Source organism: Medicago sativa, chromosome 6 (assembly GCF_051527215.1).
Source record: "Medicago sativa cultivar Bolivia chromosome 6, Bolivia_mono, whole genome shotgun sequence".
NCBI lineage: Eukaryota > Viridiplantae > Streptophyta > Magnoliopsida > Fabales > Fabaceae > Medicago > Medicago sativa.
In genome coordinates, this window is record NC_140754.1 from 8,929,014 (window position 1) to 8,983,222 (window position 54,209).

Consider the following 54,209-nt stretch of genomic DNA (forward strand, 5'->3'; position numbering starts at 1 on the left):
ATATAAAAACATTTAATTTAGAATGGTACCATAATCATCATGGACAATTTTAAATAGTTATTTGAATATTTTGTTTTATAAAAATGAAATATCATAGCATGAAATGAGGTAGGAAATGAGAGACCGTCATGTGTACTTTATATGTAATGTAAGACAAATGTTTATTATAAAGATAAAGATAAAAATATAAAGATCTGTAGCGTGATTGAGAATGTGCTTATATTGTCGATATATGTTGATTTAGTTGATAATAAATTGACTCCAGCCCCCATTAAAGTATGAGTACAATTCTCAATACCAGTGTTAGGACATCCTCGATGGATAGTACATTGTAATCTCTTTTTGATTCTTGAGGTTTTATCTTTGGACTCAACTCACCTAAATAAAGAGAGATATTGACCAAAAAAAAAATCTCACCTAAATAAAATTATTAAAAAAAAACGAATATGTTTTTTTAGGGGAAAAGATAGTATGTTTATATGAGTAAAAAAAGGAACATACTTGTATGGTGCGCTTTTTTCTTGTGCTATTTTTTATTGTTATAAAAACATTAAAATATATTAATTTCCAACTTTTATTCTGATGATATAATTCAATGCAAGGTTTTTCCTAAATAATTCCTTTCCATTTGAAAAATACGTACACTTGATTTTATCAATGTCTATGATTGGCAAAAAAACAGTGAAGACCAAATGTTGATTGCAATTAAATTGAAGAAATCAAATAAGAAAAAGGGGACAATAACCTTTACTGGTTTTCATGGAAAATAATTTCATTTCTTTTGCATAATGAGGAATGCTAGTAACACACCTTTTAATATACATTTTTTAACACACTCTTTTGATTGGTTAAAACTCACTTGAGTTCCACCAAATTTATATGGGTCTCACATGATTTGGTAGAACCCGTGCGAATTGCAACCAATAAAAAAGGTATGTTGAAAGGTGTATGTTGCTATCATTTCTCTTCATTTCATTCATTTTTATAGATAGTATAAGATTTTTTTCTTAAATGTCTAGACCTTTCATATTCTATACTACTTTTTTGGGTTCAAACATGCATATTCATTCGTTAGCAGTAACAAAAAACAAAATAAAAATTTCGTTAGCAAAAAAAAACATGCATATTCATTCAATAATAATAAATGGTTTTAGCAAAGAGCATATACATTAATATACACGGTTTTGATTATATATATAACTTTTTTTTGCATTTACTATTATTTTGTTGCATACATTGATATACTATAAAAAAAACTTGTAATATTCCGGAAAAAAAAAGAATATTGTAGATAAACGCTAATTTTTTTTTTTACATCTTGCTCCTTTTTAAAGTGATTGAATCTGTTTGGCTTGGAAATTATCATTGACATATGTTAACATTTGAATGACTTATAATATAAGTGATGACACATATAAAGTACCCCCTCCGGTCACTAATATAAGCAAAGGTTTAATTTTTAGATTCATTCATTAAATGACGTATGTAGTCTATAATAAAGACTACATACATCATTTAATGAATGAATCTAAAAATCAAACTTTAGCTTATATTAGTGACCGGAGGGTATACAAATGTCTTTTTCAATTATTCATAACACATTCATAATAATATCCTTCATTTATTTGGTCAAACAAATAGCTTCCATATTTATCTTGCATGATTGATGCATTTATGTGTATCATTAATCATTTAGTAACAAAAGACATTTATCTTGCATGATTGATACATTTATGTGTATCATTTATCTTGTTATTCATAGACTTGTTTAAAAATATAGTGGAAAAAATCTAATATGTTTTTTTGTTGTTGGGGTTAACCCTCCGGTCCCAGAGGAAAAGGACCCCGGGTAATTCGAGCAAAGAGGAAATTAAAGTCTTAACAAAAATTATTTTTCTTAAATAATTCATCTTTTAGTAGAACTCATTAACCACTTTGAGTCCAATTAATTGTTTCAAATTTACAATTGTTTAAAACAATATTGGAGTTTTCTAAAAATGGTTGCTTTTTTGTACTTGTGTAAATAACAAATGATCAAGTTTATCAAAGCCTCATTCTTTAAAAAAAAAAAAAAAAGTTTATCAAAGCCTCCAAATAGATTGTACTGCCTCTTTAAGATCGAAAATAATGTTGTGATGAAAAAACTAATCCGAACAAAATAAAAGTATTATACATATAAATGACATAATAAGAAACACCAAATCAATATCTGAACTGAAATATCTGAAGGTACACTATTCACTCCGCATAATTTCATTTTTGTGTTAAACTAAAAATTTTGTTTGTAGTCATGTTTCGTTGTTTGATAAGATCCAAGATTTGTAGCGCAACACCAAAGTAGACCTTTCCTTCCTTCAAATCCTTCTCAAATTTATAGATCATATTTCTTCATACAATAGCATGAATTTTATTACCCTGAAAATGCAAATAGTTAATTGGAAGAAGAAAAAAAAAGGAACTGGATAAAAAAAATGAAGGAAAACTAAATACAGAATTTTCACACCTACATGCTATAACAAAAAGCACATAAATGCAACCACAATGAAAAACAATCATAAAAAGTATACTCGAAACCTAAATTATGGACACAAAATGTCTTTTATTTTATGAGAGGAAGATGGTAGATGAAGATAATGAAAAACAAATTGTCTATATATAGGAAAAAAATCATGTCAAGATCAATTTTGATTGGCTCATAAAAAATAAATGAGTCATGATCTATTTTGATTGGTTAAGAAAAAAATTATGAGTCATGATCCATTCTAATTGGTTGATAAAAATATTAAATGCAATGGATACATAATACATAATACATAATTAAGTCAACTTTCTTGATCAAAAGGTCTTTTTTTTTGAGGGAGATCAAAAGGTCTAATGCATTGCAAAAAATTTGTTTGAGGAGCATTAAATGCTAGAAGCAAAATGAGGCGCCACGTGTACTTATGCTCATAGAAGTATCCTTTTGTATTATATAAAGATTCTTATATCAATTAACTTTTTCTTTGATTCTATACATATAAGGATAATTCATACAAAATTAAACTCACGATACATAAATGAATAGTAACGTATCCACAAATATATAATGGTATACCCATGCACATGAGGTTAGTAAAAAACCAATACATCTAATATTTAGTTTCATAACACATAAAAAAATTATGGCATATCAAAGTATAAGAATATGATAGCTAGTTCACCCTTATGCATAGTAAAAGGAGAAAAACCTTTTGCTTCAAAATCCCATAAAAAAAAAACTTCTCTATACATTGTTGAGTATATTTTGATACTTTTAAAAGCTTGCATCAAATCAAGGATATTAGTATACTTCTGAAAAAGAGACGGAAGAAACGATGTGGTGGAAAGTGCCTGCAAAATTAGCCTATTTATAGGACAATCAGAGATGTAGTTTTGTTAAGTCAATTTTTTTGTAGTAATTAGATTTTAATGAAAATGAATATGCTTTAAAATCACATCATGTGACAATTTCAAGTCAACACAATTCTCTCTCAATAATATTCTGCTACACAATTTTATAATAATTTTTACTAATATTTTGCTCCACTTTTTTTCTTTAGATTCATTTTCACCAATATTTTACTACGTGTTTTTCTAATAATTTTTACTAATTTTTTTTACATGTTTTTTGTTAGTCATTTTCACTAATAATTGGATTCATTCTAATTAATATTTCACTAATATTCTCTCCTTAATTTTTCGTTGGACACTATTCTTCTACACGTTTATTTGTAGGGTAATTTTTTTGTTCAACTGACCCTCATGGATTGATAACTATTTTTTCAAAGGATTGTCAAGCATTCTTAGAATTATTATTTTTTGTTTGATCAAATAAAAAAAAATTAACAAATTTAAATGACGACAGAGAAAAGTCAAATGAGAAATTTAATCTTGCTAATTAACATTACTTATATAATTAGTGTCATGAAAATTGGGAATTTTAATCATCACTTGCCAAGTGGCACAATGCATATGTGGAGAGCCTAATAGAAAAGAAGCATTTAATATAGGTCATGGTAAAACATTTGCAATTGTATATAATATAGATATAGATACAGATATAGATATAGATTATCAGTCAAGAATAAGTCATTCCAACACAAGATGTACCAAAAACGACTTTTTAAAAGAACATAGTTATATTACAAGAAAAACCAAACAACAGAAGAGAAGACAAGCACTATGTTACAACACTTAAGCAATGAATAAGATTAAGCCTCCAAAATGATAGTCAAAATCAAAAGCAACATATCACGTTTTTAACCACCAAATGGAGCTTTTCTCAAAAAAAAAACCACCAAATGGAGTGCTATGTTACAACACTTAACATTTTCACTTGAAGATTGTAAATGTGCATATTTCTCTATTTCCAAATGATCCAAACCACTGACATCCAAACAATATTAATAGCAAGATGAACATTTTTCAAATAGCCCCCTAAGACCATTTACAACAGAGCACTCCAAAATGGGTGCTTAAATGGGTTTCATGTGTCTATATCATTAATTTTACGGTAATACTTAATAAGCACTAATTTTCTCCAACCCAACACCTCAAAATAAATTATTAAATAGGTCCCACAAATAATTATATAGCATTACATTTCAACAAAATTTATTTAATTTTTTAAGATTTATTAAATAGGACCAACAAAAAAATCAAGAGAGGGTGCTTCCATAGCCACCGTTCTCCATAGGCACCCATATATTTTATTCGACAATGGGGGTGCCTATTTAATGTGGTGCTAAATAGGTTAAGCACCCACCATTGTGGATGGTCTTACCCATCAAACTACACTAAATGATCCAATAAATTACCATGAGTTGTTGTTGAGAAGTCTAGTCAACTTGAAACTAGAGACCAAACTCTTCCATAAAAGTCACATTTAACAAATAAACGATCTTACGTAAAAAAAAATTGTCTTTGTCTTCTAACAAACTGCAACCTGCTTGACAGTTTTGATGAGTGTGAGCAAGAATCTACCGCCTTACCAAGTTATCCTTACTCGAAACACGGTTAAGAAACAAACACCAAACAAAAATATTATTTTTAAGCGGGGCCACTTTTAACCACAAAACATAATTATTAATCGAAGAAACAATGTCTTCCATTGTAGTCAACTTGTTATAAGTACTTTTGGCCATATAACATTGAGAGGAATGTAACTTTCAAACCCATCGATCCCCCCACCTCGACCTGCAAAACAACTGAAGTTAAATAGTCAACACACTCCCCACCAATTCCTCCTCCCAAGAAAACAACTTCCTATGTCATTTCTGTAACGCCCTCCTTTTTATTTAATTATTTTAAATGAGTTTTAGAATATATTTATATGATTAGTGTGATTTATAAGATTTATGTGATTTATATGATTTTAGAGAAATTTATGAGACGTTGTGACTTATTTTATTGTTTAATAAAATAAGATTCGAAAATAAAATAAATATTAAGTTGTGGGGTTATTTTGTGTAGAAATATATTTGTTATTTGATGAAGAGATATATTTGTTATTTTGTGTAGAAATATATATATTATTTGGTGTAGAAATATATTTGTTATTTTGTGTAGAAATATATATGTTATTTAGTGTAGAAATATATTTGTTATTTTGTGTGGAAATATATATGTTATCTAGTATAGAAATATATTTATTATTCAATGAAGAGGTATATTTGTTATTTGGTGTTAAAATATTATATACATATATATTTTGATGAAATATGCTATTATTTGTTATATGGTGTATTATTATATATTTTGTGGAAGACTATATTTAGTAGAGAAATATTATTTATTAGAATATGAGGATTATTATTGTGAGTGGATTTGGGGGTTAGAATAGAAAGAGGAATAAGTTGTTGGGCCTAAATAGATTTGGGAAGAATATTTTAGTATTATAAATAGAGAGACTTAGGTTGGAAAGAGTTTACCTCAAACCGCTTTTTGGAAAAGAGGAGAACAAGAAAGAAGAGAAGAGAAGAGAAGTCAAGAGAAGAGGAGAAGACCTTAGGAAAGAAGAACGCTGCTGCTGATTCAGGAATTAATCTAAGGTGAGGGTGAGACTATCTTGCATTAATATTAAGTTGTTAAATCATTAGATTACATCTAAAAAGTTGGGGAGAGTTTGTGAGAATTTGAGAATTAGGGTTTTGAGAGATATTTGATGATTAGATGATGAAAACTTGTTGAATTGATGTAGAAATTGTGTACAGACCTTAGATAATCCATATGATGATTATTGGAAGTAGTTTTGAGGTTAGAACCATGAGATTAGGTGAAACTTGGAGAAAATCTGCATTCTGCTCGAATTTTGATATTAAAACCTGTATTGATTAGTGCCGAATTGGTCTTAGGTATAAACACGAAAGTTGTAGGTATGGATGTTAGCTTTCTAATGTCGTTGGTCTCACGTCAAAACAATATATAGAACTTGAGTTATGGTCAAATTACTGCACGTAGGTCAAAGTAAATTTTTATGGACTTTCAGCACAACTTTTCCGAATTTAAAATGGAAACTGATATTGATCGGTACAGAACTGGTCTTAGGCGTAAACATGAAAGTTTTAGATAATTTTGTTAGCTTTCTAGTGGCTTTGGTTTGACGTGAAAATGATATTTGGTCTTTGAGTTATGATGAAAATACTACATGGAGGTCTTAGCAAAATTGTACGGTGACAGCATTCTCTGTTTCATGTTTTTGCGTTTTGTTCATATGTTTCTGTTTTGAATTGATCTTTGTTGTAAACATGAAAGTTGTTGATATTTGTGATACCTTTCCAGTAGCTTTGGTTTGACATGAAAATATGTTGTGGATAATTTATTATGTTTTTACAAAGATACATAGTGATTTATTGTTGATGTTTAAATACGATGTTATATGATGATGTTTATGATTGATGAATATGATGTTTTAAGATGTTGTTTATTATCTTTTGATATTGTTACATTATGATATGACATGAATTATTTATGTGATCCATATGTTGTCAAGATGCTAAGATGTTAAGACGTTAAGACGTTAAGATGATAAGAGTTGTATGAGTCGGTCTAAATTGTCATGATTTAAGAAGTTGTCCATTTTAATGGAATTGTATAAGATGTTCACGTTGTTGTCCAAGTTGTAGGAAGATTGTGTCGTTGCATAGTCAGTGATGGGGGCTTAATGCCCGACAGGTTCTTTATGACCTTAGCGATGGGGGCTTAATGCCTGACAGGTTCTTTATGACCTTAGCGATGGGGGCTTAATGCCCGACGGTCCAAATATGACCTTAGCGAAGGGGGCTTAATGCCCTGGTGGTACCACATGCATATTGAAGTTGTCTAAGTTGTTGTTGAAGTTGTCTAAGTTGTTGTTGAAGTTGTCTAAGCTGTTGTTGAAGTTGTTGTTGCATTGTAGAGTCGTCATAACTTATATTTGATGATGATTTAATGATGATGTTTGTTTAAGAAGTTGATTATGAACTTAATTATGAAGTTGTTTTCGATAAATCATATGCTTTGATAATGATACTTATGTGAAATACATGATGATGCTTATGATTATATTTGGTGTTAGATGTTGATGTTTATGATCATTATATGTGTTGATGTTTGTGATTAAAATATGCGTCGATGTTTGTAATTAATATTTGATGATGTATGCTGATGTTTATGATTAGTAATTGATGTTATATGATGATGTTTATGTCTATAATTAAGAGGATATAAGATGAAGTATATGACTAATGTAGGAAGAATAATGATACTAGTTAAGGAAGTTTAAGTTGCTAGATATGGTTAATGAATTATAGGATGTTTAAGTTGTTGAATGTACTTTACATGATTTATATGCTTTATATTATTGTTTGAGAAATCTCACCCCTCTGCTTGGAAATGTTGCTCTTCGTATGGGTAACTTGCAGGTAATCAAGATTAGAGGCGTCGTGAGTGGACTCCTCACATGTGTGTCTAGGTGCTCTGATACGTAACGGGATGGGACTTGACTTTACTTCTATTCCTTACGTATTGTTTTTATGAGAATTATAAAGAAGTTGTTGGATTGAACAAATTATGATGGTTAGACTATTTATGAGACTTTTATGATGAGGCCTTGGTGCCAAAGACTTTTTATGTTGAATGAACTAATTCCGCTGCAAAGTTTTGAATTACTTATGTTAAATGATTTTGAAGAATAAATTGTTATTTATTCAGTTTATGAATTTTTAAGAAGTGTAGCATTCCGTTTAAAGTGGAATTACTCTGATTTATTTATGAAATTTTTACGTTGGGAAAACGGGGTGTTACAATTTCCATGCCTTACCATTCACTCCCCAGCCTAAAAAATTCATTTCAACTACGGTCGTCAATTTGTTCATTGCCAACTTATAAAGTCTTAGGAAATTAGGAAATCCATCGAACCACGAGTCCCTCCAAAACAGGGTAGAGGACCCATAACCCACCTCACGACCAATATTATTGATCAACCAACCCCCACCACATTGCTCCCCTTCCTCCCCCAAAACACAATCGACCTCCTTCCTTCCCGTACCGAGCCCCTAACACCTTATACCATAAACGCCCCCTTTCCTCCAGCACCCTCCAACACCACTTACCAAGTAAAGCCGAGTTAAACTCCATTAACCTCCCATCCCCCAAACCGCTATTTTCTTCAACCCCCCCCCCCCCCCCCCCCCCCCCCAAAATGTGCCTTAAAAATAGATTTAAGAGAAGAGATGATACACGAAGGAGCCTTAAAGAAGGAAAGAAAGTTGACTAATATAAATGACAAAATAGACTTCAGAAGAATTAACCGACCCTCCATTGAGAGATTTCGCTCTTCCACCCGACAACTGACTTTCCAAATAGTATTACTAAGATATTAATCGAATATTTGAATTAAATTCATACTTATGATTCATTTTTATATAGAAGAAATTACAATAGTTACTTGGGAATTCATATAAGTGGAGGAGTTGAAGATCGAATCCCAATCACGACATCATATTAATAAAATTCAATGATGTACTCCCTATGCCCCAAATTATAAGCAAAACAACTCATTTTATTTGTCCGAGATTATAAGCAAACAATACAAACTTTTATCATATTTAATTATGTTATTTTAAAAAATCATATTTTTCAAAGAGAAATTAAATACAAATTGCATTCGTTTTGCTATCCCTTTCATTTTCTCTATAACTAATAACCAATGAAAATTGTTTTTACATCTTTCTATGAAACTTATTCCAAGTATGTTTTAGTTTTTTTAATGAATGTGAAGTGAGTAAAATTTTTCTGAATTTGTCTAATCATATCGGTGCTATCTAAAGTTCTCAACAATATTTAACACCAATATTATGGAGGGGATTGACCGACTCAAGTAATTTGAGTTAATAGTTAAATGAGATTAATGTTCAGTGTTCAAACCTAAACGAACAAGAAAAAATAGTTAAGTGTTCAAACCTAAACGAACAAGAAAAAATATTTATCTAACCTTGAACGTTTTCTACTAAAAAACATTTAATATCGTGGTTCATGTTAGTTATATTTGATTTTGCAATTGCTAAACAGTTCGAGAGTCACGACCCGATCCAATTCCGAGATTGGTCGAGAGTTACGACCCGATCCAAAAAATTACTACTTGTATCATCCAATCTAGACATAAACCTTATTCATTCTCATATTCAGCTCTTGAGTTACCATACCAATTACCATTCTCACAAACATGGGTCAGTGTTTTTCTCCTCACTTCATTCAATCACACTCACACTCACAAAAAATTCAATCTTTTTCCCTCTAATTTTCATTTTTCATTTCCTTCTATTACATTCAGATGAAACAGAACAACAACAAGAAGAAACAACAATGGAAGGAGTAGCATCAATAGCATTACTTCCAAACGGTTCAATCTCAGGACACTTTATTCATCTCCCTCATTCTACTTGTTATGGTCTTCATGGCATTGGTAACTCACTAATTCATCTCTGTTTTTTCATGCTTTGACATTGTTTAAGGTTGTGTGTTTTTTTTTTCTTTTGAGAAAGTTAAGGTTGTGTTTTTATGAATGTTTTAATCATTTTGTTGAAAATCTGAAATGGGTTTTTGAATGTAAGATCGCAGAATCGTAAAATCGTTGAATTGATGCAATTTTAAGTTAAAAAAGGTTTTTTTTTTGTGATGGGTTTTTTGACCCTGTTGCAAAAAAATGATCTTTTTTAGGCTTATATAGAAACCCTAAACCTAATTTGTGTTTTAGCTTCATTTCATTCAGTTTCTTTCTCTTGGTCTCATTCTGCCTAATCATGAGTTCAAAGCCAACCTCTGCTAACCCTAAAAACTGTTTTTTAGGGTTTGAATTGAAACTCTTAACCTAATTTCTGGTTTAGATTCATTCTGTTCTCTATCTCTCTGCCCTAAAAATGAGTTCAAAGGCAAGCTCTGTTGATTCCTTTTCTGGAAATGATGGTTTAGATTCTAAGATAATGGGGCCAAAGAATGTTACTGATTTGGTTATGGAGCATGGTGTTTTAGTTGATGGAGAAGATATGATAAGTTGTAGATATTGTGATGACTACTTGTCTCGCGGGGTTTATGCGTTTTTACGTCACTTGGCTGGAACTGGAACTGAAAATGATGTTGAAGTTTGTGAGGGTGTTGGTGATGAGGTGAGAGAGGAAATGCTGGGGATTTTTAGTGATTTGCAAGAGAGTCATGAGGAAGGGTGTGTTGGAGTTGGTGAAAAAAGAAAAGGGAATGAAGTGGCTGTTGGGAGTTCTAGAGATGATTTGAAAAGGAGGAGAGTTGGCTCGCAAGCTATTGCTGTCAATAACATGGTTAAGAAGACTTTGAGAGGGGAAGCTTCTCGAGCGGTTGCAAGGTTTTTCTACAACAATGACATACCGCTCGATGCGGTAAAGAGTGATGAGTTTATTACTATGTGTGAGTTGGTTTCAAGACATGGATTAGGATTTGTGCCACCTTCTTTTGATGACCTTAAAGGTAAATATTTGACGGAAGAAGTTAAGTTGACAAGGGAAGCTTTGGAAGAACATAGAGCTATATGGAAGATAAAAGGGTGCACCATAATGGTGGATGGATGGACCGACCCAAAGAAGAGGAACATACTAAATATCTTAGTGAATAATCCCAGGAGAACATTCTTTTTGAAGTCCGTTGATGCGTCAAATATGTTGGAATCACCTAACAAACTCTTTAAGATGATGGATGAAATTGTTGAAGAGGTTGGGGAAGAAAATGTTGTCCAAATTGTGACAGACAATACAACATACTACAAAGTTGCTGGTGAGATGTTGATGGCGAAAAGGACTAGGTTGTATTGGACACCTTGTGCAACACACACAATTGAGATGATATTGGAAGACTATGAGAAGATACCCATTCATGAAGAGACAATTACAAAGGCTAAAAGAGTTTTAGCCTTTATTCATTCAAGGGCTTCTCTCATTCCTCGGTTGCAGCACTTCACTAAAGGAATAGATTTGGTGAAACAGGGCGTTACTTGTTGTGCTGCATCTTACCTAACTTTAGGTTGTATTCATGAGAACGAAGGAGCTTTGAGAAGAATGTTCACATCCAAGGAGTGGAAGTCCAGCCAGTTGGCGAAGACGAGGAATGGGAAATATGTCGAGGATGTGGTTTTGGACACACGGTTTTGGGAAAACGTCATGATTTGTTTTAAAAGTGCACATCCCCTGGTTAAAGTGCTTTGTTTGGTCAGTTCAATAGAGGAGCCAGCCACAGGTTCCATTTATGAGGCATTGGAGCAAGCTAAACAGGAGATACGAATGAGTCTTTCCAAAGGTGTCACAGAAAGGTAAATATGTCTTGCAGGATCGAGTGTCGACTTTAGCTTTACTACTGAGCTTTTGTTTTGTTGTCTTGGTTTGACCGTGAAAAGTAATTCACTTTTTTCAATTTTTTCAGTTTTATGCCTCCATGGGAGATCATTAATGAAAAATTAGACAAACAAATTCACAGCCCCTTGCATACTGCAGGCTATTTTCTTAATCCCAAATATCACTATAGTCCTGGATTTAGAGGTGATATTAAAGTTAAACGTGGTCTAGAAAATTGTATAACAAGGATGGTGGCCGATCCCGAAGAAAGAGCTAAGATTGAGATTCAACTTGATGATTTCGATAAACGGGCAGATTTTCTGGGTGATCCCGTAGCCGTAAGGGCGGCTGATAAATGGATTCCTGCACATTGGTGGGACTGTTTTGGATATAAACAATCAGAGCTAACAAAATTGGCCATTCGTATATTGAGCTTGACATGCAGTTCTTATGGGGGTGAGCATAATCAGAGTGCCTTCGAGATGGTAAGATGATAAAAAACATTGAATATGAATTATAAAATACCTACTACTTGCTTATATTAATTGTATTTGTATTGGTATAGGTCCACGCTAAGAGAAGAAACCATTTGAGGCAAAAGACTCGTAATGATGTTGTTTTCGTCATGACTAATTCAAAATTAGCCGAGAAAAAGCAATATTGAGGGTCAGTTGAGCTTAAATCTTAATGATAATGGAGACATTGAAGGTTTAGATGTGGACAACTTGGACTTGGGTTTGGATACTCCATATCTGAAGTCTCTATATGATGTGATTGCTGATTTGCGTGATGAATATGCTACTGGAGATTGAGATGAAGATGAAGATTGGATGGAAGATTAGATTTTAATTTTGAGGAATATCTAGATTAAATATCGAGAATTTGACTACATGTTATTGGTGTCTATGTCTTAGCACTTGTTAAAAGCTTAATACTATAGCTTCGCTGTTAATTTGTGACTTCTGAATTGCATATGACTTTCTTATGGGTTTCGAATTTAAGTTTAATGAAGTGTTTGTAGTGATTTTCTTATGTTTGTTATTTTATATGAATTGATATGCATGTGTCTATCAGTATCATAAATTTTGTAGGATCTTGCAATCCTTCCTAAAATCCCACTCTTTACGTTCTTGACTTCCCTTCCCAATCCCTAGTACAATCTTCATTTTGGTTCCCTTCTTAATTTGTGTGTAAAGTATTGTTGCGTGTTCAGTTAAGTGCTGTTTTATATAAACTGTTATAGGAAGCTTATTATAATAGGCTGAAAACAGTTTATAGATGTCGCAAGCTATTTTGGAAGTGAACTCAAATATTAATATAAGTGTTCATGTCATGATATAAGTCCAAATAGCTCTTCCAATTTCCTTTAAGTAGAGAATATATCGGTGCATATTTTTTTTGTGACATTTCTTTAGTGAAGACAGAACATGCATTTTTGACTTTTACTATTTTATTTGGTGGATCAAGGGAGTAGACTAGTGAACATTAGAATATAATGATCGATACAACAGTTATCTATAGAGAACATGATTGAGTTGTTTGTATCACTCAACTGGGCTTAACGAGAAGAAGCACAGATCTGCACCATGTTGGGAAATAAGCTTGGTTTGAATAATATCTCTATTTTTACTTTTTAGTTTAATCTTATTACCATTGCCTTAAAAGCCAGTTTTATTATTACTTTCTTGTATACCCTTGGTCAAATGGTTGAATTTTATGTACTCCTTTGTGTTGCTGCTTTGAATGAGAAATTTAAAAAGTGCAGCAAATTGCCCTTCGGTTTCCGTGGTAAAGTATGCTCAAGGTATAGTTTTTAGTTAGTCTTTCAACTAGAGTTTGTAGCTGTGACTATCGTCTCTCAAGGTAGTCAATACCCTTTAGTATGCTACCTTGTTGATTAATTTGTATGTTTGTTTCTTTCTCATGATTCTGCTAAGTGAGGCCATTCTCTTTACAGTAATTTTGATAATCTATCATCTCAATTGAATAATTACTTACGTATGGTTTCCTCTGTCTTTTTTATGGTGAAAGAATTGGAGTGCGAAAGGGAATGCAGTAAGGGTGAGGACTATCGGCTAATCAAACTCACAATCACAGATTTCAATGTAATAACAGTGACATTTGTGTTGTTTTTCTTTTCATGTCTATCATATAATTAATGCCTATATGTTTTTGATATAACAGACGAAAAAAGAACAAGCCACTGTTGTGGAGTGCAAAGGTCATGATGCTGCTCGATTCCACTGCATTGATCATGCTCATGGGTAAGCACATAAAATTTATTTTCCACAACATTGATCATCTTGTGGTTTCTACTCAAGACAAACTATAGGAATCAAAATAAAAATCTGGCAAAAATGTAGAGACTAATTGTTTATTTCAACATATATTTTACATTTTACACAGTAATTATCAGTAATTTTTTGCATCAGATTGAACTTCTCTATCTATGTCCAATCCATTGTCCTCTGTACCTAGTTTTACAAACCGATTTCTCTTTGATTACATTATTACTCCTTACAAATTGTGTGTTTTGCATTCACCTTTTTAACAGTTGGGATAAGGAGATCACAGGTATGGTTGAACAAAAGGATGGGAAGAAAAGAATCACAGTTTCATTTGAGTGTGAGACACTGAAAGCTGAGGATGCAGCTGAAGACCACATCAGGAAGTTCATGCCAAAACTAGCTGGGATGGATGCTGTTGGTATGTCAATACTAAAATTTTGTTTCAATCTATCAATATTCTTTACATTACTTTTTTATAACTCTATTGGTCTTGCTGTTAGTTATAGTTTCATGTCAGTTCGGTTCAGTTGTGACAATTGGAACGGAATCTGGTAGTATAATTACTTTCTTCTAGCATTGTATTAATTTCATAATCAGAATATACAGAAGTCCTTCAAAATATTTTAAGGTTTTATACATGCACGAGCTTAAGCATTGAAATATAAACGAGTACATATTGATTCATTGTTTCTTCCCCTGCATGCTGGGTCTGTTTTGTGGCTAACTTATCTTCCTAGTTCTGATTTGCTTAAATGTTTCTCTTTTTCTTGACTCTTATATTTTGCTTGGTGGTTTGAATTATGCAGTTAACGTTGGAAAGATGACAATTTCTGGGCTGGATTTTGGAGCAGATGAAGATGATGATACTGAGTAGAAAATCTGATATTGTAACTAGTTAGTATCCCATTAAGCTATTAAGTTAAATACTAAATTGCATGATTTGAACAAATCTTGTAGAAAACTATTCTGTAGAAAGGTAGGAACTTGAAGTTTGCCCAAAAAATCATCCTGGAATAGAAACATGTGCTCGTCACTTATTGAAGGAATGTGTGTTTTATTTTACCTTTTCCTTCAATCCAGAGTGCACAGTCTAACGATCCAAATTGTTCGATCTTGATCGAATGACGGTGGACATTTTGGATTTGCATTTTAAACCTGATTAAAATTGAAGAATTTGTTGGGCGCACAAGATGAGTTGTTTCTTTTCATACCTTGGCTATCATACTTAAGATACAAGGTTTGAACCTCGGAGTATTTTCTTAAAATAATATAAGGACCGCGAATAACTTTGTGTAAAATATAGCAGTATAATAACTAATGTGGTTTATTTCAAAAAAAAAAAAAAACTAATGTGGTTGATATGGCTAGAGATAAAATGATAATTATGAGCAAATCATATGAATTCAATTACTATTCTTAGAATTTGAATTGAGTTTAACTCAACTCTATAAAATTGGCTTATATAGTGAAGAATTTCTCATTTATAAACTTATTTTTCAGACGTTATCTTGTTAAAGGTTAAATTTTTAACACACTTCAGGTCTAGCTCTAGACATTGAGTGCATGATCCAATAGCATGTAGACCATAAAATGCTTCTTAGTAGAATGTTTTGATACAGGAACTTATAACTTGTAATGATGTGAATGTTTTGCATCAACCATAGAACAAAGAATAATTTTATAACAAAAATCAAGAACATGATGGCAAACTAGTAGATAGAGTTCATTTCAATCAACAAATACAATGTGACAAGAAAAAAAAAATGATGTATGAAAATTGTGTGAAGAAACAACTGGCTTCAGTTCACATTCTTCACAAACTTGACAACTTTTTACATGTAGTAATAGTAAGGTTTACAACCAAAGAACTTTTGTATGAGGAAACATTTGAAAACCATAGACAATTACAAAAATGAATACAGATGTTACTTTTAACCACAGACAATGGAAATTTCTTTTCTCTAAAATGATGACATCTTCTATCTATTCATTGTGAATTCTATAATATAACACAAACACATTTGCTTTGCATTGCTTCATCTGCTACTTTCTTATCTGTTTCAAGAGAAAACAACCAGAAAATCAATGAGAATTAAATTAAGCACCAAAACTATATGAACTAAAAATCGCTCAAATACACAAATACATTGTTACGAGAGTTGGTAACATGACTCTCTCTCTGAAGAAAAGAACGTGAATTTGATTCCTAGAGTCGCTCATTTGGGTTGCAATCCAACCCGTGTGAAACAACCAGTAAGTGCCAACGCACACATTTTAACACACTATAATTGCAGGAATCAATGACCAATAATAGCTTTTAAAACATGTTTAAGAAATAAATACAAACCTTTGCTCCCTCAAAAAAATAAAAAAAAATACAAACCTTTGTCCAAATTAGGTGGTTGCACAACTACAAGCATTGTTGTAACTCCACCAGGAAGATTACACAATGGACTCTGACATTCCTCTACTGTTTTGTTGTTCTCCAATATTTTTCCAGCACAAATTAACTTCACATCTTTTACAGTTTTTGGACCATACTCCTTATCTTCAAAAAGGAAATATAAACTTATAAATTTCACATATATAACACTAAAAAGCATTAGAGAACATTTTTAGACTTTATAGTTGGATTGTTGAACCGACACTTCTGATTGAAGGTGTGTCCTGGTGTCCGACACCTACACGGCACCGACAATTGTGATTACATTGAATTATGTCATGTTCTCAGAATTTTATCGGTGTCGACGTGTCAATGTCGTGTCTGGTGTTTGTGTACGTGTGTCATACCTCATACAATGTTAAACCATTAATATAAACATTTGAATGCATGACAGCACAATATATAGTTACAACCATACACTTAAATGGAATCATCACAACTTGTTATAAATCATTATATTCCTTCTATCAATCAATACATCCACATTAATATTCCTAATTTTCCATGTAATTCAATTCATTTAACTACCAGTTCTTATTAATTTGCAGTATATCATTCATTACAACAGACACAGATTGGTATCTTAGTATTCATAGGAAGGCAAAAAAAAAAAAAAAAAAGAGGTGAAAAAGCGCTTATCATATTAATACTTATGTATAAGCTATTTCTATAACAAAAGATAAAATAAAGTCAAACTGTTTTCATATAAGCTAAGTTATTTTCATAAACTATCTTGGAGAGATTATGGAAATAAGCTGAAAACAACTTATGAACATGTCATTATTTGTCTCTATAAGCTCTTACAAACAGTCTCACAAGTACTTACGCCAGTAAATAAGCTCAAATAAGTCAATCCAAACAAACCCTAAATAAGATTAAACAACCAACCTTTTGGCCATTGAGTAAGAATACTTTCTTTCAAAGTTGCAATACTAGTAGCAGCAGCAAAACTTTTCGGGCCAATATCCGATCCATCGCTCAACCGAAATTTGATCTCTAATTGATCTTGTTTCCCAGCCATACTCAGAGAGATACAGATTCTCAAAATGAATCACTTCAATTCAGTTTTCTCAGCAATGAATAAAAGGAATTTAACCAAAGTCTCTCCTTTAAGACTTTGCAAAATTTGATGCAAATTGAAAAAATTGAGTCCTCTTAATCACTCAATACCAAAAACAGGATGCAAAATCTGAAACAGTGAAGAAAGGATGAAATTTCTGAATTCTGATCAAACTTTTTGTCATCACACTATGAATAAATAAATTGGTGACAAAAACTAAGCTATGTCTGTCCAATCCAAATAAATGAGGAAATTTGAATTCCGTCTCTTGAGGTTACAAAGTCAAACTCAAACCACTAAATTAACAAGTCATGTAAGAAGAAAATGATTGAAATCCAACAAACAAGTAATGATCATAGGAAACATCATAACATAAACCAATCAACAAACTTACAAAAGAAATCTTACAAAGCTAAATCCAAAACCAACACAATATTCAAATGAACATCGACTAAATCACAAAATTCCAACAATAACAAGAACAAAAAATGAACCTTGAGTGATGTTTTCTTTTCCAATGATTGATGATGTCTCATGAAATTCAGAAGAGACGGTGAAAGTGGATTATGAGTGTGTTTTCAAAAGAGTCTCAAAATTTATCATGTTGAAAATGGAACATGTTATTCTTATCACAACATAGACTCTCAACTTTTTTAGTGTCAGTTACTGTTCCAAAAGTGTGGAATAAGACAAACGCGTGTATATATGTGTCTGTCATCACTATTACCACATTCTTAACTTTTTCAAAATTACTATGTAACATAGTCACGTGATATAATCTAACACAAGTAACAACATTCCTGTACTGTTTTTCTCATAGTCACTATTCCTGTGCGGTTTTTTTACATAGAAAACCACAGGATCCAATTATATTTACTAGGGTATTTTTCAGTCAACACAATTTTTTTTGGTCAAGACATTCAACACATATTATTATTCTTAAAATAGTCTATAATATAGCACAAGATAAATTATGGTATTATGTATTACCAAAAAATAAATTATGGTATTATTTTCTTGTTACTTTCCTTTTTTTTTTTCCCCTTTTATTCTCTAACTTTACCAAAAAAATTAAAACCAATTTGTTTTTTGAGAGGACCAAATTTTAGATAATGATTTTGATTATATTTCTTCATTTTCATATAAATTTCAAAAGGATTCAACTTTTACACATGTCAATGTAAACAAAAAAGACAGGGTTAATCAATCATAATCATCATATCACTAAAAAGTATTTGACTTTAATCAAAATAAACTCTAAAGTCACTTATATAATTTTTAAAGTTTTTTTTTTTGAAGGATAATTTTTAAATGATATTTTTATCTAAATAAAAATGTATATGCTTACTAACTTAGACCATGTATGTATCCTCCACACGCACGCGTCATCTCAATTATTCGCCTCTCAAAGGAAAAAGAGAAAAAAGATATCCAATTGTTCATGCACGAAAAATTCAACACATAATATGTTTAGCTTTTGACATTTTCTGTTTGCAATTTGAACCAATTCCTTTGAAGTTAGTGTTTAACTGTTTATAGATTCTCTCCTATAATATATTTAGAAGATTCGACTTTTCAACATATAAATACAAGTTGTATAAAAAAAAAAAACCATATATGCAGAATTTAGTGACACTTGTAACTTGTTAAAGTTTAATCATGCATATATACAACCAAATTACTTGTCAACTGACAGCATAAACAAAAACTGACAGCATAAGCAAGTATATAAATAAAGTGTCATGTTAGTTAGTGTCCAGTTAAGAAAACAAAAAGGGTAAATTGTCTATTAAGAAAAGCGTCTTTTCAATGCAAATTTTAAGATATTTTTACTATATTTGTTTCTTAATTTTTTTTGGTGGTGGCCGAAGTTTGAACCTCAGACCTTGCATATTTTTATGCTTTGTTCAATCAAGTGAGCTAAACTCGCGAAGACATTTGTTTCTTAATTTAGTGTTATAGAAACACTTGTTAACATTTACCATAAAAAAATGAGGAGTGCTACGGTCAGCTGCTCAAGCACTCTCTCATAACCACTCTATCTTTGATTGGGCCAAGTCATCCATATTTTAAACTGTTTTCTTGGCTACCGATTCTTTACCTGCACTTTAATATTTTTATTTTTATTTTATTTTATTTCACTTTGTCATCCCATCCATCTAGCATCAAGCATATAGAGAAGTCAGCAGCTATTGAAGGGTGTTCTTCCCCATCTAACCGCCACCGTCAACCATTTTCCTAATTAAACCACCATTAACGAAACACAAAATCTCAGCCTTTAATCCTCCATAAACCTTCTCCTACCCACATGCATTCAGAACCAGCACCTCCAAATACCACAACCCACTGCACCAAAACATCATAATATTCTCCTTTCATTCATTAGAGCTACTGAAGGATACAATTGATTGACATATGTAAGATTCAAGCAAATTTTATCTTGTTGGGTGTGTAGTTTATTTTGCAGAAGCGATAAAGATGGAAAGAGAGAACAATTTTTCAAAAACTTAATTAAGCCATTTTTTAATATATAAAAAACCCATTTTTAAGTTGATGTGTTTGGTTTGGTTTGTTAAGATCTGGAAATTGGTAGTTGTATTTGAGCAGGAGGTTGTTTTGGCCTTGGAAGTTTGTGGGTTCATAGCAGTCATGAGGAAGAAGGATGGGAGTGTTTTTTTTCTTCCCAGATTAGATAAAATAAAAATAAGTGAGTGTGTGTAAACCAGCAGAACCGGTTAGCAGGTAATTGGTTTAAAAAAATTAATGATGTGGACCAATAGTTGAGAGAGTGGTTAAGAGAGAGTGTAAGAGAGATTGACAATAGCATTCCTGCAAGGGGGTTAAAATAATGTGAGCAATCCGAGAGTTTTTTTGTGGTGGCCGGGGTTTGAACCCCGGACTTTGCATATATTATGATTAATGATTATGCATTGTCCTTACCAACTGAGCTAAGCTCATGAAGACCGATATTCTAGAGTTTTATTGTATACAGTTGGCTTTAATGTTGAATTATTAAAGTGAGGTTATTCCTTTCTATATTTAATTATTTTAAAGTGAATATAAAATTTAGATTAATTTTGTCTACAAGATACGATCTATCAAACAAAACTTTAGATAGAATGAATTATCCTAAAATGAAATGATAGGTTTATCAAAGTCTTCGGTTATACAAGATCCTAAAAACTTTTAAGCAGAGTTTGCAGCCCATTTGATTCCTGCAAGGTTCGAGAGATTAGTCTTCACAGTTACGCGCGGAGGATACCTGATTTCCGGGGAAAAAAAAAGTAGGTTTATGCTTTGATTTTAAATGTCTTTTAATAGTGAGATCCTACATGCACTTAAAAAGGATCATTGAGGAGAAAATATAGTTGTAAATGGAATTCGTGTCATCACAACAAAGGGTGGAAGATAAAGTAGAAGGTAATGTAAGATAGAGAAGCAAGAAGGATTGTGATCATATTTAAAAAGTAAATTGATGGGTCGAAAAGAATACAAATGTTCCAATGATTAAAATCTTCAAGAACACTTTTCTATCATAAACAAGTTTGAGCGGTAAAAGGGAAATATGTTACAAACTTTTTATTAAAAAATAAATTTTGAGTCTGAAATTGTTGCAACTAAAAGTGATGTACTCATATCAAATGTGATTGACGTGGTACACAACAAAAAAAGACGAATTACTCATGAAAAAATATATGTAATTGATCTCCAATTTTATAAAAAATTTAGCATCCTCTACCGTTTGAGGGTTGCTTTGACAATTTCAACGATATGGAGATGTTGGTTGTTCTAGAGTTCAAACCCAGATGTTAGCGGAGGGTTCGAACCCAGACTTTGCATATATTATGCATTGTCCATACCAACTGAGTTAAACACACGAAGACCCAGATGTTAACATTTGATGGTGTTTATTTGTCATTTAGACTAAGTTGAAGATTTTTTTTTTTTGTGGTGGCCGGGATTTGAACTCCGAACTTTGCATATATTAAAAAAAAAAATTAGTAGTGGAAATATGTTACGTCTGCAAATAGAAAGAATGTATACCCTCTTTAGTGGGAGGTACTTTGGTTCATTTTTTAATAAGAAATAAAATCTTTGAAGAAAGATCTTACTCTTATTTAATGGATACTAGTAGATTTATTCCAAAAAAGGGAAGTATGCAATGGTTGGAGTTATTTTGGTGCAATCATAGATTTCATATGTGGAAATAATTGAAAATGCAAGGTAGCACTCCATAATGAATGAGTCTTTTTTGGTGCACTTTGTCATAGTTGAAGCTTTATTTGTTGAATAGTAATTCAGGTTTAAAAGATAAAAAAATGTAAGAAAAAAAAATAGAGATTTGAAAGAAAACAAATACAAATAATGCAAACAAAGATCACATAATTTGATCACAGAGTTCGATCAATTATCTCTACGTTTCTGGCTACAATATCTTTCTTTATACCATTTAAGATCATTCTAAACTTTATCCACTTCTTACATAAACTATCAGTCATATCTAACACTATTCATTTTAAATATTTACAACTATTATACATAAATATTTACAACTATTATACATAAATTCGTCTAATCAATAAAAATGGGTTGGTACATGAGAATAATTGTACACCTCCTAAAGTCTAAATAAGAATCAAATCAAACCCATATGAAAACCCTACTTATACATAGTAATGGTCCCATCAATAATACAATTCATGATAACCTTATCTATGGAATAAAGACACACTACCATGCGTCACTCTACCACTAAGGTCCAAGGCTGCATGCTGCATTTCCAACAGTTCATGAAAGTGCATATTGACCATGAAAGTAACCTAAGTACAAAAAATTTATGATGAAATTTTCATATATTAATTTAAAGTACAGTACTATTCCACATGCATGCTTGCTTAACTTTTAGTTAGAAAGGGGGTAAAAAAAAAATTAACATGTAAAAATGTGGTATTGAAATGTTTGATTGAATGGGGCAACCATATTTTTCATGAAATGGAGTGGACCACAAATGAGACTTTATTTTTGCATCTCTTTCAAATTTTATTCCTTAATGATTAAATCTTTGTACTATATTAGATAGTGTTATCATCACTCTTACATAAACAAAAGAGTGTGTAGGACTAGTAATAGACCAATGAGTTAGTCTAGTATATAAGATACTCTCAAAAATCATAGTCAAATATGTACTTCAAATTTTTCAACAAAAAATTGTCTTTTTCATCAAAACAATTTCACCACCCCTCATTGGGAGGGTTAAATCATAAGAGGTTGATGATTTTTATGATATCCAAACTAGGTATATTTGTTATATTGTGTTTCCAAGTTTATTTTATGTTGCAAATTACAATGACATTTTGTCATTTTCCCTCTCATAGTATATAATATCCAAACTAGGTATATTTGTTATATTGTGTTTCCAAGTTTATTTTATGTTGCAAATTACAATGACATTTTGTCATTTTCCCTCTCATCGTATATATGAATGTTCACTCAAGGATTTTTACCTAATAAAAAATAGGAAGCTGTTGTTATCATGTAAATTGTATTCATAGTATTTTCCAACAAGTTTGATACACACATTTAATCATGATTCAATATATTGCTACCTCATGATATTACTTCTTAAAATATTTACACTATTACAAGATAATAAAATAAAGTTAAATAACTCTGCAAAACTTGTTTATACTGTCATTTTAGACATATTGAACAATATAGTAAATCAACATTTAAATATTTGAAATTATAGTGGTAGATCAGTTTAATCTCTCAAATTAGCAAAATTGCATTTTGGTCCCTAAAATTGAGCGTCAGTCAATTTAACATTTTTCCAAATTTAATACCACAATTTTAACGGTTCTATAAGTTTCGTTGAATATTTACAAAATAGATATTTTGGTAGAGGGACTATATTGATTGACATTCTTTAATTTACTAAATTCATTGGCATTTCATAAATTTAAGGGATTAAATGGTTCGAGGACCTTTATGATTTCGAGGACCGAAATATTCAGTTACTCTTAAATGTATTGTAAGATCACCCTTATGAGTGATCTTACAATATCTTGAATGATGAAATTAACTATATGAAATTACTTGAATGATGACTTGGAAAAAAGAATTATCTGCACATTTCCAATGTCTTGTAATCATTGTACACAACAAATAACTATAATATATCATATCCTACAGACAGTTTCCTAATCCAATGAACCCTGTAACAAAGCAATCTCATGAACTAAACCTAAAAAGGTGAAAGTAAAATTTGGCACTAACAAAAATTTAACTAAAAAATGAACTGTTCTATAGCACTTGTGTTCTCAACACCAAACTATATATTGATGACACATGCATGTGACCCTTTTATCTTCAGAATTCAGTTTATTCTCCAATTTCCATTAAGGAATATTCTTTGATGCACTAGCCACAATGAAAGACCAATAATAGTGCCTATATGCTTTCATCAACCAAAATTAGAGGACGTGTTTCTATGTAACAAGACTCTGATCGTCAGGTCCATGCCAGGACAGATGCCGTGTCTGGGAAAAACGTTAGGGGGTGGCAACGAATCCACCCACCATGTCCTTGACCACTTTGTCCTCTCAACCAATTTTCTACTCGCCTGTTCAAAATTCATCTCGAAGAAAATCTCAAGCTGCAAAAATTTTAGATGAAACATGTATTCTTTACTTGTCCGTTCGGTAGTAGTATCCAGTGATGTTTTCAAACCATAGTGCTTCTTTCTCATTGGCAGACTATGATTCCATGATATGACAGTTCCTAACAAAATCATTTGAATAATTGACGTACTTGGTCCAAAATGGTTTAAGATGTTCAAAACCAATCTCTAACCAGGGTTTTGATTGGCCATTGTAATGAATAACAGCAGCCATTTTCACATTTTCAACACTTGTTTTGTTCTGATAACCTAAACCAAGCATGTGCCAAGAAGGGTCAATTGGATGAACATGACCTCTAAATGCAATCAAAGCTGGAGGTAGGGTTCCGAGCTTCCACATTGTCATGTTTGACCTCAGATTCTGCCATACACAACGACAAGCTATCAATTATAACTTCTTCACAAAAACATAATTTGAAGGTCGGTAAAAAGGATAAGAACAAAGGAAACTGAAGTCACATAGGTTCTCACACTTCCTATGTAGCACTGACACTTCACATTGAAGGCGTTCTGGTGTCAGTGTCCGACACCGACATGACACATGTAGTTACATTCAATCACTTTCATTTTCTTAAATTATTATCGGCCTCTACAAGTCAGTAGCATGTCCTATGTTTATGTCTATGTCAGTGCTACATAGCACATTACTACCCACCAATTACCAAATATATTAATATACAACAAAACATTGATGCCGGTACAGAAGCATTAATATCAATTTAGAACTTGCTAGATTTCAAATATTAATATACCAAAACCGTAAAATTTTGAATGATTAAATGATATTGGATTGAGGGTAAGATGATTTTATACCTCTTTAAGCCAGGAATGATATGTCTCTCTAATATTTGCTGCTCTCCATGCACGAAGATCAAAGACATTCATCCCGTAAGCCCAAGCACACTCGTCAGGGTCCAAATGCTTTGCAATGAGGGGATGGGAAAAATTGAAGTAGTTCCTAAAATGTTTTGACATTACCCATTCATCTTCGCCTCTGCAGGTTTCCACAGCTCCATTAACTTTACCTTTCAGATCCATTTCCCATAGTGGAGACAAGTCACGCTGAACCACTACATCGTCATCCAAAAAAACCACCTTGTCAAGGTTTGGGTAAAGCTGTTCAACACAAACAAGACAAACAAAATCAGCACAAATAAGATTAATTCAACACAAACAAGACAAACAAAATCAGCACAAATAAGATTAATAAGATTTTCTTCAGTTTGAAGTGTTCATGTGTCAAAATGGGCTCACATTAAATTCATAATTTAAGAGCTACATGCTATTTAGCATAATTCATATAACCCATTTTCTACAGTCTTAGATCAATCATTCATTTCAATTTTATGTTGATAGTCATGTTATACAAAGTATCCAATATTGTTTATCAGTGACTAATCTCCGACGCGAACCCCATTGCGCACACAAGGTGATTCTTAGTTTTCTCCATATACAAGAGTCAGGGATCAAACACCTGACCACTAGCTTAAGGTGACCGAGTCCCTTACCACTTAGACCAACCACATGTTGGTACATTTCAAGTTTCATTAAATAAGTAAAGATATTATCAAAAACATAAATATTATGATTTGAAAAGTTTCAATATTCAGAGAGAGGAAACGGACTTATGGAGAAGCAATACAGAAAGAGTGAACGTTGATGAATCCAACTTACCTCAGGAATATATATGCGGATATGATTGAGTAGAGATATGTACTTTGGACTTCTCGACTGCAATTTCGATGCAAATTTACGCGGACTGGTATCACTGAGATTGGTTCCCATCATATGATTCCCATGGTAGTAATTCCTGATTCCATTTTGACTTTCTACAGCTTCAAGTACCGGAACATTTTCTCTAGTTAACCAGTCAAACTGATGAATGCCTTTGACTTCAACAATAGCAGGTGAGGGAGGATTTAGTGCAAACCAAGAGTGCATACCCGCGTAAGTTTTTTTGTCGGTGATGACATGGAAAACTATATTTTCAGGTTTCAGAGACGATTGTACGGTAGAGGTAACAACGACTGAAGCAGCCAAGATGTTATCAGTTGACAAAATAAAATGGTGGAAAGAGTTGTCGGAGAGCATTGGTAGTAACTCCGGAGGAGGCAATTGTTTGCGTGCATGCGCATTTGACGAGTATTCATCCGTCAAACGCAGGGAGAGACAATTAATCCCTTTAGGGACGGAACTAGCTGCAAAGTGTTTATTCATCAGCTCTGCAAATTTAGATTCTCTGATTTCGTTCTCAAATTTCTCCATCTGTTCAAGGAAGCATAACATCATAACAAAGATCAATATAATTCTCATTTGCTACCACTATCAATACAAGAACCGAAAATTCTGTTATGATTAATGTGACTAACTATTAGATATGAAAAGGGATTAATGGTTATGCACAGACGGGTAAAATAGTTTTAACCGTCATCTAATAAAAGTTTATCACGTTGCTATCTAAGCCTAGATTATAACCGCTTTTTAAAGATAACTATCAGATACTCAATTCTTATTGGACGACAGTATAAAACTAGTTTACACTAACAATGAATGTCCCATTTTCTCATAAAATAATAATAAAAGATATGAGCATTCTATGAGGTATCAATGCTCCAGATTGAAGGCGTGTCAGGTGTCCGACACCGACAACTTGGTCACATTCAATTATTCTATTTCTCCAATTATTATTGGTGTCGTGTCCGGCGTCTGTGCCTCAATATTGCATACATGCAATTGTTTCTCCAATTCCAAAGAGTGATCCATAAAAGTAATGGTTATCTATCAGATATAATGATGATCTTAAAATATCTAATATTCAAATTTCAGAGACAAAAAGTGCCTAAAACGTGTTATTATTTCAATCTATGTGTTAGATAACTTATAAGATTCGAAAACATCAACAGAATTCATTGCAGACAACCCTTTCACGAATTAATACTAATTCATCAAGAAAAATACGACAACTAATATTAACATTAAATGCAACTTACCATTCCCTTTAACATGAAAGCGAATGTTTTGGCATCATATTGATTGTTCTTCATATCAGAAACCATTTGATCAAATGAATCTGGTAGCTTTAAACTAGATGGAACTTCCCCGGTTTTCACTTCGTTGAGTATGTTGTAAAAATCTCTAACTAATCTCTGCATTAGCATTACCATCATCACAAGAAGCATTCAGATAAAGTTGGTTAATCAAAACTTTGGTTGATATGATTATCTATTCAGAAAAATCTATTTTAATATAAAAAAGAATTTACCGCTGAATCGTCAACCCTTCCAAGAAACCTTGGTCCTAACCGTCTACCTAAACAATCTGGAGACAAAAAAACAAGGAACCAATAAACGGTTAGAAGTAGACAAAAGACGAGACACAAATTGTGCACAACAATTAACTTTTAGAACCAAATAGGAGTAACATAACGAAAGAAAGACACAACCACGTGAGGCAACATTTCGAAATGCTAGAAATCGATAAACCAAAACTTATATTGATAACCGACAACAACAGAAACCGGCTTGTTTTCCAGTTCTAAATTGTAAAGCACACTTCAAATTTGATTCCTCACACGAAAGAATCAACACAACACGATACAAAATTCAGCAACACATTGCAAGAAAACATAATCATCATCATTATTATCGCCATGAGTGATCCGGAGCATTCCAATTGTGAATTAGATATGACATTATATTCTGAATTGTAAGATACATTACCAATATAGATACGACATTTTCAACTCCAAATCAATGACATAGGAAAATTATTAGTTGGCATGCCATATGTGAACCTCAAAATAATTCAAGATTCAAGTCATAAATCAAATCACAAACGAAAAGTAGCTAGCAATACAATGTTGAGAAAAAAAGTGTCTGACTACACTAAACTTAAATAGTTATTCATTAGAATGAATCATGATTCATCTTAGTGAATCAAGATTCAACATAACGAATCATGATCCAAAATGAGATTCATATCCAAAATAGAAACACACTAGAAATTCATATCAATTGAATTTAGTTTTATATCAACTCGTATGCATCCTAACTTACAAATAACATGGATTCATATCATTCAAATAAAATGCTTAAAACATCATACCATACTTAAGATCCTAAAATGAAGGAAATCTTCACCTAGAAAACTTCCATAATGGCATAATCACAAGGGAAACAAATTCATGTTTCATCTCAAATAATTCCATTAACATAACTTTTGATCCAATATTCAAATTTCAAATCAAGATCTATCTTAAAACAAACAAACACATATCAATACAAAAATCCAAATACAAATGACCAACATATATCATAACAAAAACAATAGAAATGACATATATCATAACAACAAAACCAAGAACAAAAAGAAAAACATAAGAGGATGAAAAGGAGTACCAAAAGAGGAACACTTGTTGACACCTTCAAGGGTAACAACAGCAGTGAGAATGAAGACAAAAGGCAACAAAAAAGCAAGGATGAGGATAGTATGAAAAAGGGTTCTATAAGAAATGTGACAAGCTGCGACCTTGATCTTCATCAAGTCAATAAACCCATTGTTGCTTGATATCGTGATGCTTCTCATGCTAGGCGAGAACTGAAGCTGCATCGTCGTTTATGATGCCAAAAAGCACCACTATGTCATTGCCACCGACAACAACCTTAAACGACAATAACAACACTTTACTACTATTTCTTCTTACACATGAAACATCATCATCATCATCAACCTTAAAAACATTAACATTAATAACAAAATCAACAATAACAACAATTTTTCTTTCACAAGGTTTCACAAAATCCACCATCAGATCCAACATGACCCTTTGAATCTGAGTTATTGCTTGGTCTTTTGAAAGACCGCATTGAAGTTTTTAGCCAAAAGGGTTATCGAATCTAGCTGAAAGGAATCAAATTTCTTCTGGGTTTTGTTGGAGTTCTTCTTCCACCTCCATGGATCAAAGAAGAGAGAGAAAGTGTTTTTGTTTCTATTTAAGGAAAATTATGAAAGAAAAGAAAAAAAAATTATGAAAAGCTTTTGTGAGTCAAAATTGTGTTTGGGTTAGAGAGAGAAAGTGTGTAAGAGAGAGAGAAATTTGGGGTGGATGTTTGACCTTAATTTTAGGATTATGTGTGGATAGTATTATTATGATGAGAGAATGGTGGTTAATTTTAGTTAATTAATTTTTGTATATTAGTGAGAGGGAAATGAGATTAAGATTATGATATAAGAAAAATAAAAATGTGATGTGTGAGGTAATGTTTGAGATTTAGAGTTGTTGTTGTGATTTTAACCGTCCCTTAATGTAACATCCTTTTGCTTTTTTCACATTTCTTAAGAAAAGTTGACAATGTAATTATTATGTCTGTTTTGTGTGTTAATATTACCATATTGTCCTTTGTTTGTATATGTATTAAATTTGACTTTTTAAATTTCAAAACAAGTTAGTAGTATTAATTAGTGGTATGTTTAGGAAAAAAATAATAAATGCATCTAATAATTTGAAAAGGGGTTTAGATTTAGGGACAAAAATAAAGTCAAATGGGTGGTTAGATATAGGGACGGAGGGAGTATTTAGTTATTTCATGTATATAAAAATTTGTATAGAACTTTTATATACTCCCTCCGTTTCAAAATGAGTGTCGCTTTAGCCAAAAAAATTTGTTTCAAAATGAGTGTCGCTTTCAGTTTCCAATGCAATAATAACTTTTTCTTTTCAATTGTACCCTCCAATTAATACTCTGCACACTACTTCCAAAGTATTACTTTTAAAACTAACCAATAGTTAATAAGGATAATTTGGTAAAATAACCATTCTCTTTCTCTTAATCATTGCATTTCTTAATATGCGTGTAAACACCTAAAACGACACTCATTTTGAAACGGAGGGAGTACATTTGTTACTATTTTTTAAAATATATCCTTTATTTTTTTTGAAAGAAAATTATATCCTTTATTTATACAGTTATTTTGTCATTGAAATATTAAAGGTCAATGCTGAATATAATTTTTGTCAAGCAATATTGAATACTATGTAAGTTATTAATAGTTAATAGTCATATACAAATTGTACATACTAATCACTCCTCTATTTTTTTATAATATTATTCATGAAAAATGTTAAGGGGTCTTATAAATAGAGTTAAATGGAGTATTAAATACATCAAATTTAAAAATATTCAAAAACATTTGGATGAGATTATAAAGGTTTTCTTCCAGTTTAACTAGAGGTTATGAGTTCGAATCCAACTATGTGAACGCAACAATGTTAAATTTCTCGATAGAGAGTTTTGTCATTTTTTACGGTCTTATCCGACTCTAGGGATAAGTTTTAGTAGTTGCACATAGAGAATACACAATTCACAAAAAGACAAAATACATTGCAATAATTTATTGTGACAACTTTTGTGACAACTTTCTCTCTCATACTCACATTGTTTTTTACTTTCTCTCTCTATTGCTTTGGTTTTCGTGCAAATACATATTTTTCCTTTGTAAATTATGGTTGTCCCATAAGTTGTCAACCAAATGATTGTTCAACTAACACTCCTCAGCTAGGGAAATGATATTTGAACATTCATTTTTGACAACTTTTATGACAACTTTCTCTCTCATACTCACATTGTTTTTTACTTTCTCTCTCTATTGCTTTGGTTTTCGTGCAAATACATACTTTTCCTTTGTAAATTATGGTTGTCCCATAAGTTGTCAACCAAATGATTGTTTAAATAACACTCATCAGCTAGGGAAATGATATTTGAACATCCATTTTTGACAATTTTCTCTCTCATACTCACATTGTTTTTTACTTTCTCTCTCTATTGTTTTGGTTTTCGTGCAAATACATACTTTTCCTTTGTAAATTATGGTTGTCCCATAAGTTGTCAACCAAATGATTGTTCAAATAACACTCATCTAAAAGCTAATGAAATTCAACATTCCATCATATTCATACACCATACACCGATCACAATAATTTCAACCCAAATGCATAAACAATACTCTTCCATGCATTCAGTGTGGTTGTCATGATGTGATATACATTCACGTTAAAAGAATTGGATAAGAATTTGATATGGTTTAAACATGATAATGTCTTATCCTAACATGTATTTCATGTACACTTGATAGGAAACTAAATAACATTTTCCTTAAAAAAAAAAAAAACTAAATAACATTTTTTTGACAAAAAAAAAAAAACTAAATAACATGTGCACTTGATAAGAAACTAAAGAACATATATTATTCTATCATATGTTTTAGATGAATTGAATTATATATACAAACACACACATTGTTTTTACAATTTTTTAATAATTCTTTCATTTTAATTTTTATTCAAATGTGTCATTTTGTATTATATAAAATGACTAAATTACCCTTCTGATAAAATGATGCATAATTTAAAAAATTGTTTATTGATACTTATATATTTATGTGATTTTTTTGTTGAATTTTTTTTAAAAATTTTAAATATATATTATTACAAAAGAAATTTTGTTTGTAAATTAGGCATGGTTTTTGTTTAATTATGACTGAATTTCTACTTATGGTTATATAGATGTCTTACTTGCTTCATAATGGCTGACCATGGTTTAGTTTCTAACAAAATAAAGTTTGCCAAATTATGCCTAACACCAAACAATATAGATAACTTGTAGTTTTATATTCTTCAAAAAAAAAAAACTTGTAGTTTTATATAAATGCCTTTTTCCATCACATTCCAAAGCAACAAACACAGTAGATAACTTGTAGTGTAAGCAACTTACAAGCCTCAACACAAAACATCTACCAAGTTAACACAAAACATTTATCAACTATATTTTTTAAACCTTCGTTACATTTGATGTTGTCATATCCACAAACTTAAACATCAATCTATCCCCACCAACACATCTTTATGGTTCACCTTGTTTCATACACATTAAATAAAAAACATTATCATTTATTCCGTGTGTTTAGTCTCAAAGAAAGAACATTATCACTTACTCACAAGTTTTCTCTGAAGATGACGACCAACACTGAGATTTTGAACAAACTTGGGCTATCCCACTTTATGACCCTCCACGTAAGAATCAGGTTAATCGAAACAACAACAAATTTCTCTATATTCTATTTCATTCTTTTTAAAAATATTGCATGATGTCTTTGTTAGTAGAAGAGTATAATCAACCAAACAATTGTAACTTATTATCATAGCCGCACATTTTAACCGTGACCTATAACATTTTAGGCAACGCTTTAGCCACGGATAAAACGTGTCGATGTTTCAATCAACACAAAAAAAACTCTTTTTTTTTTTGAGAGAGAAAAAAAACATTAATAAAATGGCCACGATTTTAACCGTGGCCTAAGATATAAAATGTTGCCTTAAACTATTAATTAGCAATGATTATTTGACACGCAACACTATTCATTTTGTTATTACATTGTTAACGCAGTTCACATACTTGGTTAGTAGATAGTTAATGAATATCTTGTATATTTGAACATTCATTTTTCGACACACAACATTGTTCATTTTTTCATTTCTTCCTTAACACATTTCAAATATTATTGTGTTCAGTTGATAGTTAATAATATAGCAAGATGTTGTAATTTGTAAACCTTGTAACGAACTGAATTAACTAAGTATTGTATTAACAAGTTATTAACCATGTACTTTTTTCATTGGCTATGAAAAAAGAAACTAATTTTGTAAAAAATAAATCATTAACTACACGATCAATTGAATTAACCATATATCTAAATTGTGTTTACTATATAATAAAAAAATAAATTACAGTGTTGTTGTTAAATACTTATTGAATATTGATTAAAACATTGCATAATGAAAATACAAGGTTTGTTTTATTGCTCACAATTTAGATATGACTAGAACTTCTAAACCATGCATTATTTTGCTTATAAAAGAAATTAATTCTATATGAAAAGATAACTTTAATATCTAATATTTGTGAAGCATGACATCCTTAATAACTTTGGCCAAGTTGATGAATGAACAACCACCTGGACTAGTGTTCTCCTCTGCCTTCTTCTTGAATTCCATGGCGTTTTGTCTCATCTTATTTCCTTTCTCTCCTGACATCAATTCATTGATCAGCTTCGCCAACTCCTCTCTCTTAACATCAGTAACGATTTCAATTCCAGTCTCCCATATATTGGAGATATACCGACGGTTTGTTGGCTGATCGGCGAAAAATGGCCAACACAACATTGGTACTCCAGCACATATACTTTAAATAGTTGAGTTCCATCCACAATGAGTTAAGAATCCACCAATTGAAGGGTGGTTCAGTACTTGCTCTTGCGGACACCAGCTTGCGATTAGGCCTCTGTCTGAAATTTCATTCTCAAACTCGGATGACAAAATAAACGAGCCGCCAATGACAAGGTCAGGCCTAATGATCCACAAAAATGGTTTCTTGCTATTGGCCAAACCCCAAGCAAATTCCAATAATTTTTCAGGTGTCATAACTGTAATGCTGCCGAAATTAACATAAACAACTGAACCCGGCTCCTTGGATTCTAGCCAATCAAGACACTCGGTATCTTCTTTCCATAGATTGGAACCTATAGATTCCAAGTGATTATGTGGAGTTTGACTTAACAATGAAGGTAAAGGTCCAATGGCATACAATGAAGGGAACATAGAATAGAGCTCATTAAGTACATCGTTCTCAAGTTCATTATAAGTGTTAAAAATAATTGCAGATGCTCTGCGAAATCTATCTGTCGCTTCGATGTAAAATTCTACCATGGCATCATTTCTGTACTCCTTATAAAGTCCGTTAGATCCTTCAATCGAAAGTTCTGCAATCCTGGAATACAGTCTACTTTCGTGTCTAAATATCCATTTCTCAAATAAATCTCATCTGTTTGTCATAATTATATAAGTCAATCGCTTGAAGCTTCATATAAATATATGTATGAAGAAAGAGAGAGTATAGATGAAGTTACACACACACACACACACACACAAGTCAAGTGTATATATTATATAGCAGAAATTGTTACCTTTAAGAGGAATTAGACCTTTCTCCATCAGCGTACGAAAGTGCAAAGCTACCAAGAAGGAACATGCACTGGCTGGACAAAAGAGAATAATTGGGAGTGCATATTCTTCAGCAGCTTGTATGGTAAATGACATTAAACAATCAGCAACTAAGCAAGTAACTGGTGGAACAAGACCAGCATTAGCAGAATCACGAAGTTTAGCAAGAAGTTCACCAAAGGGCTGAAGGAAGTTCTTTCTTATAGATTGAGTAACATCACCGTCAGACCTTTCTTGCATTGGAGTCAGACCATCTGGAGTGGTCTCAAAGGTAAAGTCAGTGAGACCATCAATGGCATTTGGACTCCTTGATTCAAGCATGCGCTTGTGATTGTATTCGGTGTTGACAAAGGTTATGTGAAAGCCTCTAAGGTGAAGAAGCTTAGCTAGTTTGATTAATGGATTGATATGACCTTGAAATGGAGCTGGAATCAACACAGCATGTGGCTTTGGCTTTGCAAAATTACTCATATCTGATTTTTCTTATGCAATGTTAAAGTTTGTGCTTTAAAAGAGAGAAAAGTATATGAGGCTTCTATAACATGGAATAAGTTATGTTGCTTGTCTATCTATTTATATAATGTAAAAAATTTCATAAAAATGAAAAGAAAAAAAAACCACGTTTCACTTTTGAGTCATTCAAATTATTGTCTAATTTGTTATATTCTTTTTTACTAAATTAAATACTGTATAACTAGGGCTGACAATGAACCGAACCAACTCGAAAATAGTTCGAGACTCGATTCGATAATTAATTCGTTGAACTTGGTTCATGAACCAAATGAGCCGAACTTGAGCTCAAAATTAAGTTCGTTAAATAAACGAGTTGAACTTGAACTATGTTTGACTCGACTCGTTTGGTTCATGAACCAGCTCGATATATATATATCAATTGACCCTCCCTTCTATTTAATTTATATAAATGTTTACATGTTTATAATTTTAAGAGATTGTCTAAAGATATGGTATTGTACTGTATCAACGGTAAATTTCAAGAACTAGTAAAATATAAAATTGATAAACAAGGCAAGACCATTATTCCTTGTCTTCCATTACATGTTTACATTTATAAGAAAAATGCAATCAACTTTCATATTACTTTGCCCCAATTATTGATTAATATGCCACAATTTTGCAGCTGATATCCAATTGTCATAGATGCTTCAAGTCATACTTGTTTTGGTTACAGTCATACCATGTTCAAGATTTGATGTTTAGTTTTCTAATTGTTTTTACTTGTCAATCGTGATGCTATCTAGATATAAAGTGGAGGCTTATTATACTTGGCTTCTGAGAAAGAAAGAAAAATAAAAAAAATAGGGCCACATCTAATAGCAAATAAGCTTGTAAATATATATCAAAGTAACATTCTTTTGTTTTCATAAGTCCCACATCGGAAGTGGGTACACAATAGATGGCAAGCTTTGCCTATAAATAAATGATGCATATGCTACACTGTTCAAGGTAGTGGTAGAGACCCAATTTCACTACGGTGAATTTTGTGTTTCCCTCTATCAATTTATTTGTTTAAATTATGTTTTTTTTTTAAAGTATTGGGCCATATTGTTGCTCAAGATGTTGATCTGAGCAATTGATTATGTGTCTCTTGTAATTTTTTTTTTTTAAATTTTGGACCTAAATTTTTAAGAGGTTTAAATTAGTTGAACCTAACGAGCCGAACCGAGCTTTTTATGAATATTAAACGAGCCGAGTTTGAGCTTAAAAAAAAGTTCGGTTCGAACTCGAGTCGAGTTTCGAGCTGAACCAATTCTTAACGAGTCGAGTCGAGCTCAGACGAGTTCGATTCGACTCGACTCATTTCCAGCCCTATGTATAACTCACACTTATTTACTTTATATTTTTTTATTTGAATAAAGCCTATTTATAATATTTTGTTTACTTTTCCTTCATATATTTTTAAAAAGGATTTTATATTTCGAAAGTTTAAAATTTTGTTTACTTTTCATTTAGATATTTTAAAATTATAATTTTTTTGAGAAAAACTAGTCTATTTATTTACTTTACAGTAAAATTCGAAATTTAGTAATTTAATTATTTTTGTTCAAAGGATTAAATTTTTTTTTTTGTTAAAAGATTGTTCAAAGTATACATGAATCTTTAGGCCAGATTATAATGTTTCCAAGTCAGTAAATTTCGGTTAGGATGCTTCTTATTTATTTATTATGTTCAAAAGAGGATGCTTCTTTAGCTAGTTATCTTCTATACCTTCAAATATATTATTAATAGAATAGAATATAATAGATAGATGTGTACTGGATTCTAATTATGAAAAAAAATATTATTTAACTTTTTGAATTTCAATCAATAAATTAATTAGCAAGATACTCGTCGGTAATTGTAATTCTTAATTGGAGGGGTAACTCGAACCCAATCTCTCTTTCAGTTGTATCCCAATAATTTCCCCTATTTTTTCCGTTTATCTTTTTGATCGGGTCAAACCCGATCCATTGCATTCAGGCCAGACCGAGTTTCAAGACGGAGCCTTGTATTGTACACCCCAATATATAACACACTTTATGCGGTTGCCCATTACACTATAGGCCACACTACACGATTAAAAATTAGGAATACTTATGGCCAGACAAACAATCGTTTTTTGACATTTTAGGGAACACTTGAGCCACGGATAAAAAATATGGATGTTTCTATCCATAGGAAAAACCACTCTCAATCCATTTTAGTTGCCACATATTTTAATTGTGGCCTAAAGATATAAAATGTCGCCTTAATCCGTTAATTAACTTTGTTTTTTTAACACCTAACACTATTCATTTCTTTATTACATTGTTAACACATATTTGGTTAATTACGTTTAGTAAATAGTTAATGAATATTTGGTGGGCTGTCCTACCGCCGTTTTGGAGAGTGGATAGAGTGCTATCGGAGGCGCGGTTGACGTTGACGTAGTACAAAATGACCTTGTGTTACTTCGTTTAACCACACCTTTCCTTCGTTTGGAGTTTCCTTTTGTGATGAGCTTTAGTTGCTTCTCTTCTTCTTTTAAAAGGTGTAGTTCTCTGGATCCCTTTTTCTTTTTATGTATTTTATTATATCATATATAGATTTCATTAGAATCTTTCAACAATAATACATTTAATTTTAACTATATTCCCATTTTTATACAGTCCAGTAATGTCAATACAATCTCAATACCGACATATTGCTTTCTTTTCTCTAATACTATATGTTTCAGATCAGTTATATTTACTTCCAGAAATTTTTATGGTTATTTTTTGTTTATACGTTATTCAAATTTTGTTTTGTAGGTAGACACTCTTTCAGGCACGGTCAAAACCTCTATTTTACCATAAGGTAATTTATATTTTTCAGTTGAATTTTTCTTTTTTTGTATTTATAAATAATGTTGTTGGATCAAGTTTTCAATTGTTATATTGTGGTAGGAGCTGCTTGGATTATTGTTTCTTTTCTGATACGCTGCAATTGTGTAATTTCAATTCCTTAATTTAATTAATTTAATCTCCTTTTAAATTTAAAGTTTCAAATGACACCTATCTTGTAGTCTTGGTACCTCAGCCGAAAAGAGTAATTGTTTGCCTCTGTTTATTTTGATTAGGTTCATGAAAGTAGAGGAAGGATATGGAATAATGGAGCTACCATGTCATGTGATTGTGTAATTCCTTGAAAATTATTTTAATTTATTAAAACTAGGTATATAACGAGTGACAGATCCAAAAATTTTGACTTGCAGGGGCAATATTTTATATGATAAATATTTATACAAAATTTTTAGCAATGCAAAAGTGATAAAATAATAACATTATTATCATTGAGAAAAATACTTGACATTATTATAAACACTATACTGTTATATATTGGAAAAATTAAAGACTCATTAACATCTACAAATTTAAATTATTATTTTCGTGTCTTTATATTTAAAAAGTATGGTAAAAATCCTTTAAAATTTCATCTCAAATGTATTTACACATTTGATTTTATAAAATTCATAAAAAAAACCGTCTTTTATAGTATAAATTTTCATTTAATAGGAGAAATCTAATTTTTTTAAGAGGGTGCAATAGCTAAAACACCAAAGATTTAACAAATAATGTAGAAAAAGTAGTGGGGGCAATTGCGCCCAATGTACTATAGGTACATCCGTGCCTGTATATAACCCGTGCTTCACGGGTTTGATTAGATATTTTTTAATACTTTTTTATCGAAAATAACTTTTTTTAGGTGTGCTAAATTATTTTTTTTTAAAGGAATGTGTGCTGAATTATTATTTGACTTAAACAATGAGTTTAAAAATGTTTTTAACTCTGTTTCTTGGTCAAATGAATATAGCTATAAAGAGATGGATAAAAAATGCTTTTGACCCATATATTGTGTATTCACTTGTATATAAAATCAATAGAAGTGTCTTCACCAAAACAAAAAAAAAAATCAATAGAAGTGTAGTGGAATATTTAGGACAATTTAGACCATAGTTTCTTTTCTAGGTGAAGTTTAGCCTCGGAAAGGCTATTTTTTCCCACCATATGGGAAAGTTAGTTTTTGACCATTAGATCAAAAGAAGAACACATTCTTATCATACTCCCTCATCACTAGATTTTCTCCTTTTTTCTTCAACCTCACAACCATCAACCAAGACGGTGATAACAAACAACATCATCTTCATCATGTTCTTAAAAAAAACCAGAAAAAGTAAATTAAACAACAAGCCGAACAATTTTTAATTTCAGTTTGGTGCACTTAATTAAGAGTATTTAAAAGATTATTATCCCCAAATATCTTCATCTTCTACCTATAGAAATATGTGTTTTATTAATTTCTGATAAACTCCTCCATTTTTTTTTTCTTCTTGTTCTTCTTCAAACAAACCATACGATAACGGCAAGATCACAGTTTCGGATCTGCATAACCCTTTCTTTGTTCTTGTTTTATTTTCTTTCACCGAAAGCACTGTTCATCGTCATCTTCATCATTAGATGGGTTTCCCCCAACCCATTTTTTGACCCGATTCAAATTGTGCATTATGGGCATCGATTTCAGATTCTAAAAACATAATTATTATATGAATGCTTTCAAATACTAAATTTGTATGTTAGATGGGTTGAAAGTATTCAAACTGTGCATTCTGTTATAAAAGATGATTCTTTTGATATTGATAGAGAAAACACATAAGTCTATTGGTATTGCATAAGGGTTGAATTAAAGAAAAGATGGAGGGTGTGAGATCTGTGTTACAGTCCAGCCACAGTTACAGTTGAAACCGCACAAAGGTAGGGGAAGGGTGGTGGTGGAAGATGATGTGGAAAAAATTGAGTGTTGAGAGACCATGGTAAAATTTTGTTCCCTATTTAATCTAATGGTCAAAAACTAACTTTCCTATGGTGGGAAAAAGTAGTCTTTCCCAGGCTAAACGTCACCTCTTTTCTAATATAGTATGTTTTTATTCAATAAAAGATAGCGGATTACGATAAAAACTTTTTTTAGTTTCCTTCTTTTTTTCCTCATTTCATTATATCCCCTCATACTTTTGTTGTTTTTCTTTTATTTTAGGGTTAATATGTGTTTACCCCCCTGTAATATAGGCCATTTCCGGTTTTACCCCCTGTAAAATATTTTTTTTGGATTTCGTCCTCGTAATTTGAAGATTTTTGGTTTTGGACCTTCATGAGCTTTGACAGTACAAAATCAAAGATATGGCAGGGGGTAAACCAAAATTTGCTCAAATGAACAGGGGGGGTAAACCAAATTTTTTTCAAATTACAAGAGGGGTAAACCTAAATTTGTTCAAATTACAGGGGGTGAAATTTTCAATGAAGGTTTAAAACCAAAATTTTTTCAAATTTCAAGGATGAAATTCAAAAAAAATATTTTACAGGGGGGACAACCGGAAATGACCTATATTACAGGGGGGTAAACACATATTAACCCTTTATTTTAATATAAGTTTAGCCTTAAGAAAAAATAGTGGATTTTATTTCGATATCATCAAATTTTTATTCTAAAATAGTGGGTTATTTCATAAAAATTGAAATAACCCCATTTAAATGATCTAAATGGCTCTTTTTAGTTTGTTCGAGAGCAAACATAAATATCAATATTAATGATAATAATTAACAAATTTTTTTTTTGGTGGAAAATTTATGGAGATTTTTATTATTAGATGGAATGAGAAAAGGTGGAAGAATAGTATGAGAAATATTTTTAGAGGTTCCACATAAGTATATACAGACTTAAGCGTAGTTTACAATGTTTGAAACATTTTTAAAGATTCTACGTCCTTATAATACTCCCTCAAAAAAACTCAAATTTAGTTTACGATATATATACTTCAAATTGGCAACATTAAAGCATGAAGCTATATGTATGTAATTGTTACATATAAACAAAACCAATAGAGAAAAATCTGGTATAAAAATTAAGGGAAATGTTAACTTGTGCCCTCAAAGCACAAGTTAATGATTCAAAATAGAAATATTCTATTGTAATTAATGTATTTGACTTTAACTTTTTTACTTTTCAATAATTAAATGCACAAAATTTAAGAAAATGTTTCCATTTTTGGGTTGCTTAACATGTGCCCTAAGGGCACAAGTTAACATGACCCAAAAATTAAGGCATGAAGCTATTGTAAATAAATGCAATAAGTTGTTTATATAATAAATGCGTTGTTCAATATCCTATAATCTCATGATTAAGATATTCACACACACCCAATTTATTGCGACTCTTATGATATAACCCTTTATTTTATTACAAAACATGTGATTCAAACCTTTTTTTTTTTGACCAAATGTGATTCAAACCTGAAAAGTTCAAAAATAAGAAAAATTGTATAATTGTTGGTATTATCTGTGTGATATAATTAAAATGAGAATTGGTTAGAAAGATTCCAAAAAAACCCTCAAAATTACAACCCTTTTTATTCTATTAATTTTAGCAACGAGAAAGTACTCAAATATTATATCATCAATTTCCAAAAACACAAAAAAAAAAAAAAAAAATCCAGAACAAAGACTCAACATGCAAATCCTCTTGTAGAAAGCAACAATATTTGTAATAAATTTCTCGAGCATCACTTAGGTCAGACTAATTAGGACCTTGGATTCTATAACATATATGAGTTGAGAATCTAGAGTTATGATTGAAAGAGTGCATGTAGAGTTCTTCGAAAAGAATTTGGTCTAATAACTTTAGCATATTAAAGATTGTGCATAATAGTATCCTATTTTTTGTTTTAAAAAATCCTCTAGATATTTTTAAGACAAAGCAACCATAAAGATTTGAAGAAAATAAAGAAAGAACTATATAGAGTCATGTGAACGTTTTAGTTTTGTATCATTAACATACAAATCAAATTAATATAGTTTTGTAATTATTAAAACACATATGTTAAGAGAGGGTGACAAAGTTTCAATAGAATGTTGTTACTCGTTAGATAGAATAAGAGGGAATAAGAATAAGCTCTCTTGAAAGTGTCTCATCATCACAATGCTTATTTAAGAATAACTCAATCTTAAAATACAAAGAAATATATAGATATAGAATTTACCATTTCACTATCAAATTGTTAATCTCTTTTTTTTTTTTTACTAATATAAAATTTATGATTTCACTAAAAATTATAAATCCACCTTTAGAGCCTTCTAAATTTACGATTTTTTTTCTAGCATGAAGAAAATAAACCGAAATAATAGATACCAATTGTCAACCACCCCAAAAATAAAACCTAGAACAAAGACCCAATCCTTAAAGACATAGTCACTATTAACTCATTCATATTGATTAATCAATTCTTTAAAGACATAGAATAAGAGAAGAGCCAAGTTGTTAGAGTAATGATATTTTGACAACCATTTGATGACAACTTTTGTGACAACCCTACTTTCCTTTCTTCTCATTGGTCAAAAACAATAGATAGAGAAAAAGGAAGAGAGAGGATAAGTGCATCATGTGAGTATGAGAGAGAAAGTTGTACAAAAATTGTCATAAAATGGTTGTACAAATATCATTTCTCAAGTTGTTAATAGTGCGAAAAAGTTTTTTTAGAGGTGCCACATAGACACAAATCTTAACATTAAAATGAGTGAAATTTAGAATTCAAAGATATATAGATAGATAGATTGCACATATAAACCATCCTTTTAGAGGATATACCAACCAAATTATGGAATGTAAATGTATGTCCAATCAAAAAAAAAAAGTAACAAAAAAAGAGAATTACCTCACCCTAGCAAAGTAGAGAAGAGTAATCACATGGAAGTAGAGGCTGTTAGTTTAGTTGTTAATTCAATTTTACTTAGTGATGTAATCACACTTAGTGGTTAATCACATTTAGTTTGTTATGAATTTTGTTAGAGATTAGCTCATAAGGTTAGGGTTTGTTACATAGCTTGTGCTTCAAACAACCTAACCAAGTTTTTGTATATAAGCTAAACTCTTGTACATTTGTTCATATCTCAATAATACATTTCACTTTACCAATTCTAATCATCTACTCTTTCTTCTCATTCTCTCTAATTCACAAAATCACACATAACCAGAAAACCCTAGAAACCCTAAAACTGTTGCTTGTGTAACAAGCTTCTATAGTTGCGCTAACAAATTGGCATCAAGAGCCTTTGGTTCTATTCTAAGGGGTAATCAAGATCTTCAATCACACAAATTCAAGGTAGAGACGCTGAAGGAAGCACCATGAATGGTGGCAGCAGTTTCAACACTCATCTTCCAATTCTTGAAGCATGCAATCGGGAAAGATGGAGTGCAGTGATGAAGAACCTATTTGGAGCACAAGATTTGTTCGAAATTGTGCAGAATGGTGTTGATGATTTAGCTGCGAATGCCACAGAAGTGCAAAGGAACGCACACAAAGATCTGAAGAAGAAAGATTGCAAGGCTTTGTTCTTGATTCAACAAAGTCTTGATGAAGCAAATTTTGAAAGAATCTCAAAAATCGTTAGTTCAAAGGAAGCATGGGATATTCTTTCAAAGTATCATGAAGGTGATGATAAGGTGAATTTGATTAAGCTTCAATCACCGAGGATGAAGTTTGAATTGATGCAAATGGAGGATGATCATAAAATTGCCGAATACATCTCCAAACTCATCAATATTGTGAATCAAATGAAGGCTTGTGGAGAAGCCATTACTGATCAACAAATTGTTGAGAAGATAATGAGGACTCTATCATCAAGGTTTGATTTTATTGTTGTGGCAATTCATGAATCAAAAGATGTGAAAACCTTGAAGATTGAGGAGCTGTAGAGTTCATTAGAAGCTCATGAATTGATGGTTTCATAAAGAAGTAGTGAAAGATCAATTCAACAAGTCTTGCAAGTTCAAACTATCAAGAAGGATGATTATGATAGGAAGAACTTTAAGAAAGGGAAGAATAACACTAAGGGAGGAAACTGATCTAAAGGCAAGAACAAAGGATCTGATATAGGTGAATCTTCAAAGGAAGGAAACTCTAATCTAAAGAAGAAAAATTTTGATAAGAAGAAGATTCAGTGTTTCAAATGTGAGAAATTTGGACATTTTGCTTCTGAATGTTGGTATGGAAAGGGAAAGAAAGCCAAAAATGATGAAGAGGAAGCTAAGATTTCACAAGATGATTCAGACTCTGAGTCATTATTCATGATGGTTACAACAACTAGTAATGAGAGCTGCAATTCAGAAAGTTGGTTCTTAGATACTGGTTGTTCTAATCACATGACTGGAAATAAGGTTTGGTTAAGAGAAGAGAATCTTGGAAGAAATACAAAGGTGAAACTTGCAGATCATAGAACCTTAACTACATAAGGAATGGGGAAGATTGCTATTGAAGGAAAGAATGGGAAAATGGCAGTAATTGACGAAGTTCTCTATGTACTTGGTATGGAGTGCAATTTACTTAGTGTTGGTCAATTCATTTAGAAAGGATATCCAGTGATTATGAAGGATACATCTTTGAACATGTTTGATAAACATCAAAGGTTAGTATTGAAAACGCCTCTTGCAAAGAATAGAACATTTCAGACCAATATGAAAGCTGTAGAATTGAACTATTTATATGCTATGGTAAAAGATGAAGATAACTGGTTATGGCAATATAGATTTGGTCATCTCAATTTTAGAGGTCTTAATCAATTAGTTGATAAAGATATGATTCTGGGAGTACCTAAAATTGAGATACTTAGCACAGTTTGTGACACTTGCTTGTTGGGCAAGCAACCTAGAAATGCATTTAGTTCAAGTACCGCTAGTAGATAAAAGGAGCTACTCAATGTTGTATATTCAGATATATGTGGACCATTAGAGGTTCCTTCATTAAGGGGTAACAAATACTTCATCAGTTTTGTTGATGAGTTTAGTAGGAAACTCTGGTTATATCTGATTAAGGCCAAACGTGAAACATTTGACATGTTTCAGAAGTTTAAAATCTTAATAGAAAAGCAAAGTGGAGAATCTATTATGGTTTTAAGAACTGATGGTGGTGGTGAGTATACCTCAAAGGTGTTTGAGAAGTTTTGTGATGACAATGGTATTGTGCATGAAGTAACTACTCCTTACACTCCACAACATAATGGCTTGGATGAAAGAAGAAATAGAAGCATGTTGGACATGACCAGAAGTATGCTAAAGATGAAGAAGATGCCTAATGCATTTTTGGGAGAAGTAGTAAGAACTGCACGTTACATCTTGAATAGATGCCCCACTAAGAAACTTAATCAAATTCCTGAAGAAATCTGGTTAGGATGAAAGCAGTCTGCTAAATAGTTGAGAGTTTTTGGTTCCTTATGCTATATGCATATTCCTGATGCAAAGAAAAGAAAGCTAGGGGACAAGAGTGAACCTATGATACTAGTTGGTTATCATGAAACTGGTGCATACATGTTATACCATCCTCTAAATAATTCAATAGTGATTAGTAGAGATGTTAAAATCTGTGCGAATGAAGCTTGGGATTTGAACAAGAAAGAGAAGAGTTCTAGTCACACAGTTCCCACAATAATTTAAGAAGATGATCAAGTTGAACACGTTGAAGTAACTGTTCAAGCTGAAGTTCAAGCTGATGAGAATCAAGCCACTAGAACTTTAGTTAGGCAAAGATTTGTTTCCACAAGACTGACTGGACATGAAATTACTCCTGATAATCAAGTTAATGAAGAAGGGGAATTTATCACTTTGCCTTATTAGCAGTTGCAGAACCAATCAACTATGAAATATCATTGAATGAAGAAGTTTGGAAGAATACTATGATTGAAGAGTTGAATTCAATCAACAGAAACAACACTTGGGAATTGACTGAATTACCTGCTAGCAAGAAAGCAATAGATGTGAAATGGATTTTCAAGTTGAAACTGAAGCCAAATGGTGAAATAGCCAAACAAAAAGCTAGATTAGTGGCTAGGGGATTCATGCAGAAGGCTGGTATGGATTACTTTGAACTATGATAGACGTTTGGCAAGTGCACCAAATACTATCGAAGTAGTAAAAATATCGATCCCACGAGGACTATTTTAACTTCAATAATTCAATTGCGTTATATAATCAGGATGTATAAAAGTTATTTTTAGTTTGCCACTAGGCAGAAGATTTGGTTTGATTTTATGAAATCAAATAAAAGAAATAGATTTGGTTAAGAAAATATGGAGAGATGAGATCAGATCCTTTGAATCCTCTAAGTTCCCCTAATTGGTCTACTGCACCTATTTGTTATGAATCCTCTTCTAATTTACGATGATTAACAAAATAGCCCTAATCAATTCCTTGAGTTAGGACCCTCTTCTTAAACTACAGCCCCTAATTCCTTAGGTGGTCTAATAATTCTTGAAGGTTTTACCGAACGTTAACCTATTATCACTAACAAACGATTATCTATTCCTAGACTAACCCTGTTTATTAGAACAATTCAATTAGGTCTAAGTCGAAAGCCATGGTCAGTGGTCATTCGTTCTCACGAAATCAAGTTATATGTGATCAAGATATAAAAAGCATTAAGAACAATTGAATTGAATAAACTAGAATTGAATTCATAAACGAAATAGAGTTTCACAGCAACATGTGTCAATTAGGGTTACAAAGATTCATCTCGGATCTAATCTCTAAGAGATTTAGCTACTCACAATCGAGTTTACAAATAGCATAATCAATGAAATAATTAAAACATACATGAATTGGTAAAAGGTTGAAGAAATCGCCCTTCTAGCCGTCTCCGATGTCTCAAAATCGCACTTTGCTCTCCAAAATCGTAACCCTTGTTCCTTAGGTTGAGTGCTGTATTTATAGAGTTTTGGGCCTGAAAGCATAAAATCGCGCCGCGGCTGTATAATGGCGCGCCGCGATTCCTCTAAAACAGGGAGATGTGAAATTTCTCTTCAAAAATCGCGGCAAGGCTTGAATTTGGCGTGGCGCGATTTGCTTCAAACAGACTTCAATATTTCAGCTTTTTGCACTCCAGAACAGTATAAATTGCATGAGAACTCTATCAAAATGTCACAATAAGTCCTAAAAATTACGTAATGACAGCATGTCATCAAACTATATGCTCCAGTAGCTAGATTTGAGACTGTGAGACTGATAGTTGCTATAACATGTGGAAGAAACTGGCCAATGTATCATTTAGATGTAAAATCTGCTTTTCTAAATGGTCCTCTAGATGAAGTAGTGTATGTAACACAACCACCATGTTTCAAGATAAAAGGAAAGGAGGATATGGTGTATAGATTACACAAAGTACTCTATGGATTGAAGCAGGCACCTAGAGCCTAGAACAAGAGAATTGATAGCTTTCTTGTGCAGCAAGATTTTGTAAAATGCATGTATGAATATGGTGTGTATGTGAGGAAAGGAATTGAAGGTAATCAATTACTTATATGTATCTATGTTTATGACTTGATAGTGACTTGAAATGATGTGAAAGAGATAGAAGCATTCAAATCTCAGATGATGAATGAGTTTGAAATGTCAGATTTAGGAAACTTGACATATTTTCTAGGCATGGAATTTACTGAAGTTGAAGAGGGATTGGTGATGCATCAAATGAAGTATGCATCTGATATATTGAAGAGGTTCAATATGATGAACTGCAATCCATCATCATCACCTGCTGAGACAAATGTGAAACTGGTGATGAATGAAGAAGAAGAAATTGTGGATCCTACATTGTTCAAGAAAATAGTTGGATCACTAAGGTATCTATGCAATAGTAGGCCTAATATTGCATATGCAGTTGGTATAATCAGTAGATTCATGCGTGAACAAGAGTATCTCATCTGCTTGCAGCCAAAAGAGTGATGAGATACATCAAAGGAACACTACAGTTTGGCATTCTGTTTCCTAAGTGTCTGAATGAAAAAATTCAATGGAATTGATAGCATATTTTGATGCTGATTGGTGTGGAGATAAGCAGGATAGGAAAAACACTTCAAGACACCTATTCAAGTTTCTGAATGCGCTAATTTCATGGTGTGCTAAGAAGCAACCAATTGTGGTATTATCAACCTGTCAATCTGAGTACATTGCAGGTTGTATGGCATCATGTCAGGCAGTTTGGCTTGAAAATATACTCAAGGGGATGGAGATAAAAGTGAATAGACCAATAACATTGTTCACATATAACAAATCTGCTATAAGCTTAGCAAGAAATCCAGTTTTGCATGGAAGAAGAAAGCACATAGAAGCTAAGTTCCATTTTCTGAGGGAGCAAGTGAACAAAGATGCATTGTAGATTGTTCATTGTTCCACTGAGCTGCAGCTTGCAGACATACTCACTAAGCCATTGAAGGTTGACAGATTCATCAAGCTAAGGAGTTTGATTGGCATGAAGGAAGTGGAAACTTGAATTAAGGGAGGATGATAGTTTAGTTGTTAATTCAGGTTTACTTAGTGACGTAATCACACTTGGTGGTTAATCATGTAACACCCTATTTCTAATAAGCGGTAAAACGCGCGAATACATCAGACATATTCTAGAAATAGATGATACGTCTTCGAATAAACCACAAAACATACATGCATAAAGATCATGTTTACACAATATAGCAGCGGAACATACATATAATTCATAAAACATCTCTGGATCTCAACAAAATACAATTGTATTCTCCAATTCTCAAATAACAAATAACATCTCAACTCCAAATACATAGTCCAAAAATAAAACTAACATGCAAGAACTATCCTAGATCAGAGCCCTAATCTAGCAAACAACTAAGCATCCTGCACTCCATCTACCCGTCCATACAGAAAGGTAGGTGGTAAACCACTGAGGGTTAGCATTACATCATCATAATCCACGAAAAACATTTATCATGAACATTGGAAATGAAAGAATATATTCAAGAATAACAATCCATACATATATTCACAAGTATCCACATCACATGCATATTATTCTTTACCATCATTCCAAGTTCATCTCAACAAGTGTATCATACACATATCTCAAATTCACCTTGTCAATCAACAATTAACCCTCAATAATTCAATCCACAAATTACAGTTAGCAATCAATCATAAAACACATTGCAATGCAATTCAATCCACCAACAGTTTATGCAATGATTCTAGACTTATCTAGATGCATGTGGTACCAAATCACCTCCAAGTCGTCACCTTCGATGCAACAAAAACATCGTACTCACCTCAATTGGATATAAAATCCGCCACCATCAGTCTTGGATATAAAATCCACCACCATCAGTCATGAATGCATGAACATATGACTCAACTACAAATGCATATGTCCACACAAACAATAATCACCTCACCATCACCAATACTTGTATATATGCAATCATCAACAATTCACCACCAATTTAACATATATACAATCACCAAAAACATCAAAAATCACACAACATGAAGTTGTCACATAATTACACCACCAATCATCTTCACATAACATATAACAATTCTCCGTAAAGGATTCACAATCAATTGGTTCTCAAAAGTCCTCTTTAGTCAAGTTCGTCTCTCAAAAGCACAACATTAAATTAATTGAACATTTAAGTCAAAACCAAGTAAACAAGCTCAATTGCCTATGCCTTGTATTCTCACAACCCACATGTGTGTGCAGTAGAGGTTACGTAAGCATTTCATCGGCCAAATACGACGAATTCATTAAAATCACAAAGTTCGTCTCAATTATCATTTTTCAAAGAATTTCCCAATTTCTAAGTAAAAACAAGTAGGTTCACTACATCACAGTTTAACCACCTTAGTTGCACTCTTAAAATCAAGTTTTCAAAGATTAAAAACATTCCATAAGGATTGGGTCGACTTAGAATTAGCTATGCGGGATTTTTCGACAAAACGTTTCAAGAGTATTTTCCCCATAACTTGCAAACCAAAAATCGTATTCAAGTCAAACCAACGCCCTTAGAAAGATAAAAATATTATCTACAATTTTCATGTTTGCACCAAAAACCAGTTTACGACTGAAATGAGCAAAAAAGATGCGAGAGTGTAAAACAGGAACCCTGTCCTGTGACAACTCGCCACTGCGAGTAGGGCTACTCGCCACTGCGAGTTAGCAGTTACTCGCTGTTGCGAGTAAGCTTGCTCGCAGCTGCGAGTTATGACAGTTCAGTGTTGGGAAAAAGAGTCATTTTCACCCCAAAGCCCCAATTTTGACTCCCCAATGCCCAAATTTGATCCCAAGGTTCATCCAAACATTTCTAAACATGAAAAGACACACAAATGCATATCAAATTTGTCCTAAAACATTCTCTAAACAAAAATCATCATTTGACCCATTTTTCATCAAAACTTCAAAAACAATACAAGTTCATAACAAACTTCATCATTATGAGTACCCAAGGTTTCAATCATCAACAACAACATCTCTCAACCACAACAGCAACTAATCATCATGAACTTATCAACAATTCATCACAACAACACATCATATCATCATTTTTGGACAAAAATGCAAAGCATACATATAACCACAACTTAAGCATGTAATTTTATCATCAACAACTCAATTAACATTTAATTCACATACCCAAACATTGCATCAAAACATGTACACGAATTTACAATCAATTAGGCTCAATTTAACAATTTCACAAAATGGGTAAAAAGAAAAAGATGTGAATTATGGTTGAAATCTAACCCTCTTACCTCTAACACCAAGATCCTCTAACCCAAGCTTCAATTTAGCTCCTAGATGATGACTCCCCTCTTTGCCTTCTAACCCTTGTTGTTGTTCTTCTCTCTAGCCTCTATCTTTTCTCTTCTCAAATGAAATGAAATGTGAAATGTTTGTAAAACCTAATTTCACCAACAACTAGAGTTTATATACATGCTCTACTCAATTGGGCTTACCTCTCAAACCTTAATGGGCCTAACCCATTTCTGTTATAACACCCAAAATGTCACTACTCACTTAATGGTAAATTATATCACTAATGATCACTTAACGGTAATTAAAATAATTATTACACCTTTTTGTAACTTGGTAAAATAATACTCTTACTAAGCACTAAAAATAACCTCCAACAAAATTACAAAATTACCACTGCTCTCAAAATGACCAAAATGCCCCTAAGTCCAAAATGACTAAAATACCCCACCAATACCGAATCCTACGAATCCCAACCAAAATACACACAAAAGCAAGTAATCACATATAAACACATATAACATACATAAATAAATAATAAAATAAAACTAGCGAAAATCGGGCTGTTACAACTCCCCCTACTAAAAAGAATTTCCGCCCTCGAAAATTACCTGAAGGAAACAACTCCGGATAGGCAACCCTCATCCTACTCTCTGATTCCCAAGTGGCACTCTCACCGGTCGGTCCAACCCAAATCACTTTAACCAAAATGACCTCCTTCAAAGATGGCGGTAACGCAATCCGACACGCTACTCTCTGATTCCTCAACTGAGACACATGAAACACATCATGAAGATTCGACAAAGATGGCGGTAACGCAATCCGATACGCTACAACCCCAACCTTCTCAACAATCTCAAAGGGTCCAACAAAACGAGGAGTCAACTTTCGACACTTCAAAGCACGACCAACACCAGTTACAGGATTCACTCGCAAAAACACATGATCACCAACCTGAAACTCAAGGTCTTTCCTCCTTTTATCGTGATAACTCTTCTGCCTACTCTGAGACGCTTTCATCTTCTCTTGAATCATCTTAACCTTTTCCGTAGTTTCTTGCTCAACTTCCGGTCCTAACAAAGCACTTTCTCCTGACTCATACCAACACAACGGAGTTCTACACCTCCGACCATACAAAGCTTCAAACGGTGCCATCCCGATACTAGAATAAAAACTGTTATTGTAAGTAAACTCAATCAACGGTAAACATTCGACCTAACTGACACCTTGCTCCAACACACAAGCTCTCAACAAATCTTCCAAACTCTGAATAGTCCTCTCCGTCTGACCATTAGTCTGGGGATGATAAGCAGAACTCAACCTCAACTTAGTTCCCAAAGCATCTTGCAGACACTCCCAAAACTTAGAAGTAAACCTCGGATCCCGATCCGACACAATACTAGAAGGAACGCCATACAATCTAACAATCTGCTCAATGTAGATTTCAGCCAACTTCGCCACAGACATACCGGTCTTAATAGGAACAAAATGTACCGACTTCGTCAACCGATCAACAATCACCCAAATAGAATCAAAACCCTTAGCAGTCTTCGGCAACGCTCCAACAAAGTCCATTGATATACTATCCCACTTCCATTCTAGCACAAACATCGGCTGCATCAAACCTGACGGCTTCTGATGTTCAATCTTAGACTTCTGACACACCAAACAAGCATACACAAACTCTGCGATCTCTTTCTTCATTCCAGGCCACCAAAACAACTCCTTCAAATCCTGATACATCTTAGTCGCTCCTGGATGAATACTCAAACTACTTCTGTGACCTTCTTCCAAAATCTTCCTCTTAAGCTCAAGAACACTTGGTACACAAACACGATCACGAAACATCAAAACACCGTTATCATCCAACCTGAAATCCCCACCTTTACCTTGGTTAACCAACACTACTCGATCTACAAGTTCCAAATCTCCCTTCGGACCATTCTTGATCTCCTCCAGAATATTACTCGTCAGTTTCAACATTCAAAGTCTCACACCCTCCGGTGTCAACTCACTAACCAAACTCAAATCTCGAAACTGCTCAATCAACTCCAACTCTTTTACCATCAAAGCAGACATATGCAACGACTTCCTACTCAAAGCATCAACAACAACATTGGCCTTTCCAGGATGATAGCTCAACTGGAAATCAAAATCCTTAAGATACTCCAACCATCTCCTCTGCCTCATATTCAACTCCTTCTGGTCAAACAAATACTTCAAACTCTTATGATCACTGAACACTTCAAACTTAGAACCATACAGATAATGCCTTCAAATCTTCAACACATACACAACGGCCGCTAATTCCAAATCATGAGTCGGATAATTCTTCTCATGCACTTTCAACTGCCTCGAAGCATAAGCCACAACCTGACGATTCTGCATAAGCACACCACCAAGACCCATCTTAGAAGCATCACAATACACAACAAACGATTCCTTCGGATTCAGCAAAATCAACACTGGAGCCGAAGTCAACCTCTTCTTCAACTCTTGGAAACTCTTCTCACACTTAGCATCCCAAACATAAGCTTGTCCTTTCCGAGTCAACTGCGTCAATGGCAACGCCAACTTAGAGAATCCCTCAATGAACCTCCGATAATATTTTATCTATAATTTAGACTTTCTTTATAAAACTTTCCACTTAAGTTTATTATATTATTCCGGTAAAAAAGAGAGAAGACCATATTGTCTTATTTTCTTGTTGCTGTATTAGCTGACGATTCAATCCTTTCTTCATCTTAATGAAATACCTTAATTTAAAAGAAAAAGGATTTTATATTTCGAAAGTTTAAAATTTTGTTTACTTTTCATTTAGATATTTTAAAAGTAATAATTTTTCTGAGAAAAATTAGTCTATTTATTTACTTTACAGCAAAATTCGAAATTTAGAAATTTAATTATTTTTGTTCAAAGGATTATTTATTTATTTATTTTTCCTAAAAGATTGTTCAAAGGATACATGAATCTTGAGGCCAGATTATAATGTTTCCAAGACAGTAAATTTAATCGAGGATGCTTTTTTTTTTCCTGGTCAAAAGAGGATGCTTCTTTAACTAGTTTTCTTCTATACCTTCAAATATATTATTAATAGAATAGAATAGATAGATGTGTAATGGATTCTAATTATAAAAAAAACATTATTCAACTTTTTGAATTTCAATCAATAAATTAATTAGTAAGATACTCGTCGGCAATTGTAATTCTTAACTAGAGGGGTAACTCGAACCCGATATCTCTTTCAGTTGTATCCTAGCCATTTCCCTTATTTTTTCCTGTTTATCTTTTTGATTGGATCAAACATGATCCATTGCATTCAAGCCAGGTCGAGTTTCAAGACCGGACCTTGTATTGACACCCCGATATATAATACACTTTATGCGGTTGCCTATTACACTATAGGCAACACTTAAGACATGGTTAAAAATTAGGAATATTTATGGCCACACAAACAATTGTTTTATGACATTTTAGGCAACGCTTTAGCCACGGATAAAAAATATGGATGTTTCCATACACAGGAAAAACCACTATCCAATTTTAATTGCCATATATTTTAATTGTGGCATAAAGATATAAAATGTTGCCTTAAACCGTTCATTAACATTATTTTTTTTACAGCTAACACTATTCATTTCTTTATTACATTGTTAACGCAGTTCATATATTAGGGTAATTACGTTTAGTAAATAGTTAAAGAATACCATGTAAATTTTAACATTGAT

At 32.3% G+C, this 54,209-nt stretch overlaps 3 protein-coding genes and 2 pseudogenes across 5 annotated transcripts; 2 read left to right on the plus strand and 3 right to left on the minus strand.

Moving 5' to 3' along the window:
• Nucleotides 1-9,694: 9,694 nt before the first annotated feature.
• LOC146912581 (uncharacterized) lies at nucleotides 9,695-15,182 on the plus strand. 3 transcript variants are annotated; one of them, XM_085722145.1, is made up of 8 exons: nucleotides 9,695-9,725; nucleotides 9,830-9,961; nucleotides 10,345-11,830; nucleotides 11,941-12,337; nucleotides 12,418-13,957; nucleotides 14,037-14,116; nucleotides 14,407-14,558; nucleotides 14,947-15,182. In XM_085722145.1, exons 3-5 carry the CDS (start codon nucleotides 10,416-10,418, stop codon nucleotides 12,514-12,516), a joined length of 1,911 nt encoding a protein of 636 aa, XP_085578271.1. In that variant the 5' UTR covers nucleotides 9,695-9,725; nucleotides 9,830-9,961; nucleotides 10,345-10,415; the 3' UTR covers nucleotides 12,517-13,957; nucleotides 14,037-14,116; nucleotides 14,407-14,558; nucleotides 14,947-15,182. The 3 variants fall into 3 exon arrangements, with proteins under 3 accessions (XP_085578271.1, XP_085578270.1, XP_085578272.1); XM_085722144.1 differs by having other exon boundaries at nucleotides 10,468-11,830; XM_085722146.1 differs by lacking the exons at nucleotides 10,345-11,830; nucleotides 11,941-12,337 and having other exon boundaries at nucleotides 13,884-13,957.
• Nucleotides 15,183-15,839: 657 nt separating this feature from the next.
• On the minus strand, nucleotides 15,840-18,316 carry LOC146912582 (membrane-anchored ubiquitin-fold protein 2-like). The gene is made up of 4 exons (XM_085722147.1): nucleotides 18,138-18,316; nucleotides 17,472-17,772; nucleotides 16,524-16,688; nucleotides 15,840-16,195 (listed from the first exon to the last, which is right to left on the minus strand). The coding sequence occupies exons 2-4, from the start codon at nucleotides 17,602-17,604 to the stop codon at nucleotides 16,140-16,142; spliced, it is 354 nt and encodes a 117-aa protein (XP_085578273.1). The 5' UTR covers nucleotides 17,605-17,772; nucleotides 18,138-18,316; the 3' UTR covers nucleotides 15,840-16,139.
• A 5,435-nt stretch (nucleotides 18,317-23,751) lies between these two features.
• On the minus strand, nucleotides 23,752-29,438 carry LOC146912583 (putative galacturonosyltransferase 14). The gene is made up of 6 exons (XM_085722148.1): nucleotides 28,720-29,438; nucleotides 27,585-27,640; nucleotides 27,313-27,468; nucleotides 25,997-26,587; nucleotides 25,136-25,438; nucleotides 23,752-24,683 (listed from the first exon to the last, which is right to left on the minus strand). Exons 1-6 carry the CDS (start codon nucleotides 28,928-28,930, stop codon nucleotides 24,399-24,401), a joined length of 1,602 nt encoding a protein of 533 aa, XP_085578274.1. The 5' UTR covers nucleotides 28,931-29,438; the 3' UTR covers nucleotides 23,752-24,398.
• Nucleotides 29,439-33,269: 3,831 nt separating this feature from the next.
• Nucleotides 33,270-34,847, minus strand: LOC146912584 (7-deoxyloganetin glucosyltransferase-like; annotated as a pseudogene).
• Nucleotides 34,848-42,626: 7,779 nt separating this feature from the next.
• On the plus strand, nucleotides 42,627-44,171 carry LOC146912585 (uncharacterized; annotated as a pseudogene).
• The last annotated feature ends 10,038 nt before the right edge of the window (nucleotides 44,172-54,209 follow it).

Coding starts and splice junctions, on each gene's coding strand:
- LOC146912583 (XM_085722148.1), bottom strand. CDS start 28,930: ATGCAGCTTCAGTTCTCGCCTAGCATGAGAAGCATCACGATATCAAGC. Junction 27,641..28,719: donor CAACAAGTGTTCCTCTTTTG/GTACTCCTTTTC, acceptor TTTTGTCTCCAG/ATTGTTTAGGTAGACGGTTA. Junction 24,684..25,135: donor ATCATTCCTGGCTTAAAGAG/GTATAAAATCAT, acceptor TGTGTATGGCAG/AATCTGAGGTCAAACATGAC.
- LOC146912581 (XM_085722144.1), top strand. Junction 9,962..10,467: donor TTATGGTCTTCATGGCATTG/GTAACTCACTAA, acceptor ATGATGGTTTAG/ATTCTAAGATAATGGGGCCA. Junction 11,831..11,940: donor TCCAAAGGTGTCACAGAAAG/GTAAATATGTCT, acceptor CAATTTTTTCAG/TTTTATGCCTCCATGGGAGA.
- LOC146912582 (XM_085722147.1), bottom strand. CDS start 17,604: ATGGCTGGGAAACAAGATCAATTAGAGATCAAATTTCGGTTGAGCGAT. Junction 16,689..17,471: donor TCTTACTCAATGGCCAAAAG/GTTGGTTGTTTA, acceptor TCCTTTTTGAAG/ATAAGGAGTATGGTCCAAAA. Junction 16,196..16,523: donor ACCACCTAATTTGGACAAAG/GTTTGTATTTTT, acceptor CTCTTGAAACAG/ATAAGAAAGTAGCAGATGAA.